Source organism: Panthera leo, chromosome A1 (genome assembly GCF_018350215.1).
Source record: "Panthera leo isolate Ple1 chromosome A1, P.leo_Ple1_pat1.1, whole genome shotgun sequence".
In the NCBI taxonomy this organism is placed as follows: domain Eukaryota; kingdom Metazoa; phylum Chordata; class Mammalia; order Carnivora; family Felidae; genus Panthera; species Panthera leo.
The window spans coordinates 173,480,351-173,547,854 of NC_056679.1; the positions used below are offsets into that span (position 1 = coordinate 173,480,351).

General features: G+C 52.6%; 3 protein-coding genes across 3 annotated transcripts; 2 read left to right on the forward strand and 1 right to left on the reverse strand.

Annotated features, from left to right (window-relative positions):
* Positions 1 to 5,539: 5,539 nt before the first annotated feature.
* On the forward strand, positions 5,540 to 13,904 carry SNCB (synuclein beta). Its single transcript, XM_042907169.1, has 5 exons — positions 5,540 to 5,660; positions 8,523 to 8,564; positions 8,788 to 8,906; positions 13,003 to 13,092; positions 13,454 to 13,904. Exons 1-5 carry the CDS (start codon positions 5,540 to 5,542, stop codon positions 13,484 to 13,486), a joined length of 405 nt encoding a protein of 134 aa, XP_042763103.1. The 3' UTR covers positions 13,487 to 13,904.
* A 16,085-nt stretch (positions 13,905 to 29,989) lies between these two features.
* Positions 29,990 to 35,385, forward strand: GPRIN1 (G protein regulated inducer of neurite outgrowth 1). Its single transcript, XM_042907172.1, is given in 3 exon segments — positions 29,990 to 30,054; positions 31,359 to 32,956; positions 32,959 to 35,385. Coding segments are annotated over 2 exon segments (2,886 nt in total). The 5' UTR covers positions 29,990 to 30,054; positions 31,359 to 31,524; the 3' UTR covers positions 34,413 to 35,385.
* A 44-nt stretch (positions 35,386 to 35,429) lies between these two features.
* Positions 35,430 to 60,437, reverse strand: CDHR2 (cadherin related family member 2). The gene is made up of 31 exons (XM_042907181.1): positions 60,386 to 60,437; positions 60,043 to 60,114; positions 55,371 to 55,510; positions 55,214 to 55,253; positions 53,609 to 53,724; positions 51,705 to 51,794; positions 51,015 to 51,140; positions 50,797 to 50,943; positions 50,633 to 50,708; positions 50,429 to 50,544; positions 50,074 to 50,307; positions 48,886 to 49,041; positions 48,643 to 48,804; positions 48,303 to 48,364; positions 47,792 to 48,035; positions 45,120 to 45,359; positions 42,839 to 42,908; positions 42,085 to 42,690; positions 41,243 to 41,314; positions 40,770 to 40,819; positions 39,242 to 39,393; positions 38,982 to 39,090; positions 38,809 to 38,897; positions 38,291 to 38,359; positions 38,110 to 38,187; positions 37,955 to 38,015; positions 37,748 to 37,872; positions 37,102 to 37,215; positions 36,940 to 37,020; positions 36,757 to 36,814; positions 35,430 to 35,694 (listed from the first exon to the last, which is right to left on the reverse strand). The coding sequence occupies exons 1-31, from the start codon at positions 60,435 to 60,437 to the stop codon at positions 35,563 to 35,565; spliced, it is 3,939 nt and encodes a 1,312-aa protein (XP_042763115.1). The 3' UTR covers positions 35,430 to 35,562.
* Positions 60,438 to 67,504: the final 7,067 nt, after the last annotated feature.

Consider the following 67,504-nt stretch of genomic DNA (forward strand, 5'->3'; position numbering starts at 1 on the left):
AGTATGCTCCGTCTTCTGGAGATAGTACACGTAGAAGGAGACCAAAAAAAAAAAAAAAAAAAAAAAAAAAAGTAGCAGATGTTAACACCTGGTGAATCTAGATGAAGAATATTTGGGTATTGATTTTATTAACATTGCAATTTTTCTGAAGATTTTATTCACTGTACTATGCTTGCAACTTTTCTCTAGGTTTGAAGTTTTTCCAAATAAAAACAGTTGGGGGCAAAGAGAAATAGTGACAAAGATGCTAGTGGCCCACTCAGTGACCATTGTCCCCTTGTCATACTTTGGCTCTGGGAAGTCGTATGCCTGGCTAGATGACCACAATTTTCCAGCCTCCCTACAGCTAGGCATAGCCAAGAGACATGCAGAAGTTGTTAGCTTCCAAAAATTCCTCGTGAGAGAGACAACTGGCAGGTGTTCTTTTACCCTACTTCCCCTCCTCCTGCTTTCTGCATAGATATGATGGCTGGAGCTGCGGCAGCCATCTTGGACCATGAGATGACCTTGAAGGTAGAATCCATGTACTAAGAATGGTGGAGCAGGAAGAAAGGAGTCTAGTTCCTGATGAATCTGGACTTTTCCACCTGCTGGATCCTCTGCCAAGAATGCTCACCATCACTTACTTGTAGGGTCCTTCTCATCTTTCAAAACCCAGCCAGAATGTCACTTTCTCCTGGAGGCTTTCTGTAGGTGCCCCTTCCTTCCTGGGCTCCCGTAGCCCCTGTGCTGCTGTTAAAGTCCCTGATAGCCACTTGCTGTGAATCCGAGGACTCGTTGCTACTCATCGCTTTGGCCCCTCGGTAGCATTTAACCAGCTCTCCTCTAATCCTCTTGGTATCCCTACTACCACTCCTTCCAGTTTCTCCTCTTCCCCGTGCTGCTCCATCTCAGTCTGTTAGCCAGGTCCCCTGCCCCTGGCCACACAGGAAGTTTGCAGTGCCTCAGGATTCTGTTCTGGACTCTCTCCTTTTCACTCTCCAGGTTCTCCTGTGCAACTGCACCCTCCCCATGGCTCCAGCCACCACCTCTGTGCCAAATCCAGCGGTGTGCTAGGCTGGCTTAGACCAGCTTATGAGAGCAGTTATTAAATCTTCAGGAATTTCTGAGCCAGGTGTAAAGTCATCATTTGAAAATTAAATTCTATAAACTTATGGTTATATAAAAATTATGTTTAAAACATAATAAACACTCGGGATGCCTGGGTGGCTCAGTCGGTTGAGCATCCGACTTCAGCTCAGGTCACGATCCCACAGCTTGTGAGGCCAAGCGCCGCGTCAGACTCTGTGCTGACATCTCGGAGCCTGGGGCCTGCTTCAGATTCTGTGCCTCCCTCTCTCTCTGCCCCAACCCACTCGCATTCTGTCTCTGTCTCTCTCAAAAATAGATAAACATTAAAAATGATAATAAAACATAATGGACACTCAAAACAGAACTTTCTAATTATTTTACTATTTTCCATTTTCTCTTTTCCATTTACTATTTTCTATTTTCTTAAGATTATTTTTACCTATTTTGTCTGTATGGTGAAAATACCGTAAAAGGCCATACTATGGCCCATCTCTTCCCAATTCTCTGCTCTGTGACAGTGAAATCAATCATGGTGGGGGGGGGGGGCGGGATTTACCCCATGGATGTGGGCAACCTCTACAAACCAAGGTACTTCTCTGCTTAGAAAGCCATGTGTTAAAGATTTCCTAGTACACCATGGCCCAGATCTATATGTGGAGCCAGCCCTGGGTGACTTCCTGAGCTCCAAGCTCAGACATCCTACTGTCTGCCAAACACCTCCTCTAGTTCATCTGTCAAGCACCACACAGTCAGCCCCAATCATGCCCCAAACAAGCTCCCCATCACCCCCACCCCCGAGGCTGCCCCATCTCCTCAATGCCTGTTTCATTTTGCAATAGCATCTCTCACCTGCTGTCCTGGGAACCTTCCCCGACTCATCCCTCTCCCTCTTCCCCAACACCTAAGTTACCTCCTGAATAATACCCAACTGTCCCTCCAGCCCTCCTCCTGCCTCCCTTCGGCTTCCATGGTTCGGGCTCCATCATCCCTCCTGTGGATTCTGCCCCAGCTATCTTGTGATCTTGCTGTGTCCTCTATCCAACCCACCTTTATTTAGTCCCACAAAACGCAAATCGCATTTTGGTCTCTCTTGTGCTTAAAATCCTCAGTGACTTCCCAGTTCCTACAGTTGGAAGTACAGATACCCTTCACGTGGTCTTTCTCTCTTCCTCCTGTCCCTCCTGCTTGGTCCTTCTTCATCACCGATTCTGACATTCAGGGGCTCTTAGTCAAGAGTCGCAAAAATTGCTTCTGGCTAATTTACGTAGATAAGGATTTTATTATCCGACACTGGAGAGCTCAGAAACTCTCCAGGAAGGCCAGAGAGTCCCCCTTCAAGACCACACTGCCTGGAATAACGCCCCAAATTGCACCGCCAAGCAGACCCCCTGCCGCTACAGCCCCCGTGGATAAGGCAGCTTTTCCTGTTGGTGCTGGACACTCCCAGAAGCAGTGTCACTGCTGCCTGTGGTCCCTGGTAGGAGCTGCTACCACCAATATCACCTGCCCTCACCAGAGCACACTGCCCTCCTTCCCTGATTCTTCGGGTTGCAAGTCTGGGACTGGCCTGTCTGGGGTTGAAGTCACAGGTCTTGGCTGCAAGAAAGGCTAAGAAAAAACCATCAGCTCCTAGAGGGGGAGATGGAACCTGGCTCATAAGGTGGGAGATTCCCCCCAATATAGGAAGGGGAGAGTGTCAATGCTGAGGGCTCAAAAATAATGACAAATGTCCCTTATGCTAGCTTTTAATATTATACAAGTAAAATACTATTCAAAGTAAAATAACCAAGCAGCATAAGAAGGAAGGTGATAAAATGGAAAACTTTCTCTCCCTGAGTGTTCTCAGCCCCACTTGCCAGGGGCAACTGCTGTGAACAGTGTTTTGGAGGTCCTTGCTGGTGTGGTCCTTATATATCTAGATATAAGTAAATGTGTACATATTTGTATATAAGGGGTCTGTATATAACTATGTGTACGTATGTATCAAAATTGACTAGTTCCATATATGACGGTTTAGCACGTCAAGCTGTCACTTTACACTATTTCTTGCTATACTCCATGTCAGTACACATGGGTCCTGCTCATCCTTTGTAACAGCAACATAGCATTTCACTGGGTGGATGTAACACACTTCCCTAGCCAGTCCTCTATGGAGGGACACAGATTATTTCCAGTGCTGCAGTGAACATCCTTGCACAAATGTCTTGCATGTTTGTGTGAGTAAATCCAAGGAATAAATTCCTGGAAGGGGAACTGTTGGCTCAAAAGGAGCATGCATTTATGTTTTTGGTAAACATTGCCAAACTGCCTTCCAAAAAGCATGCACCAATTTGCAGCTCTAGCAGTGGCCTATGAACACTTTATTCCAGGCCCTGCACAGTCTGGCTGCCTCCTCACCTCATCACCTGTCACTTATACACCCTGCATTTCCAGCCACAGTGCCTTTGCCCATGCTGTGTCCACAGCCTAAAATACCCTTCCTGCCTGTCTTCCAGGTAAAAATCTTGCCTCTCCCAGGAGACCTATCACAGATGTCACCTCCTCTGTGTAGATTTCCCTGACTCCCCTAAGCTGCCAGAGTTCCCTTCCTCTAGGATACCATAGCTTCTTGGGCATAATTATGTCATAGCTCCAACTGAGGGCCTATGTGTGCCTGGCATTCTATGGCCATTTGACAATCACCACCATAACACACACACACACACACACACACACACACACACACACACACACAAAGTGGTCTAGTCCACCTCGTCATTCCTTCCTGGTTCTCCAGCTGCACTTCCTTTTATCTATTCCCAAGCACTGTCCTGTCTCAGTGCCTTTGCACTTGCCAATTCCCTCTCTGGATCTTGTCCATGTTGGCCTTGGTCCCTCTCTGGGGTCTCTGCTCCCATTGGCCTCCTCACAGAGGTCTTCCCTGGATGCTCTGTCCCAAGTCCCCCCTCTAGTCATTCTGTTACATCAGCCGTTATCTTCATAACACTCCTCACAAGCTGAAACAATCTTCTTAGGTGTAAATGTTGATATGTTTGTTTTCTGTCCTGTGTCCCATTTCTGCACACACACAAACACATCATTGTAAGCTCCCCAAGGACAGGGACCTTGTTTTCCTTTTCCACTGTCTCCATTGCCTCAAACTTACCTGGCACCTGTCTAAATTCTTAATCAACCTTCGTTGAGCGAATCATCCATCATCCACTATTTTACAGAAAAAGAAACTGGCGTTCAGAAAGGAGAGCTGAGTAGCCCAAGGTCCCACAGTTAATAAAAGCACAGCTGAGATTCGAACCCCTTGAATCCCAAAGGCAACTGCATCCAGCTTTTTTTTTTTTTCCCCTACTCTTGGCACTCTGCATTGTCTCCGCCGCCAGACTCGGCTCCTGGGGTCGGGACGCGAGTCTGACTCCCAAGGGTCCCCAGAGGCGCGTCGGAGGCCGCCCCCGGAGGCCAGCGGGCTCCGCGGAGATGTCACCCTCCCCGCCCCCTGTCAGTCAGGCTGAGGGGGCGGCGCGGCCGCCAGAGGGGGCGCTGAGCTCAGAGCTGCCGCAGCGCCCGAGCGGGAGCCGGAGCCCGAGCGTGAGAGCAGCAGGGCGCAAGGCGCGATCCGTGGCTGGCGACGCACCCAAGGCCAGGGCACTGCTGCGCCCCGGCTCAGGGCCCGCGCCCCGCCTGCTGCCGACGGACCTGGGCGCCTAGCGAGGCCCCGATTCCCCATCCGCCCCGAGCCCACCCCAGCCCGGCCTAGCCGAGCCCCAGCGTCCGCCGGCCGCAGCCGCAGCCGCTGCTCCATCCCAAGCCCGGGCTCAGCTTCCAGGTGAGGCGGCCGCGCTCCTGACGCCCGGGTTGGGGAAGGGCTGCGGATGGAGAGGGGACTGAGCGGGATGGGGAAGGGGCTGGGAGCAGAGTTGGGGAACCCGCTGGAGAACGGGGAGACGGCTCCGCTAGGTGCGTGTCAGTGTGCGCCCTGGGGTATGTGTGACTGCTGCTCTGTGTCTGCAACTGCCTGGGTGGCCTTGTGGACGTGCGCCCGTGCCCGTGTTCGTGTGTCAGGGTGTCCGTGCGCGTTTGAACGTCTGCGTATCCTGTATGTGCACGTGAGCGTGTCGGTGGAGAATGTTTGTGTGTATGGTCGTGTGACTCTGTCGTGTGTGTACGTACAGGCAGGCGCTAGGGCTGCGCGCCGAGCCCAGCACCCCGGTTCCTCGGGGCTGCAGGTTTCAGGGCCCCGGATAACCGAGGCAGTGGATCCTCCCGCGTCCCTGGGTTTCAAGGACGCTAGGACTCGTCGCGGCCCTGTGGCCTCACGCTGGGCAGGGGGTAAGACGGGAGGGGGCTCCCGGTCCAGAAGAGCGCTGGGGTCTCAGGAGGGAGGGGAGGGGACCCGGCGTCCAAGGGGAAGGGCTGGGGTGAGGGTGCGTGGCCAGCGCACCCGTGCCCGTGTGTTCGCCCTCCCCAGGCCGCCAGGATGGACGTGTTCATGAAGGGCCTGTCCATGGCCAAGGAGGGCGTCGTGGCCGCCGCTGAGAAAACCAAGCAGGGGGTCACCGAGGCCGCGGAGAAGACTAAGGAGGGCGTCCTCTACGTCGGTGGGCAAGGGGCAGGGCTTTGGGGCTACCGGTTCCGGTCCTTGGAGGGAGTGTGGCTGGGGTCCTTAGAGGGAGGGTGTGGGGGGGGGAGGGGTCTGGGCAGGAGAATATGAGTCAGCAGATGGGGCCGGGTCAGCAGGGGTCACCGAGGACACAGCCAGCTGAAGGAAGCCTGGGTCAGTGATGACACCTATGGGGAGGGGGGAATGGGGGAAGAGTTGGTGAGGGTGGGGTTCAGCTGAATGGCCAGGGACCCATGTATTGGTCAAAGCAGGTAGCCTTTTATTTTCCCCCTGGTTCTTCACATGATTAATAGTTACCTGGAGTTGGAGTTGAGCCCTTACTCTCTGCCAAGTATTGTGTCAAGTGCCATAATGCCCATTACCTCACTTTTTGCTCCCGGCCCATTCCACAGAGGTCTAACTATGGTGCTCAAGGTCACACAGCTGCTGAAACCTGAAGCTGGAGTTCGAGCCAAGCTTTATAAACTCCAAAGCCCCTCTCCTTGCAGGCCCTCCCTCCTGGGGCTCCCTGTTGACCCTCCTCTGCAGCTACTTCCATCTCTGACTTGCTCTGAGGGTCTTCCTGCCTGCCAATGCCTGTGGTTGCACCATTGCCCTCTCTCTGGGTCCATCCTCCTAGCAGCTTCCAGCTGTGTCAGGAGAAAGACCAAGTGGTTAAAATCTCTCACCCCAAGGGTGAGAGGAGAGGGAGCCCCCAGGGTCATCGGCATAAGGGGATGCAGGGCCCCAAACTGACAATTACTGAATTTATATGGTGGTTCAGGGCTTACTAGTGTGTAGTAGGCAGAATTACCCTTCATGTGTGTGTTGAAGAGGGCTGGTTAATTCGCCCAGGTTTGTGGTAGATTTGGGATTGTGGCGATGTGCAAAATGTTTGTTGACTTCTTGCTATCTATGTACTAGGAGCTGCTGACTTTCCGGATAGCGATACAGATCATTCCCATAGTGGCATGTGACATCAAGTGGCTGGGATGGGGACCACTTCAGTAGGGGAACCCAAGGAGGTGGCATTTGAGCTGAACCCCAAAGAATAAGGAGCTGGGTGGGGGAGGGGAGTGGAGGAAGCAGAAAAGGCCTGAAGGAGACAAGCCTGGAGAGCAGAGGGCAGGAAGCAATGGTAGGGGATGAGATCAGAAAAATGGGCAAGAGCCAATTCATGAGAGAGCCCTTGTGGGCCAGGGCAAAGGATTATTACAACTGCCACGAGAGATGGTAAGCTAGGGACAGACATGATCTGATTTCAGCGTAGAAAGATTCCTCAGGCTTTTGGGGAGAGACCAAATGCAGGGAGGCCTGCTGGGAGCTGGTATAGCTGAAGCTAGGGCACAGGTGATGGAGACAAGGCAGGGGCTTGAGCCCACACCTGCCAGGCCCCAGCTTTGGCCTCCCCCCTGCCTCCCCCCTGCCTCCCCCCTGCCTCCCCCCTGCCTCCCCTTACCCAGCCCTTTCACTTCTATATGGATCCCTGGCTCCCTGACACAGTCTCCCTGCTAACAGACTCAAAGCACCCCCTTCCCCTTAGTTTGGCACCTCCTACTCCTCCCCCTGCCCAGGAACACCTGACGGCCCCCTGTTCCTACACATTAAAACCTCAGCTTCCTATAGCCGCAGTTCATGGTCCCACCTCAGTCTGTATTTCCATCTCTGCAGATGCACAGACAGCATTGATGTGCTCTGTGCAGGTCCAGAAAGCACACCTCATTGTACCTGTCCGCATGGTTTCTGGTGCCTGAGATACCCTCCCCCACCCCCGCCCCCACCCCCACCCCCACCCCCAGTCTCCTTTCTGCATATCTGCCTGTTCCCCATTTGTCAAGGCACAGACAGTGCTCTCTCCCCCCTTCACGTACCCTTGGAGGCTAGAAGTCCCCTCCCCACTACATGAGTTCCAGGACACCAAATCTGCCCTTCTCTTATCCCCATCCGACAGTGAGCCATTGGCCTGGGGCGGGGCACAGAGCAGGTGCCAACAAATGTTTGTGGGAGGAATGATTGTGTACAAGCAGCCCGCCCCCTGCTGTCTCGGTCTGGCTGACCTTAGCCCGGAGGATCCTGCCTTCCCATGCTGCCCTCTCCTCCTTCCACCAGCCTCAGCCCTACTAGACACCCATTTACCTATTCTGGGGTCTGCCAGCTGTTGCCTGCACTGCCAGATCCTCAGTATAGCAGACTCCCCACTTCCCTGAGGGCTCCTGCCCCCCACGTCAGATCACGCCATCTTGCCTTTCCCAGCAGCTACCCTCCCAAGAAGGCCTAGCCAATGCCATGGGTGTCAGTCCCCCTGACACCCATCGTGCACCTGAGACCCCTCACTTCAGCCAGAAGGAGAAATTCGCACCCCAGTTAGGAGAAGAGTCTTTAGTTGGAATGGAGTGGGAGCTGGCGGGGGTGAGTGTCCATAGGTGAGGTGTGGGCAGTCAGGCCTCAAGGACACCAGAGGAACCTTTCCAAATACGAACCTCCCAGCTCCAGCCCCACCCCCACCCCCACCCCCACCCCCACCCCCACCTGCTCACCCTGGTCGGATAGTTAAATGAAACCGGGGAAGTAGAGTGCTGGCTCTCAGGCGGCCTTCCCCAGAGGGGTGCGGGTATCATTTCAGGTGGAGAAGGGGCAGACTGTGGGGGAGAACTCGCAGTCCTCAGGGAGCAGGTGTGGAGGGTTCAGTGCAGTGATGAGGGATGTACCTGTGGGATTTGGGGGCCCAAAGAGGCGGTGATGAGGCCAGGATGCCCACTGTTGTCTGGATCCCTCTGCCCACTCTGTAAACCCCGTGCTTGCCAGAGTGTCTGTTCCCTCAGCTCGGAGTCCTTATGTGTGCTCCTTTTTGTCCCTGCAGGAAGCAAGACTCGAGAGGGGGTGGTACAAGGAGTGGCCTCAGGTACCAGCCCAGCCCTGGCACAGCCCCCTTCCCACACCTCGGGCCTGGGATCTGACTGGGATCTGGAGGTGGGGGGCTGGCGGTGGAAAAGGGTACCCCCAAAGATTCCTGAGAGTGTGCTCCATGAGGGAGGCAAGCCCTGGGACACCACGAGGGACAGATGCATCTCTGTCTGCTTTACCTTGGCCCCCAATCCCCTTCTCAAATCCTATACCTGCTCCAGTGGCTGAAAAAACCAAGGAGCAGGCGTCACATCTTGGAGGAGCCGTGTTCTCTGGGGCTGGGAACATTGCAGCAGCCACAGGCCTGGTGAAGAAGGAGGAATTTCCCACTGATCTGAAGGTGAGCTTTCCTCTCGCCTTGCACACGCGCACACACACACACACACGCACACACACACACACACACACGCCAGGCAGGCACACCTGTATGGGTGCCACACCTTGTCTCACGTTCTGCAGGGCCCTGCTAGACTCAGCTCAGAATGAGTCTGCATGAAGTTGTGTATGGGTGTTGTGCTTCCTGTGGCAGTGACCCAGATCTGATTGTATACATGTATCCTGCTTGTGAGCGTGACCTCGACCACTTAGGGCCATGTCTGTATGTCACTGATTGTTCATTCATTTCTTGTCATTCAATAAGTATCCATGCCAGAGAGGAATTATTCTAGGGGTTGCCACAGTGAATATGTTCATGGACCTGACACTGTAGTGGGAGAAGATAGACAGTAAAAAGCCAACCAATAAACAAGATGGTTTCAGACAGGGATAAGTGCTATGAAGAAAAGACAAAGGTGATGCGATAGAGAGTCAAGCGGTAAGGGGACTGCTTTAGTTGGGAGGGCTGCTCTGACAAGGTGACATTTGAGCTGACACCCAAGGGATGAGGCAAGCCATGCGAGAATTGTATTTCGGGCAGTAGGGACAGCATGTGCAAAGGCCCCGAGGCAGGCATGAGCAAGTGTTGGCCATGGAGGAGGGGCGAAATATGCATCACATATTTGTGCAGGCATGTCCCTCCAGGCGGGAGTGACAGTGGCTGTCCATGTGCGCATGAAGGCAAATACTTTCATTAGAATACACTACAGCGTAAAAGCTGTGATCTCTGAAGCGCGGCAGAGTTGGATTTGAATCCCAACTCCACTGCATCCTGACTGTGTGACCCTGGGCAGATCCCATCACATCTCTGAGCCTGATTCTTTGTCTTTAAGACAGAAGATGAATACAATAGGGCTCTAACATAGATTAGGGATAATACATATTGGAGGTTCTCAAAACTTATGTGCGCATCAGAATCTTCAGGAGGTCAGGTTAAAAGGCAGACTGTTGGCCACATCCCTAGAATTTCTGACTCTGTAGGTCTGAGATGGGACCCGAGAGTTTGCATTTCTAACAGGTACCCAGGTGATGCTGATGCCACAGGTTCAAGGACCACACTTTGAGAACCATTGAGGTAAAGAGCCTGACTTGCATTCAGTGAGTGCTTAGTAAAAGATGATAGCCCTGCCATCGTATGAGTGATCCATACCTGCCCCCAGGGGCGCACGTGACCACAGGTGTGCATGGGAGTGCACCACCGTGACAGTGCACTCTGTGGTCCTATATGTCTGCCAGACATTCCTCCTGTGAGGTGCTCCGTGTCTGTCCACATACAAGTGCAGACCGCCTTCGTGGGCGTGAGGGTCTCTTCAACTTTTGGTTTGGGAGATAAGGTACATTCTGCATGAGTGTATCCACTGGGCTCCGGGAGGAGAACCCACACCACCCTTCACTGCAGACATTTTACACAACTGGTCCTTTCCCCTGTTGGAAGTCTGGGACTTGACTCAGAACTTCTGGTTCAAGTCCTGCCTATGCATTTTACCAGCTGTGTGACTTCCCGTTTCTTATCATTATTTCCAGGGACCGCTCCCATTCATTGATGTCTTGTACGGGCAGGCAGTGTTCTAGACACGTTACATGGAGTAACTCCACAACTAGCTCACTTTATAGATGAAGGAACTGAAGCCCAGAGAGGTGAAGTGACTTGCCCAAGATCCCAGTTCCTGCCTGTCTCTCTAAGAAGGTGGTTGGGAGGATAAGCTCAGGTTACATCACCGGAGTAGCTTGGTGCCCCACAAGGCCGGCCCCTGTGCTGGGAGCTGGGGTGCTGAGAAATCCAGGTCTGAGTCTGAGTTGTCAGCCTCGAGGCTGTTTGTGAGAGGCCTTTGCACAGAACCATTTCTCTCAGGCCTCCTTCCTCCTACCAGCACTTGTGATACCTCTGCTCTAAGGGGGCTCAAGATCGTGGATTTCCTCTTTAAACAACAGCCCTTTGGGGTTACCGGGCATGGGGAACCCGTGCAAGTCCAGGATGCACATTTCTGAGTGTCTCCACTTCCCAGCCTGCTCGTGTGCATTATCGTGGGACCCTCCCCACATTCCTACTCTCATTTCCCATCCAAAGCAGCTGAGTTCACGGTGAAGTGACTTAACCTGATGCCAAATAGCTAGTGAGTGGCCAGGCTGGGATGTTTTTTAAGTAAACATTTTACTGAGGTACAACGTACACGCAGAAACCACACGACCCCATGAAATTTTCATAGAGGGAAACCCCCCCCCCATGTAACCAGCACCCACAGCAAGACACAGATCATCAGCCCCTCAGAAGCCTGCCTTAGACCTCCTTCCAGTCCCAAACCCCCCAGGCCCAGGCTAGGGTAAGATGAGTGAGGTGTCTGGGGCACAAAATTTGAAGGGGACACTCATTCTCGGGTCTCATTTGCATGGCCTTGAGAGTGAGTACCTTCTTAACATTTGTACCCTTATTCACCTCGCCTTTGTCCTGGCCCTGCCTCCCTCTCCAAGGGTAATTGCTTCTTGACTTCTGACACCACGAATGAGTTGGGTATTTTTCCACTTCATACAAATGTTATCATCAAGTACATGCTCTTCTGTACGTAGCTTCTTTCACTCAACACTGTGAGATTCAGCCATGTGTGGCATGCATTGTCATTCTTCATTCTTGTTACACATCAACTATTGTGTGATTAGCCATAGTGTACACCTCCATTCTACTGTTGTTGGACATTTGGGTCGTTTCCAAATGATGTGCTCAAGCTATTTGTTTTTAAAAAAGGTTTAAAGTTTATTTATTTGAGAGAGCAAGAAAGAGAGGGAGCAGGGAAGGAACAGAGAGAGACAGAGAGAGAGAATCCCAAGCAGGGCTCCTCACTGTCAGCAGGGAGCCTGATGCGGGGCTTAAACTCACAAACTGCAAGATCATGACCTGAGTCAAAATCAAGAGTCAGACACTTAACCAACTGAGCCACCCAGGTGCCCCACAAGCTGGGATTTTTAATACTGGGTGACTCTGAGCAAACTAATTTTTCCCCACCTCCCTCTTGGTGTACCCCATCTGTACACTGGGGGAAATGACCCAGGTCAGGAGCTATAAACTCATGTGCCCACAGGGCCCACCTACACTGGCAATGTGAAAGAACTAAAGCTACCTGGATAGGGGTAAGGCAACTAGACCACAGAGGTGGTCAGGCAGGCCTTCTCAGTGCCAGCCCCCCAGGATCCCAAGATTTTTACCTCTGCCCAGTAGGGAGGGACCGTGGTTATATGTGGAAAATGGGGAGGTGGTATACCCCCTACCTACAGATTCCCCCAGGGGTCCAGGAGTGTGCCAGCCCATATGTGGCCTTGTGCAGCCGTGCACACACCCCAGGTTATTGTGTGCGCTGTGGGCAGCTAGCTCAGTCTTGTGTTTGTGCACATACATGTGCTCACCTGCAGGTGGCTGGCCGTGTGTCTGGCAACCCCCTACTTGTGTGCCTGCTGGTCTGCACCCATCTGGGCAGCAGATGCAGGGGGGAGGGGAGAGTCTTAGCTCACACATCCAAGCAACACCATGAGCTGTTGCTTCCAGCTTATCTTAAAATAGCAACCGCTGAAGAAATCAGGCCACACAGGACCCTGGGGGAGGGATGGGTGGAAGGTGGCAAGGGAATGGCTCAGAGCTCCTGCCCAGCCCTGTCTCAGAGCTTCCATCTCCCTCCAGCCCAGAGGAGCCTCCAGGGTTGTCTCTGGGGTCCTGATGCCCAGCAGAGGCTGACACAAGGCAGGCAGGGATAAATGGGTGATTGAGCGTGCTCTCTCCCCATCCCATCCATCCAAGTGATGGAAGCGCAGGCGGCTACCAGGTACTGAGGGGACGGATATGGAGAGCCTTGTTTCCCCTTTCCACTCCCAGCTTCGTGGTGATCTGGGGTGATTTCACCCCTCACACCTTCACTCCACTTCTGAGGCACTCCAAATAAACAATTTAGTGAGAAATTCTGGTTGTACTGCCAACAAAGCCCAGCCTTCCCCCAATCAGCCAAAAGCTTCCCAGGGTACAAATTTCAGGAGCATCTCCAGCTGCCCTCATGGCTCTGTCCCTTCTCTGCCTGCAGCCAGAGGAAGTGGCCCAGGAAGCTGCTGAGGAACCACTGATCGAGCCCCTGATGGAGCCAGAAGGGGAGAGTTATGAGGAACCACCCCAGGTGAGGGGTGGCAGGGCTGGGTGGGGCTTTGGGCATCCTAGAAGATTGCCACCATCCCCAGCTAGGGTGGGAGGACCCTGGTAGGGTAGGGTTGGGCCAGGGAACTTCATACCCCCCTTTTCTAGAACCAGGCCCTAGGAGGTGGCAACAGAGAGGGAGGACAGATGGCGCCTAGCACTGGGCCCCAGGCACCCCTGCCCTGGAAAGTCCCAGCTTCCAGGTTCCTCCCCTGCCCAGGGAGAGGGGCGTGCACTGTTCCTCCTTGAAGGGGAGGAGTCTCAGGGCCAGAGCCTGGCCACTTGGTCTCCAACCACTTCCTCTTTTGCTCTTCCCCACTCCATCCCCCATCCCTCTACTGCAGGAGGAGTATCAGGAGTATGAGCCAGAGGCGTAGGGGCCCAGGACGGCCCCCCACCAGCAGCACAATTTCCTCCCTGTCCCCTGCCCCACCCCCCCAGAGCCAGGGCTGTCCTTCTACCCCTTCCCCCCAAACACGAGATCTTCCTTTGCTCCGAGGGGCTCCCTTGGAGCCTGTGTTGGTGTCTGTCCATCTGTCTGTCCTACCCGCCCGCGTCCAATCCTGGGGCGCGAACAGGGCCGGGGCTGTTGCCCCCACGTATGTTGCCCTCCTCCCCACCGCATCCCGTCCAACGTCTGCGCGGGTGTAGCATGTTCTATGTATTTTTAAACGAAGATCAGAAAGCGACGGCTCCCTCCACACATCCCTGACAGAGACTCTCCGAGGGCCCCCCCGGGCAGCCCAGAGCCCCCCACCCAACTCCCACAACGATCCCAAGAACGTGTTTTTTTTTGTTTTGTTTTGTTTTTTTAAACCAAAACCAGGAGCCAGGCTGTGCCATGCCCCCTCCCTCAGCCGGCCCAGTCCGAACGCGGGCGTCGTGTGTCGTGATTGTGGCATGGAGAGTCCCCCACCCCCCGTGTGAGCGTGTCCTGGGTGGGCGGGCCCGGGCGCCTCCCCCCTTCGCGTGTCCACGAATAAAGCCAATCTGTCTGTAGCCGCCGCCGCATGGGCAAAGGCAGGGTTGGGAGGTGGGTGGGGGCGGCCGACCGGCTTCCAGGTCCCAGACTACAGGTCTGGCACCCTCAGCCCAGGTACAAGACTGACCACCTCGGGCCTCAGTTTCTCCATCTCCTATCTTCCCCTGGGATGACCTGGAGGGAGAGGGTCTACGCAGGCTGGGAACTGCTGTTGGCTAGGAGTGAAGGTGGCCTCAGGCGCCACCTGCTGGACCGTAAAGCTCCTGCTGGGGTGCAAGGCCAAGGGAAGGAAGCTGAGCCGCACGCAGCAGGGCAGGGTGGACGGGCTCACACCTCTCTGCACACTCAGAGTAGGGACGCGGATGATAACGCACGCGCAGACATGTGTACGGGTATCCTGGTCCTTGCGCGCCAGCCCGAGTGTACGCACCTTAGCAGGCGCGCACGAGCAGACACGCGTGCACACACACTGATCGGCACGTGCAGACTCGCGCGCGCACTCAGTCACACGCGCGCCGCAGAGGAGCCCTCGGAAACCAGCAGCGCGGGCACTGAAAGACCCCGCTTGGGCGGGAGCAGAGCGTTTACAGGTGCATCCCGCAGCGCACACCTGACTAACACAGAAAAACCCACCCAAGGGTAAGGGGAATGGCAGTTGCCCCAGAAGGAGGCAGAGCTCGGGCAACCGATGTTCTATCCCTCCTGGAAAGGCGTCTGAAGGTTTTCGGCTTCGGCTGAGGTGGGCGAAGGTACGCAGAAAGCTGGGAGGCCGGCCAGGAGCCCTGAGAGGATCAGGATCGGCTCTAGAGGGCCCCCAACACCGTCTAGGTGTGGGGAAGAAGGGGGCGGAGACGCCGTGGTGAGGCGCAAAGGCTCCGCCTCCGGCAGGGGAAGGCGCTGTTCTGATTGGCATAGAAGCGCCAGCTGAGGCTCCGCCCCCACCGGTGCAGCGCTGCGGCCTCTTTTGCCGCAGTGGCTCTCTAAACCTGGCTCGAACGGAGGCCCCGCCCCCGCCCTTGCCGAAGCCCCGCTTTGCTTTGCCGCAGGGGCCCCTAACCTGGTCTGCGCAAGACGTCACCCCCTTTTCTCCCGGATGCGACCTCCTTTCCGACTTTAGCCCTGCCTCGCCCTTTAGACCCCGGGGCTGGTAGGAGCTTGCTCTATTTAATCAACTCCTAGGTGTTAGCGCTTCGTCTTTCCCTGAGTCGTTGGGGCCTGGAGATGGTGCCAGGGCCGCGTAGGCCTTGAAAGCTGCAAGAGACCCGTCCGTTCGGGTCACCTTGGCCTGCAGTATGCGAGCCATGATTTCCGGAAGTAGGAGGCAGCTGGCAGACGTGTGCGTAGGGAGAACAAACCGGTGGGCTCAAGATTCTCTGATTCAACGTGTGGGTGCCAGGATCTCAGATCCCTTTTGACTGAATTAAGATACTATTTACAAACTCATAGTTTGCAGGGATTGCAGATCGTGGCCTTCACGTTAACCTTGGCCTGTGGAGATGTTTAATGTGCTGGCACAAGGTTTAAAGGTTTCTCATTTGATTCCAGTTAATGACAGTCCCTTTCCCTCCCTATTGTATTCATCTCATCCACTTCACTCATTTTAATGAACTACCTGGCTGGTAAAGAATGTAAGTTTGCCACCTCTTTTCCAGCTACCATCACCTGATCCCCATTTTTAGATGCTAAAATCAGGTACACCATCTGGCTTATGGGGAGGTTTATTCTTCCTTCCTGAGTGCCAAGCCACGCACCTGGTTTTCTGAACCTGGTTTTCTGCTCAGAGACCAATGTTGTCATCTGACAGGGTCACTTTAAATGCATTCCAGGCACAGGCCCAGATGCATCAGTGGAAGATACCAGCCCTGTGTCAGAGGGCAGTCCTGACTGTGGGTACACACGTGAGAGGACACCGCTGATGGGTTCCTCCCTTATGAAGGGATGGAACCATTTCTCAAGTGCCCAGTATGTCCCCAGCATCCAACACTTGTCTCCATTATTTTACTTGAAACCATCCTCAAGGATTCCTTGTTATTTTAAAGCCAAGTTTATGGATGAGAGAATGGAGGCCAGACAGGCAAAGTTACCTGTTCTAGGTCATATTTCTGGGAAGTGGCAAAGTCCACATTCAGCCCCAAGCCTGAGTCCAAAGCTCACCTCCTTTGGAATTTTCCAAAACGACTTTCTCTGGGGGAGACAAAAAAACACCAACAATAGGGAAACGTGGAGGCAGCCACAGAGCAGAAATAACAGACACTTGTGCAATTTCATGGAGCCCGAAGTGAGATGAAAGGGGTTGAGCTGTGTGGGCACACTTACCTATGTGATGCAGGTGTATCTGCGTCTACACGTGTACATGGATGTTGCTTGAGTGTGTCATGTGTGATTATTTAGTCATTCAACAATGCCTGCTCTGTTCTTAGAAGTGAGGGGCTGCAGGTCGATGCCTTGAGAGAGCTCACATCCTCTGGATCCACGAATACTTGGAATAAGATAATTTTGAGTTTTATGACAAACATAAAACAGAGTGATGTGATAGGATCTGACAAGGAGGGGTTGGTGACCAGTGTAAAATTGGGGTGGTCAAGTCAGGCATCTGAGGTGAGGTTAGAGCTGAAACCTTAATGAAAAGGAGGTTGGCATGGGAAGAGCTGGGGAGCAAGGGGCCACCTCTCTGTTGGCCAGCCCCGCCTCACCTGACCCACTCCTTCCCTTCCTTTGCCAGTGCTCTTTCTTCTACCTGGACAGTTCCACCTCTACCTGTTGAAATCCTTCCCTCCTCTGATCTTAGTCCGTAGCCCTCCAACCAGAAGTGATTTATTTCTCCTCATCACCCCTGTGCCACCCAGCTGTGCACAGAGAACCCACACCCCACACCGCACCCATATTAGCACTCAGAGGGTCTTTGCTGGCTGGCTAATCTGAAAATTGCCCTCTTCCCCCGATGAAGAGCTGGGGGCTGTCCTGGTGTTCCCACCATTCGCCTGTCTCCCTCCCGGTCTCCCCACCCCCATCCCTAGTAATGTGGTTCCACAGCTTTCTCTGGAACTTTATTTTTGTTTTCTCCCTTCCCTATTTATAGCTCTCTCCCCTCCGAACCATCCCTGCATCCATCCTGTTGCCTAGAAACTGGCTCTGGGCTGAGGGTGGGGGAAGGCCAGGCCCGAGCCCAGGCAGGGGGGAAGAAAGAGCTGTCACCCACTCCCCCTCTCAGCACCGCCCCCAGGCTCCCAGAAAGCCACTCCGCCCTCTGCCCAGCACCCACAGCTGTTTTATAAAAGATAAATCAAAATGTAAAAAAACAACAGCTTTTATGAAGTCCTTCACAGCCTCTAAAGGGCATGATGCGGGGCGCCTGGGTGGCGCAGTCGGTTAAGCGTCCGACTTCAGCCAGGTCACGATCTCGCGGTCCGTGAGTTCGAGCCCCGCGTGGGGCTCTGGGCTGATGGCTCGGAGCCTGGAGCCTGTTTCCGATTCTGTGTCTCCCTCTCTCTCTGCCCCTCCCCCGTTCATGCTCTGTCTCTCTCTGTCCCAAAAATAAGTAAAAAAACATTGAAAAAAAAAATTTAAAAAAAAAAAAAAAAAATAAAAAAAAAAATAAAGGGCATGATGCGTGTGATTTCATTTGTGCCTCTCAATAGCCTACCCTGCCAGAGGCCTGCACCCATTTCTTCAGATGAGGAAACTGAGGCTTTGGTAAGCAAAGGACCCACAGCTGAAGTCTTCTCAGTAGAAACTCCACAGCTCTGGATTTTTTAGACTTGGGATGTTGGCCTGAAACACTGAAAAGAAAAATTTTTAAGTATTAAAAAAATAACATGATCCATGAATTGCAGAGGGTAGAGAAAAATGTCATGATCCTGCTGCACACTAAGCAATCGATCATGCCTCTGCCATGACCTCCACAATGCCCCCTCCCAAGCCACTCCACCATGCCCCTTTCGATGCCCCAACAATGGTTTCACCATGCCTCCCCCCATGGGCCCACTATGCCACCTCGCAGTCCCCCTACCATGTTCCTACCATGCCCCACGATGCCCAGCTGTAGCTCATCTCTGGCCCTAACACTTATCTTCCACAGATTGGACCAGGAAGCCTGAGCTTGGCTCCTGGCTCTGTCATTTCACCAAGCGGGGTGACCCTGGATAGTTCGTGGAACCTCTTTGAGCTTCAGGGTGCTCAGCTCAAAAGTAAGGATACTAATTTCCACCGTGGCACTAATAAGAGAATTAAATGAGATACTGATGAAAAAGTGCTTTGCAGACTGTGGATTGCTGAAACATGTGAGTGATCAATTAGAATAATAAATATTGGGGCACCTGGGTGGCTCAGTCAATTAAGCATCCGACTTTAGCTCAGGTCATGATCTCATGCTTTGTGAGCTCAAGCCCTGCATTGGGATCTGTGCTGACAGCTCAGAGCCTGGAAACTGCTTCAGATTCTGTGTCTCCCTCTCTCTCTGACTCTCCTGCTTGCACTCTGACTCTCTCTCTCTCTCTCTCTCTCTCTCTCAAAAATAAACAAACATTAAAAACAATTTTTTTTAATTTAGAATAGTAAATAGTGTTATTGTTGTTATCATCAGGGCCAAGAGATGGGGCAGGGGAACCAAAGTGGGCCCTGGGATCAGAGAGGGAGCCCACAGCCTGTGTCCAGGAAGAAGGGCCTCTTTTCCTGGAAGAATGCAGGACAAGGGTGGAGACCACCTGAGAGCACCTGCAAACCACTGAGCAGTGGAGGACGGAGCCCCAGGTGCCTGATTCCTCTTTCTTTCTCAAGTGCCCCTGTTCCCTGTCCCTATCCCCTGCTTCCCCTTCTTCCTGTCCCCCATCCCAAGGCCCACTTCTGCCTTCAAAACAAGCTCTCTGGGCAGAATGGGGAAGAGGCCTGCCAAGGAGCAGCTGGGCCATGATTCAGCCTGAGTCACCCATCCAAATCCCAGGGCCGCCCCCAGCTGGGCCAGGGCCTGCAGCTGCCAGGGGAAGGGGGCTGGGCAGAGGGAGGGAGGGAGGGGCCTATGTGGGCAGTGGACTGTGCTCAGAGGTGCCTAGTCCAGGAGCTTTCATGAATATAGGGCAGTGCTGTGAGGGCCCGGGTGTGATGCATATGAAGAGGTGGGGTGGGGAGGTGACCCCATAGACATCTATTTGGGCTGACTGAAGAGGTAAGGTTTTCGTCTGTGTGTGTGTGTGTGTGTGTGTGCTTGCCTGCACATTCATGGGGTGTCACATGTATATCTGACTAAATGAAGAAGGGCTAATAGTGTGGGCAGAAGTTTGGCTCCCAGCTCTGTCACTTTCTAGCTGTGTGACCCTGGCAAGTTACTTAATCTCTCTGAACTTCTGTTTCCTCACTTATGAAATAGGAATAATAATATCAATCTGAGATGGTTTTCCTTAAGTGGTTTTTAAAATGTTTATTTATTGGGGCACCTGGGTAACTCAGTCAGTTAAGCATCCAACATCTGACTTCGGCTCACGTCATGATTTCATGGTTCGTGAGTTGGAGCCCCGTATCAGGCTCTCTGCTGTCAGTGCAGAGCCCGCTTCAGATCCTCTCTGCCCCTCTCCTGCTCATGTTCTCTCTCTCTCTCTCTCTCTCTCTCTCTCTCTCTCTCTCTCCCTCCAAAAATAAATAAACATTAAAAAAATAAAATGTTTATTTATTTTGAGAGAGAGAGAGAGAGAGAGCATGGGCGCAAGTGGTGGGGGTAGAGAGAGAGAGAGAAAGACAATCCCAAGTAGGCTCTGCACTGTCAGCGCAGAGCCCAACACGGGGCTCAATCTCACAAACCGTGAAATCATGACCAAACCCAAAATCAAGAGTCAGATGCCTAACCAACTAAGCCGCCCAGCACCCCCACTTAAGTATTAAACGTAATAAGATGATGACTGTAAAACATTTAGGCAGCCAGTGAATGGTACAATACTACCACCACCATCATCATCTAGAGTATATTGGATTATACAGTGCTTGCATGAGGATGGACACGTATCTGAGTGTTTGTATTCCTGTGTGTCTGTACAAGCCCAGGTGGGTAGGGGGTCTGGATGAGTGTTTCTTAAAGGACTGAGTGAATGTGTAGTGTATGTGTGTGTGTGTGTGTGTGTGTGTGTGTGTGTGTGTCTGAAGCAAAGATAAGAACTCTTCAGAAAGTGGGTTTATATGGCACTGTCTGCCATATGATCCACCCCCTTCCCCCCCCCCCCATATCACACCTTCCCCAGAGGCCATGATTTGCTGAAATTCAGCCTAGACCACGACGAGCGCTCAGGCAAAGGAACTGAGAAACTGCGGATGCTGCTGTATTGGGAATCTCACTTTCTCGAAAGCCTTTAGCCTCAAGCAGATCTGGAATAGGCGTGAAAGGGGGACTGTGTTTGATGGAGTGGCTATGAACATGAGAGAGCACGAGGGGTACGTGTGTGTGCGCGCATGGAGTTGGGGGTTGGCTGCCGTCTCTGCTCTGGTACAGGCTGCTTGTCTCCATGGCGCCTGTTGCCACACACGCTTGCTTTTCAGAAAGTCACTGGGATTGTTTATTCCGCCCCCAGCCTGGGCGCCAGCCAAGGAGCTGCAGGCACTTGTTTATCTTCTGGTGCGTACGAGCGTGTGTGGCTTCCCAGCAGCAAACCAACCCGAGGTACGTGCGCACACACACTCACACGGGTGTGGTGACCATGTTAGTTTTTACAGGATGAGCCCAAACCCCAGGATGAGTCATAACCCAGGCCCAGGCAGATTCACTCCACATAGGGATGAAGATGACCCCTCAGCAGCTCTAGGTAGACAACACACCAATTTAGCAGCCCCCAAAGCTCCAGGCAAATGTGAGAGCCAGTTGCTCTGGCTGTGGTCCCTGTGCTCTGGCCCCAACCCCAGAACTAATCACTGTGCAGTGGTTGGCCAGGCCTAGGTCACTGCCCACTCCTAAAGCTGGCAGTGAGGCCCGTCCTACCCCACCACATGGGCTGGAGCGGGAAGGTGGTTCCCCAACGCAAATGGAGGTGCTGTGGTCAGAAAAGGGTGCACAGAGCTGGGCCTGCCATAACCCTCGCATCTACCAGGAGTGTTACACTATGCTTAGTGCTTGGTGGTTTTATTTCTCCCTATATCCTCTTCAGACGTCTGAGAGCTGAGGTACATAGGATGATGTTGAGGCTCAGACAGACTTCAATCAAGGCTACATAGCTAGTAGCCGTCAGAGTCAGGATCTGAACCCACACTGCCTACTTCTATGCGCTTTTTGAGCTCTCACTCTGTCTTAGCAAGTGTTTTATTTTGTTGTCTGGAAATTTTCATTTTTAAGCATGTTTATATCAATAAGTTTGCATGGAACAAAAGTGGTTGGAGAGTGTGACAAAGGGCACAGGTGGAAAGAGGCCCTGACTGTGCCCATGTAGCAGACACAGCTGGATCTCTGACCACATGCCTTCAGATGCCCTTACAATTTCTGTACCCGCCAGCTAGACTCCCAACAGGTGGTACCTGAATCTTTGTCAAAAATCTGCCCCTGGGTTTTGGAACCCACTTTATCCACATGTACTGTGGGCCAGAAGTGCCTGGGAATTAACACACAGCTCCACGGGTGGGCCCTTCATCAATGTCTGCCAGGTGCTGGGATATAAATACACCAGCTCCTCTGCCTTCAGCCACAGGAATTCTGAGGTGTACATTTACCCCATTTTCTAAAACTTCCTGTAGGATTAAGCTTCAGCCACCCACTGGGGTAGCTGGCTTAATAACCACCTCTTATTGGATGCCTTCCCCTCCTGGGTCACCTTTCCACTGCCCTGCTGGTGTCCCTACACCTCCCCAATAAACCACATTCCCTCATTCTTCATCTCAGGGTCTGTGAGCTGCCCCAGGACTCTGGATCCCATCCTCTTCTTCCATCCTGAGCATCTGGGCCTAGTCATTATGCTCTCCCTTCCTGGCATCTTTCCTTTCCCTCACTACTGGCCTCTCTCATCAGAATTCAAATGCCTCCAAATCTCCTCAACTTAACCTCCTATCCCACTCTAGAGATTATGATATTGCCTGTCTCCCTTCAAGCCCAAATTTTCTGAGAGAGTCATCTACTTGCTCTCTCTACTTCTTTACTCCAATTTATACATCAATTCCCCCACCCCAAGTCTGCCTTCCACCCCCACCGCTCCACTCACTGTGCTTTCATTAAATTTCCATTACCCTCTTTGCAAGTCCAGAGATCGCCTCTCAGGCTATATCTTGTCTTCCTGATACAGTTGACCGTACCTTCCTTCTGTAACATTCTCTTCCCTTAGCTTCTGAGACATCATTATCCTGAGTTTCTTCTGGTTTATCAGACTACTATTTCTCATTTTTCTTTGCAGTCTTTTCCTAGCTGGTACCTTAATGTTGGCATTCCTCAGGGTGGATGTGGGGCCCTTGTCTCACCTTATTTGGTCTATACCCTTCCTTCACATACTGACACCCCTCTTGTGACTTCCGTCACCAGAAACCTGGTCTGTTTCCAGCCTGGACTACTCCAGATCTCAGGTTTGGATTCAGATGTCTCAGCACGGCCACCCCACATTCTTTCCCAGGGCTCATCGGGTATCTGTCCTCCATCCAGTCATCTCTGCAAGGCGGAACTTCAGAGAAGCAGCAGAATCCTCTCTCCCCTCACAGCCACAACCATCCATGACCAAGGCCTATTGGCTTTACCCCTAAATAGGTATCAAACCTGTCCCCTCATCCATCCCAACAAGCAGTGCCATGGTTCAGGCATCATCATCTCTCACGTGGACAACTTCACGGCTTCCTCACTCATGCCCTGGTTCTACTCCTATCCACCCTCACCCTGCCCCAGGGGGGACTTTTTAGGTCACAGGTTGGTTCTTGGCACTTTTCGTGTTTTATAAACCTCCCCAAGACTCGATGTCTTCATCCGTATCATGGGGCTGATAATGTTTACCTGGAAGGATTGTAGAGGGAATAAAATGAAACGATGGATGTAGAATAGGGTTTGTAAACTGTGAAACGAAGTGCTTTTGTGGGCATGAATGAGCAATTTTCAGGGCCTGAAACGTTAGGAAGCAGCCCTTGTGTGGTTGTTGTCCGTGGTGCTGAACACTGGTCCTGTACCCTGAGGTTTTCTGCTTCTCCGGGATGTTGGCTGAAAACGCCGGTTGGATAGACCTTCTTCTTTTAGCATCTGGATTTTAAAAATGATTTTAAAAAAGATAACGGTGATTTACGGTTCACTAGGTAAGCGGGAGGAATAGAAACTAGGGGTTTAGTGTGAGGTTTCAGGAGTTAGCTCTGCCATTAACTAGGTGTGTGAACCCAGACAATTAACCCATCACTATCTCAGGCTTCTTATCTGAAAAATGGGAATATAATATATAAATATTGTTCCTAAGTGATTGGAAATTGAAATTATATGACACCTGTAACAAAAACTTAGAACGGTGTCTACTCCTAAATAAGCGTTACATTAATGTTAGTTGTCACCATTTTTAATAGGTGGTTTCAAGGTGCAGGTGAGAAGGTTTTATCACCTCTCGGCAATTGCAGAATTATTTGTTCTCCTCTGGGAAGTCAAAGAGGAGGGGACTATCTCCTCTTTCTGAGGAGAAACGTCAAGAAGGCCTCATGTCCTTGGCAATTCATATTCATCTGGAAGCCCCTGAACAGCTACTTCAGGTTCCTTCATCTTTCCAAGACTACTGTGAGATGATTAATGTTGGTCCCATTTTATAGATTGGGAAACTGAGGCTCAAAAAGGTGAAACTTGCTCAAGGGTACCCAGAGGGAAGAGAACCGAGCTTGCACAGACCAGAGAGTGGGCGGGCACTCTGGCTGGGGAGGCCCGTAGCGAGGGAATCAAGGCGCCTCCCTCCGACCCTACTCGTGTAGCCTCAACTCGTGGGAGCGTGGGCGGCGGCGAGACAAAGGGGCAGGGGCGGGGCGCGGTGCGGGGAGAGACGGCCGGAAGTGCGGCCAAGGCGGAGGCGGGAAATTTCCGCGCAGGTGGATTTCGGAGATCGCGCCGACCCGGGTCCCTTTCCAGGCGCTGCGTGTCTTTGGACAAATGGCTTTCCCTCTCTGAGTCCCAATTTCCTCCTCGGTAATACAAGTAGAGGGTGTTCGCGGGGCTGGATTGAGTGAAACCTGACGAGCAGCGCGCCCCGCCCTCAATACGCGCGGCAAATGGACAGTCGCTCCGCCCCTCAGTCTCCCTGTCTGTGAAATGGGAACCCGGTCGAGAGGGGCGGGGAACCCAGGAGCCCGGGAACCTCGGTGAGGAGCGAGGGGCTAAGGGTGCCCCTCCCTCTCTCCGGCCTCCGAGTCCTCGCCGGCACCGCCCCCTCCCGGCTTCGGAGACCGCTAGTCGGCCAGCGCGCATGCCCGGGGCGGGGCGCTGGGCGGGAGCGCGGAGCCGGCGCGGGGGACGGCGGCGCGGAGTCCGCGGGTCCGCCCGCCAGCCCCGCCGGAGGCAGCCGAGGCCGCTCGGGCGGCGGCGGCAGCGGCAGCGGCAGCGGCAGCGGCAGCGGCTGGAGCTGGAGTGCAGCGCGCCAAGGAGACGAGCGGTGGCACAGCAGGGTAGGTGCCGAGCCCGCACCTGCTGCCCGCTATGGGCGGGCGGCAGCGACCCCATTCCTCTGCCCGCGGCCGCCCCAGAGCCGCTGTCCAGGGTCCTGGAACCACCTGGGTGGCGGGGCTCGCGCACCGTGCGAGGCGTGTGCCCAGCGTGCGCCGGTGTGTGTGTGCGCGCGCGGCCGGGGGCGGCGGGTGTCCATTTCCAGGCTCCTCGCAGGGGTGGGGCGGGGCGGGGGCGGGTCCCGCAGCCTGGGGCCCGGCGCTCTAGGGACCTTGAGGGCCAACCCTCCCTGTGTGTAGGACCCGGACCCTGCGCCCGGCCTCGCCGCGTGCGGCCGCATTGTTCGACAGGGTTGTGCGGGAGGGGGCGCTTCCCGCCACCGCGGGGAAGGGGGTCCACCCGCGTTGATTCATATGCCCCCTGGAGCGAGCTCTGTGCTCGAGTGGCTCCACTGAAACCACCGGCACTACTGAGCACACTCGCTGTCGCACACTCAGTATGGCATACACTCTGGGGCACCATCACACACCCCATTACACAGTCACCGCGTTCATACATGGGCATCCCACTCCCGGGTGAGGCCACGATCTTCTCTCTCTCTCTCTCTCTCTCTCTCACACACACACACACACACACACACACACACACACACTATGGCCCTTGGTCATTCCATCCTACTCATACACACGGCCACCTGTGCACCCACCCAGTACACTAAGTGGGAGCCTTGCGTATATACCCAGGCATAGCTACGCATTCACACCAGCCATTGCCTATCACAGAACACCCAACTCAACAATAGTCCCTTATCACAACACACTCACAGCCACCCTGCTCTGACCTGCTTCTGCCCATTCTCATTTGCTCATGGTATCCCTCACGTACACCTAGACCCTGGAGTAGGCTGTGCACACACTCCCTCTCCCACACTCTCCATATCTTAGCTTGCTGCCCATCCCCTGCACTCACTCAGCCCAAGTATGTGCACCCCTGATTGTCCACTCTTGCCCTCTTGTGGATGAACGGATGGATGGTCTGGGTCCATTTCTGGAAAAAGGTATGGCTATCACCCTTTGCTAGACTCTTTCTCCCTTACGGCCCTAGGCAGGAAGCTTTGCTGCTCCAAGGATACTAGGAGACAAGGGGCGGAGAGGGTGAGGGGCAGCAGACCCAGATTGTCAGACACACACACAGGCATACACTCACACCTTCTGGAGTACTGCAAGCCTTTGTTGGTCTCATCACCATGGGAGGAGGTGTTTGCAGGTGCCTGGCAGCCCTTGCTTCATATAGAGAAGAAGGAACGGACTGGCCAGGTCTCTGGGCTGGAAGAAGAATTCACAGGGGCTCTCCTGCCCAAGCACCTGTGCCTACAGCCAGGCCAGCTCTCCATGAGTGAGACCCTGAGGCCATGTGGCCACACGTGTGTACACCCACAGGGTCCAAGTGGCCCCCACAAGACATAAATACATAGGCCATTCTGCACATACAAGTTGCATGTATACACACGCAAGCTTTTCTTGAGCAGAATGCAGGAGCCAGGTCCTGCCTCTCCAGGCTGGCTTAAGCTGGCATAGACATCCATAAGCAGTCTGCATGCTCCTCTGCATGCGAGGTGAGCTGGCCCACACACCTAGGGAATCATTTCAACCTTCTACCTCAGTCAGGCCACATAAGTGTGCAGGCTTATCTGCTCATCTTGGTGGGCGTGTGTCTGTTGGGACATGCTTCCTCAGGTCCAAGGGATCAGGAGGACCCTTGGCCTGACCCCAAAAAGCAGAAAGGGACTTTAAGAGTCAAGCGTCAGTGTCCAAAATCTTAGCTGATACAAGCAGGAAGAACCCAGGATTTGGGTTGAGACACAACAGGCTCTGAACCACAGCCCCCGGCACCAGCTGTGTGCCCTTGGTCAAGTCTTTTTTCCCTTTGACTTCAGTGTCTTCATCTGTGAAATGGGATGATAATGCCCCCCCACCCCCCGCCATGAGATCGTTGTGGAGTCTAGATGACAAAATAAGCCTGAGAGTGCTGGGCCCAGGGCTGAGCACACAGTGGGGAAAGTGATGGAGCTGGGTTCCAGTGAGAGGGTAGGGCATAAGGAGGGGGTTAGGGACCTGGGCTGCCTCTTGGAGAAGTGGCTTGAGGATACTGAGGCTCCATCAAGAGCCAGGAAGCACCCGGTAGAACTGTGAGCAGCAGAGCCTCTGAGAATGGTGTCTTGGCAGATCTTAAACCCAGGGCTGGGCCAGCGATTCTAGATATAACTACATCCCTTCCCCCATTTCACAGACTGAGGCCCAGACTGGAAATATTCACTCAAATTCATGGAGCAAGTCAGTGACCAAACTGGCACCTGACGCCACATCTTTCTAATGCCCTGACCAGGCTCTTTGTCCCTACCCCAGACCTTCTAGCATGTCAGAAAACAGCAAGCTGGGAACTGAGAAGCCAAACTCTTCCGGGGGTGGGGGGGCGGGTGGCGCTTTCAGAAGAGGCGTGTTACCCACTGGGCCATGCCTGCCTCTCAGTGTCCACTTCTGGAAAATAAGAACACAACACCTGCCTAGAAGGTGTATGGGGCCTGCGCATAGTAAACATACTACAGGCTTGATGTGTGTGAGGTCATCTCCCACCCTTCTCAGCATCTAGGTCAAGTGTCAAAAGTCAGGTGGCTAGAGGCCAAGGGGATAGCCTACATGAGAAGCTGGCTACAAGAAAAACCTTCAATGATCAATAGTAATGGGCAGCCAGCTTCAGTGCCCAGGACCCCATAGGGAAGGGTGGAGATTGTGGCTCGTTGGAGAGTGCACCCCCATCCAAGAAGGCAGCCACTGCTTGGCTCCAGCTGACTGTTGGCATGCAGGAAGCATGCTCAGATTGCCAAATTCTAGTTTTCTAAGAGAATCTGGAAATCTGATTTTGCACATGAAATCTTACAATTTTCAAATGTCGACCAGTTAATTCCTTTAAAAATTTCTTCTTAGCACTCTGGGTCAAACAAGCAGGTCTGAGGGCGAGATTTTGCCAGTTTGTGCCCCTGCTGTAGCCACCTCCCTCCCCCCGCCCCATCCCCTGCCCCCTCCTGGGAGCACAGCTGGGCTCTGACAGGCTGAGTAGATAAAAACAGGCCTTCCATGTACACAGCCCAGCCCCAAAGTGAGCAGAGCCCCACACGCCCCTCATCTTCTCTAATCCTCACAACAGCCCTGTGGGAGCAGGGGAGGCCTTGTCAGGGTCCCCAGTGAGGAGAAGGGACATGCCTGTGCTCATAGAGTTGCTAAGTAGGGAACTGCTTCCTTCTGCTCCCCTTCGAACTTCACTCCAGCCGCTCCAGACTTTGTATGGCTACTTCAGATGCTGCCCCCAAACCAAGTGCCCCACTGTTGTCTACAAGATGGCCCCTACCCCAGGGTCCCCATTTTGGTGATGACCCTCCTCCGCCCAAGTCCCATAAGCCCAAAGTCTGGGGGACACAGTGGTGAATGGTCTCAGCTGCGTCCCCATTCAGGGACTCGAGGTCTAAGCAGGGACCTAGAGGTATAAACGGCACATAACGTGTGTCTGGCTAGGGGAAGAAGAAGAGGCCATAGGAACTCCAAGGAAGCTAGTGGACAAAGAAAGCTCACTGGAGGAGGAGGTGTTTGAACGGGGGCCTGAAGGTTTAATGAGAGCCAGGCAAGAAGGTGTGCAGAGGCTGAGATGCGAGAGACTGTGAAGCCATGGATAAGCCCAGAGAGGTCGTGGTGCATGTGTGTGTGTTTGTATGCACTTTGGGGAAGTGCATACTGAAAGATAAAGCTTAGTGGGTTAGTAACTACACAGGGGCTTGGAAGCACATTATAGAATTGGACTCAACCCTAAAAGTAATAGGGAGTCACTAAGGTTTCTTTTTTTCCCCCATTTTTAAAAAGAGTGATATGTGCACACATAACCAAAATGTCATGAATCACAAAGGGGCATAGCAAAGAAAGAAAGAAAGAAAGAAAGAAAGAAAGAAAGAAAGAAAAAGAAAAAGAAAGAAGGAAAGAAAGAAAAGAAAAAAAAGAGTCTCTTCCACCTCTGGATCCCTGGTCTCACTTCCCAGAGGCAATTGCTACTAAATTTCATGGGTTTCCTTCCAGAAATTTTCTTTTTATAAATAAACCCATATATGTGTATCTGACCCTTTTTGTATCTGCATGCATGGGGTCCCACTAGCCAGGCTGTCCCTGGATTTTTTCACTTAATTTATCTTGGGCATCCTTCCTCATCACTCCGTACACTCTGACAGCTGTGGGGGCTCCGTGTGGCTGTCTCATATTTCATGAATTAGCTTCTTGGTTTTCTTCTCGTCACCAACCGTGTTCTCTTGCACCCTCGGTGCACCACCGATCCTTCCTCATGACCATGCCTGGAGGTGGGCTTGCTGACCTAAATGCCAAGTGCACTGTAAACTTTGATGGGAATTGACAAATATCTTCCAAAAAGATTACAACCAGTTTACTTTCCCAGCAAGAACAAAGATGGGTTGGAGCCAATGAGCGGCATAGTTGGACCAACATATTAGAAAGATCATTCAGTCCTTCATTTAACAAATATTCATAGGGAGCTACTTGCTTACTCTATGCCAATCATTGTTCTCGACCCTGAGGGTATATCCATAAACATGACAACGTTCCCATCCTCCTGGAGCTGACATTTTAATGGGAGAGACAAACCACAAGTAATAAACAACTGTATGTAATATGTCAGATGGTGACAGGTACTGTGAAGAAAACTGAGCAAGACAAGGGCGACGGAGAGTGCCACAGTGCTGGGGACTATGGGTCAGGGAAGGTCCCAGGAAGGCGACCATGAAGATATTGGGAGAGAAGCCCTTCCAGGCAGAGGAAACAGCCAGTGCAAAAGCCCCAAGGCAGCGGGTGTCCAACGATCAGCAAGGCAGCCGGTGTGGCTGAAGCAGCATAATTGAAAGTAGTAGGGGGGGCGCCTGGGTGGCTCAGTCAGTTGAGCATCCAACTCTTCATTTTGGCTCAGGTCATGATCTCACGGTTTCGTGACTTTGGGCCCCACATCGGGGTCTGTGCTGGCAGCTCGGAGCTTGCTTGGAATTCTCTTTCTCTCTTCTTCTTCTTTCTCTGCCCCGCCCTCGCTCATGCTTGCTCTGTCTTCTCAAAATAAATTAAAACTTTTAAAAATTAAGAAAAAAAAAGTAGTAGGAGACAAGGCCAAGATCAGTGATGGGGCCAGAAGATGCAGGGACATGTAAGGAGTTTACTTTTACTTCACACAGGATGGGGAGACACTACATGGTTCTGAGCAGAAGAGGGATGATCTGCCTTGGATCTTGCTAAGATCCCTCCAGCTGCTGTGTTGAGAATGAACTGTTCGGAGCAAAGGAAAAAGCCAGGATAATCCAGGTGGGAGATAGTGTGAGTTTAGCTTAGGAGATATTCTGGATATATTCTGAAGGGAGATCCATTATGTTTTGCTGATGGATGGGATGTGGGGTGTGTGAGAAAAGTCAAGGGTGACTCTAGGGCTTTTGGCCCGAGCATTAGTGAGGTGGCTTTGGGAGAGATGGCAGGCAGAGCAGGTTTGGGGGGAACCCAGTGCCCTGCTCACTCTGGCTGCTGATATGTAGTGGGATGGAGTTGCTCACAGATCCAGCTGCCTGCCAGATCCTCTCCCTGGATGTCCCCCAGACACCACACGCTCAGCTTGTCTAAAACACAACTCTGTTTTCCCCCAGATCTCCTGCCTCACACACACACCCCCACCCTGGCCAGAATCCTGAGGGTCGCCCCTACTGTCACCTCCTACAGCTGGCTGGCTCTTGTCAGTTTTCCCCAAGATTGCTCAATTCTGCCAACTCTCTATCCCTGGGACCTTTACTGTACCAGCTCTCATCTAGATTATTGCAGAGAAGGGCTGGGTGGAATGAATGAAGAATTGGAAGGATGAGAGATTAAAGAATGATTGGCTAACCCCTCTCCTCCAGCCTCCACCCCAGAGAAGTCTTTGAAAGCACACATTTCAGACTATGTCCCTCAACGATAAACCATTCACGTCTCCCCAGGGCCTACACAGACCCAAACTGGTGGGCTACAGACGTGTTTTGTTTGACCCACATAGTGTTGTTTTTCTTTTTTAACCTTGAATTAGGGTATTTTACGTTAAACTTCTGGATTTCCTGCTGCTCACTGATACTACCAGGATGTACTTCTCCAAAGCAGTCCTTGGCTGGTGGAGTAGTGGCCCCCACTTCAGACAGGGCATGCACTCTCTGGTTTGTCCCTTTCCCCACCATTTCCTATTGTTTTCTACCCAGCCTGCTCCCCTCACTTAAATTACCTGCCTGGCCCCTATGGCATCAGAGTTTGTGACTCATGGTCTGGAAGACAAAAGCGTAACTTCTAGGTAGCATGCTGCACGGGGTGGGCTGACGAGGTAGATGAAGGGTGCATGCTGCATGGGTGATGGTAGATAAGCTGAAAAGTTAGTTGCGAAGGGCCTTGAATGCCATTTTAAGAAGTCTGACCTTTATCCAGAGGGCCACTGGGAGCAGAGAAGCAGGGGAGTGATATGGTGGGACAGGAGTGGACCAGATGGGGGCAGAGAACCCAGAGGAGGCCCAGCTGCAGAAGACAGGTGGGAAGGAGAATATAGAGACTCCTCCCCACTAGGTCGTCCTGAGTCTGAGTCTGTTTTCTCTGTGTTTCAGAACCAGATAGCAGCCTGGGGCACAGGTATGGTCACGAGGGCAGTTGGGCAGTGCTGAAGACCCAGCCTGGCTCCAGCTTCTTTGAAAGAACTCCAGCCCCCCAGCACCTCAGCCCACAGCCCTCCGCTGCCCACAGGATGGGAGCCTGGGGGCTGGGAACCCAGCCATGAGGGACTCCTGCCCCTCCCAGCAAAAGGCCAGCCCTGCACTCCTGAGGCACACCCCTACCCAAAGCCCAGGCATGGACTCTAGACACAGCAGCCCCATTGGGGCTGGGGAAGGGGCCTCCTGTTCTGAGGGCCCTGGCAGGAGCTTGGCCTGCCCCTCCCTGACCTGCATCCCTCCCCAGGAGGCAGCCACCAAGGAGACATTGGGGGCACATGGAGCCTTGATCTCAGGGACACAAGAAACCACCTTCTCTGGGAAGCCAGACCCTGTGTCCTCAGTGAACACTGATCTCTCATCCTTGGAGAATAGAAATCCTGTGTTTTTAGAGAAGGTGGATTCCAAGTCTTCAAAGCAGGCAGATTCCACTTCCATGGGAGAGGAAGATGCTGGGCCCTTGAGAAAGGCAGAATCCATGTTTATAGTAAAAACAGAGCCCGCAGTCTTGGGAAAAGGGGATCCTGTGGCTCCTAGAAGGATGGATCCTGTGACCCCAAGAAAGGAGGATCCTGGATCCTTGGGAAAGGTAGATCCTGTGTGTTCTGACAAGGTGGATACAGTGTCCCCAGGGCAGGAGGATCCTGCATCTGCTACCAAAGTGGATCCTGAGTTCCCAAGAAAGGAGGAGCCCAGGTATTCAGGAAAAGAGCTTCCTGTGGCCTCAAAAGAGGTGGCTTCTGCATCTGTGAGAAAGGCAGATCTTGTGTCCTTGAGAAAGAGGGATCCTGGGCCCTCAAGAAAGATGGATCCTGTGTCCTTGCTAAACGCAGATTCTGCATCTTCAGAAAAGACAGATCCTGGGTCTTTGGGAACACTGACTCCAGGGTCATCAGGCAAAACTGAGCCTGTATCCCCTGGAATAGTAGCTCTGGGGTCTTCAGGAAGGATGGATCCTACTCGCTTGGGGATGACAGATCCTGCATCTATGGGAAATACAGAAATTGTGTCCCCCACAAAAGAGGACCCTCAGTTCCTGGGGAAGGTGGGTCCTGCCTCCTCAGGAAAGGAAGATTCCATGTCGACGAGAGTGATAAAAACTATGTCTGCTGGGCAGATGGGTCCTGTATTTTCAGGAAAGATGGAACCTGCATCTTTGAAAAATATGGATCCTGTGTGTTCAGGCAGGGTGGGACCGGTTTCTTTGGGGAAGGTGGAGCCTGTGTCCTCAGGAAAGCCAGAGCCCTTGTCTCCCGGGCAGGCAGAGCCAATGTCCATGGGAAAGACAGAGACCGTATCATCACAAAAGGAGGACTCAGTATCCTCCACAAAGGTGGACCCCATTTCTCTGGGAAATACAAAAACAGCATCTTCTGGAAAAGTGAACCCTGAATTGAAAGGAAGAATAGACCCAGTGCCCTCAGGTCCAGAGACTCCCAAATTCGTGGGGACAGCAGGACTCTCATCCTCTGTAAAAGGCGAGGCAGTGACTGGGGGGAAGCAGATCCACTGTCCTCAGAGAAGGCAGGTCCTATGGCCTCTGGAATGGTGGGTCCCACAGCCTCAGGGAAGGCTGATCCCCTGGCCTTGGGCAAGGCAGACACTGTGAACAGAGGGAAGGCAGAAACTATTCCCCCTGGGGAACTGGACTCCGTGTCTTCAGGAAAAGTGGACCCCATGACTCTAGAAAAAACTGTCCTGGCATCCTTGGGAAAAGCAGAAACTGTGCCAGAGGAAAAGGTGGATCCTGTGCCTCCAGAAAAGGGGAATCCTATGAACTCTGTGAAGGTGGATCCCCGGGCCTCGGGGAAGGCAGAACCCAAGTCTGAGGGCAAAGCAGAAACAAAGCCCCTTGGGCAGGAGGGCCCTGCGGAAAAAGCAGAGGCTGCATCTCTGCAGAAGGAAAAGCCACTGGCTTTGGAGAAAGGGGAGCCGGAATCCTCAGGAAAAGCAGACCCTATTGCCTCTGGGAAAGTGGAGCCTGCGGTCCTGGGGAAGGCCGACGCTCCAAGCAAAGCAGAGCCCTCATCCTCCGGGAAGTTGGGCTCCCTGCCTCTGGAGAAGGCGGAGGCCTCCTCTTCCAGGCAGTCAGATGGCAAACCCTGCGGCCCAGGCGCTTCTCCCGCGGGTGCCGGTAGCGGCGGAGGCCTCCTGGAGCCAGCGCCAGCGCCTAGCACAGCGGTCTCCAGCCCAGGCCAGAAAGACCCGATGGTCGCTGGGACCGAGAGAAGCCCCGGCCCAGAGGCCGCAGGGCCCCCGGTGGGGCCACGGACTCGCGACAACTTCACTAAGGCGCCGTCGTGGGAGGCCAGCGTCCCGCCGCCGCGCGAGGACGCGGGCACGCAGGCGGGCGCACAGGCCTGCGTGTCGGTGGCCGTGAGCCCCATGTCTCCGCAGGACGGCGCGGGCGGCCCGGCCTTCAGCTTCCAGGCGGCGCCTCGCGCGCCCAGCCCCGCGCCCAGGCCGCCCTCGCGCCGGGACGCGGGCCTGCAGGTGTCGCTGGGCGCCGCCGAGACGCGCTCGGTGGCCACCGGGCCCATGACGCCGCAGGCAGCCGCGCCGCCCGCCGCGCCGCCCGCCTTCCCCGAAGTGCGGGTGCGGCCCGGCTCCGCACTGGCAGCCGCCGTGGCGCCCCAGGAGGCGGCCGAGCCCGTGCGCGACGTGAGCTGGGACGAAAAGGGCATGACGTGGGAGGTGTACGGCGCCGCCATGGAGGTGGAGGTGCTGGGCATGGCCATCCAGAAGCATCTGGAGCGACAGATCGAGGAGCACGGCCGCCAAGGGGCGCCCGCGCCGCCGCCCGCCGCCCGTCCGGGTCCCGGCCGTGCGGGCTCCGTGCGCGCCGCGCCCCCAGAGGGTCCCGCCAAGCGCCCGCCTGGCCTCTTCCGCGCGCTGCTGCAGAGTGTGCGCCGCCCGCGGTGCTGCTCCCGAGCCGGACCCACGGCCGAGTGATCTCCTCCCCTTTCGTACGCCCGGGTTTCCAACCTTTTCAGGTTCCCTTCTTGACCCCAAGCTCCTAGAAGGGATCCCTTAGACGGGCGGGAGGCCCCCGAGGGGTGGGCAGCCTCTAGGGCCTTCTCATCCTTTTCTTTCCAGCCTCCTCCCCCGCCAGCCACACAAATGAACCCTCACTACCCAGCCCCCTCGTGGTCATGAGACCACGAACCCAGCCCTGACACCCACCCTCCTGTCCCCTTACAGCTCTCAGCTCCACTCCCTCCGGGTCACGCTGGGTGACCTCGGGGCCCTGCTCAGCAGGCCCAGCCCTGAGAGCTGAGGCAGGCTCCTGAGATGTCCAGATTGGTAGGCTGAAGTCATCAGTGGCCGCCCAGTCCCCAGAACAGGAGAGACTGTACAAAAGCTCCAAGTGTGCAAGGATTGGTGTGTGAGATCCCTGAGTGTGCAAGGCTCCAAATGTGAGGCCCCTGGAAGAGCGTGAGTGTGTGTCCATGCAGTGGGCTGGCCCCCATGGCCCCGGGCATGTCTTGCATGCTGGTAGTCATCCCCAATTCCTGTCTCCCTTTCACCTGGCCCCATCCCCAGCCCTATCTCCACCCTCACTGGACACTTGTTCACAATTCCTGACAGGGGGAAGGCAGCTGCAGGGGTGCCCCCGGGGGGCACAGTTCTAAGAGTCTCAGAAAGGTCAGAGGCTCTCAGACAGGTCTGGGAATCACAGACAGAAGCTCATGGAAGGTCTTGGGTCCCAGGCAGCCTGACAGCTGGTCTTGGGTATTGGGGGCAGGACGGAGAGCTCATTCTACCATCCCAGTTGTCCTCTCAAGGCTGCCCTCTCCCCCTCGTCCCCCCTGTGCTGTGAGCCCCACGAGTCCCTTGTGATCACTCAATACCCGTTTCCCCCCACCCCTCCAGCCACAGTTTTTGGCTACAAACTGTCACAATATACATTGGTAATAAAAATTTCCCCCAACTGTTGTCAGCTGTGATTGGCTACAGGCAGAAGGGGGGCAGAGCAGCAAGATATATTGTTGTGTTCAGGGAGGGGTAGGTGTCATTTAGGGGTGACAAGACCTCTTCCAAGGTGCAACGGAAGAGCGGGGGCCATGTGGGGTTCTGCAGCCTGGGTCCTGTGGCAGCGACATCACAGGTCTGTGGTGTCCAGGCCAGCATTGGTGAAGGAGAGCTCCTGCTGTCCATCTGTGTCCACCTTCCTTCCTGACAGCACTGCACCCAGGGGTTCCGTATCTAGCTCCACTGGACTGTGTAGGGGCTCCTTCTGTGGGGAGAAGGAGGGAAGGTGTGAAGGCAGAGACAAGATGGGTGATTTCCTCAGTCCTTAGCGGAGTGGGCCTTCAAGCCCACGACAGATAGCTCCTTTACAGGGGTCCCGCCTGTTCCTCCTAGGGCCTCAGTTTCCTGGCTGTGTCCCAGAGGCGGTGACAGCCCCTAGCGGTGCAGACACACTCAGGTGAAGGGGTGGGCCTGAAGGGGGTCTGTTCTGGCCTTTGCCCCAATCCACGGACAGAGGAGCACTTTGGTGTTCTTCCCAGTCCTGAGTAACACCAGGCCCTGTGTCCTGGGCCGAGGAGCCAGTCCTGTCCACTACCTGCCACCTGCATCCCAAGGCAGGCCACCGTGCTGGGCACAGTCCGTCCGTGACCTAAAGTCCCCACAGGAGCCCCCTGGGGGAGGGATCACGTACCCCGCTTTACAGATGGCTGAGGCTCAGAGGGATCGCATGGCCAGAAAGAGGCAGAGCAGGGTTTGGATCACTGGTTGTTTTGACGCTAAAGCCTGTCCATCGCTGCCTCTGGTTGAATTTGGCATCTCCTTCTGCCACAGTCAGAGGGACACAGCCCACCCGGGGTCCCACCTGCAGTTCATTATGGCACGCACCCCTAATTGGTTCTAATTGAACCAACTCGTCTATTGAACCAATGATGGCACTGCTGATTATTCGAGCCTACACCCTGCCAGCTTTCGTATAAAGGGTATGAACAGAGGGAACCAGGTTTTTTAGTACTTGTGTCATGCCAGGTGGTTTTTTATACCCACTCAAACTTCATCCTCACAAAGTCCTGCATGGTTAGTGTTCTCATCCCCACTTACAGATGAGAAAACTGAGAGCTAGAAGGAAGCCGCCCACCCAGAGTCACGGCGAATGAGTAGAAGAGCAAGGATTGGACCCCATTCCAAAGCCATGGGGCTTCCCGGGGCCTGGCGCAGGGACATGCCCATGTCATCAGCAGGTCCTTCAGCTCTGTCCTGAACCCCACCCCTTCAGAGAAGGACCCCAAGTCAGAAGCCCCAGGCACCCACTCATCCCCCATCTTGCCTTGGTTTCCTGCTTGTCCTTTTCCAGGTCCACAGAGTTGTCATCCAGGGAATTGAGGCTGTGGGGGAGATGGTGGGGCTCACATAGTTAGCAGCCCCAGTCCTCCCTGTCTGTGGCCAAGAACCACCATCGCCTCCATCACCACCACCACCGACCAGCCTGGCTGCGCGGGCCACTGCTCACCTCATGTGGTCTAGGTCACTGGAGGAGGATAGGGACTCGAAGTTCAGATCCTTTGTGGGGAGGTTCAGCATAGGGTTGGCCCTGGAGAGAAGGCCTGTTTAAGCAGTTGGGAGCCTCAGACACCGCACGGGGCCTCTTACCCACCCTTTGACCCCCGCTCACCGCTCAGTGGTATACATGTTAGTCCCAGGGATGGCAGAAGCTGAGGGCATCACCCCTGCTGCTGTCCTCCGGGCCTCTTTGGCAGCCTTCATAGCCCGAAGCTTTCGGTGGTAACTGTGGAGAACCAGGAGGAGGTGGCGGGCTACTCTCCCTGCACACCCACTGTGTGCCTAGTGCAGGCCCTGCGAGTGTGACTTCACAACAACCCCGGCAGGTGAGAGTGTTAGCTCTATGTACGGAGGGTACAAGTAGGAGCCAGAGATAGGATATGATTTGCCAAAGGCCACAGCTGGCCAGCGACAAGACCTGGAGTCAAATCCAGAGGTGGCTGCTGCCTCCAAATGTATTGGAAAGGGAAAAAGAAGCAGTATTTATAAATGGATAGTATGTGCCAGACATCCTGCAGGTTGCAAGATGCACACTGCTTCCTTGTGTGCTTTGAGGAATCTAGTGTTGTTCTCATTCTGCAGATGCGGAAACTGAGGCTTAGGGAGGGAGAGATGAGCTGTCCAAGTTGTCACGACAGGTCTCTGGGGATTAAATACAGATATACCAGATGCCTATACCCAAGCTCTTTCTACCCACCATATGTCTTAGATGGTGGGAAAGGTGGGGTTGAAGACGGAAGGGGTGATGGGAGCAATACCTCTTCCGGGTGCACACAAGGGCCACAGTCATGATCACGATGACCAGCAGCAAAGCCACTCCCAATCCTATGATGACACTGCTGAGCAGCTTTGGCAGGTCTGACTCCTGGCTCTCCTGGGAGCCCTGGAGAAGAAGCATGAGGGAGGTTGTGGGTTGACATTCCCCCTCCCAATGCCCCCATTACCTCCACCATGCTGACACTCACCAGCACCACCAGCCCCAGCTGCAGCAGCCGCGTCAGGGAGTCCTGGTCATTCCGGATCATCCTGGCCACAGAGCCCCACTCAGGCCCGAGGGACATTGGCATCCCCCAGGCTTCCTGCTCACCCTCCTGCCCACCCCAAGGGCAGCCCCACTCACACACTCAGCTCATCAAGTGTCAGGGCAGACCCATTCGAGAAGACAAAATAGGCATCGAGGTAGGAACGGCCCCGGGCCCTGGAATGGGGCAGGGATGAAAAGTAAACAACCCAGAACCACCCAGCAGGTCCCTCATACTGCTGCTTCTTGTCCTCTGACCACTGGGACTGTGGGCACTCACCGAGTCATGGATTCTATGTCCTGAATGCTCACAACGTAGACAGTAGTCCTGGTGGCCTGAATGAGGGCCCTGCAAAGGGGGAAGATGTCGCAGAGGCATGGGGTAGGGGCCCTAGTACAGCCTGTGGCCAGTGGAATTAGGAATTGTGTCAATTAGAAAGGGGCACCCTCTCTGAACAGCTTCATTGGCTAAGCAGGTAACACCTCTGCAAATCAGGCAAGGCAGCCCCTTCTTCTGGGGCTGGGTTTATGACTTAGCAAGCAGAATGCCCTTGTGCAGTGCACAGCCTTCACAACTGTACATGGCGGCCCTATTTAGGCCTCTCTCTACCCAGCCAACCCTAGGCTTCTAGGAGCATTGAGAAAGGAACTGCAGGTACAAGTATGGATCAAAGACAGAGACAAAATCAGGGGTAGGTCAGGGACAGAATCGACATACATTCCATCCAGGTCCTGTCAGGGATCAGACTCCCAGGCCCTGTTCTTCCCCACAGGCCCCTCTGGATGCCCCAGACCTACGCTGTAATCTCTTCCACGTTGGCGCCCACCTCCTCCTTGTTCATGGAGAACTGCAACCTTACACGGTAACTTTGGTCCACAGTGAAGAGCTACAGGAGGAAGGCATGGTGAAGATGAGGCACGAGGGACCTGGGAGCAGGCAGAGGGTACTAGAGGCAGGGCCAAACACTCACATTCAGGGTGATAATGGCTTCCTGAGCAGGACCCACAGAAGGTCTGTCCCGGGCCTGGACTGTCACTTGGTAGGTGCCTTGGAGGGTGGAATCGAGGTTGGTCACCAGCCTATTGGAGATGGAAGAGCACAGCTTGGTCTTGGGGCCCAACTGAAGTCCTCTGGAACCTACTTATGTACCTGCTAGGATGAGGAACTCACTGTCTTGAGGCCCTCCCTTGCGTCCCCCCCCCCCCCCATCCAGGGGCTGCCCACAGTTACTCAATGTTGCCAATGAACACATTGGCCTCCAATGAGGTGGAGACCCGGAAGAAGCCCTGGAAAGGGGTCGTGGTCCCATCCTTGGCGATGAAATCCACTTGGAAGATGGAGAACAGGATGGCCCCGTTGTTCCCTGAGTCATCGTCTTTGGCCTGGGAGAAAGAGTGGATGGCACCTGGGAGCCAGGCTAGGCACCCCTCCACCCCCAGCAGGACTCAGCAGCTAAGATGGCCTGGGAGACTGGTCCCATTATCTCCATCAGCTTCTCCAGGCCACCTCAACTAAGCAAACATTTTAGGCAATGTTCTTGCTCTGCAAATCCAGGTTTGGACAAGTCCCTGCTTCTGGCCCCCTAACTCATCAAGTCACTGCCCAAAGCCCTTCCCATGTGGAAATCCTGCTTTGCTTCCCCTCACCCACTGCCACACACACACACACACACACACACACACACACGCACAAGGACACTCAAATTTCCTGAGAAGCTACTGTGTGCCAGGCACCTTCCCTTAGATCCCTCATTTCAGTATTTACTGACATTGGTACAAATTCCCCTAGTAGGCCATGAAAGAGGAGGTGAGGGCACAAACATTTTTATTCATTCTACCGCCTTTAGAGAAAAATATACCAACATACAGACCATGAGCCTACTGTTCAGAACGAAGCCAAAACTGGTGTTTATGTTTCAAAAAAGAGCTAATTTAAAGAAAATGGGTCAAAGTTATGGCCAGACTCATGACATTGGACTGCAACCGGCTGAAGATTTGAAGACTCTTTAAGGCTTGAAAGAACCTGGAGAGGGAGAATTACTATTCCCATTTTGTGAGAAGAAACCAGAGCTCTGAGAGAGACGTTGTGCTGCTGAAGGCCCAGCTCGAAGTAGGGAAGGTCAGGCCCAGCCATCTCCAACACCTGTGCGCTTTCCACAGCCCAGGGACTGGCACAGGCATACCACTCATCTGTTAACCCCAAGACTACTGCCGGGAACTGCCAGCTTCTTGCCCAGGAAGGAAACTGAGCTCCAGAAAGGCAGGCAGCTCCCCGGGTCGGTAAGAGGCCCGAGCAGGCCTGGTCCCCAGGGCTGTGTGGGAGGTCTCAGCCTTCTGTGAGGCGTGGCCAGCACCCTCTAACAAACACACCCACATCCAACACCATAAAAACGCTGAAAGTATGTTTATAATTTTACTCTGAAAATTACTTATCTCCAAGGAGCTCATTTAATTTACAGTTGCTATGATTTCTCCGTATTGCTCAAGAATTCTGGTGTAGTGAAAGAAATCTGGCCTGCAAATGGTTTCTATGGTCATGAGAATTTTTAGAAAAACTAAATAACAATTAATGGAGTTGAATCATATCAATCAGGCGTGTGTTTGTTTCCATCCTGGGGTTTTCTCTTCATGTGTTGGAGCCAACAAATTTCCTGTCTAGTGTTAAAACATTTTAGGGACAGCTGAAAGGCCTGAAGGCCTTGGTCCTGTGTCTCCTGGGGCTAAAACGCGATGGACAAAGGCGGGAGCCAAGGACTTACCTGGACAGAAGCCACCTGCTGGTTGGGCACCACAAGTTCTGGGATGATAACTACAAACGTGGACAAGAAAGGGTCAGTGGAGTCGGGGCCCGTGCCCACTTGTCTGAGGTGCTGACCACAAGCCCAGCTCAGAACTCATTCCCCCAAACTTTCCCTCGACCTCTTTGTCACCAGAAACCCCCATTACAATGGCCTCTGAGCCGTTAGTTAGCAGCTCATCCACCTCCCAGTGTGCAGATAATGAGGAAACTGAGGCCCAGAGAGGGAGGGAGGGACTGGCCCAGGGTCACATGTGAGTTGGGGCAGACCTGGGATAAAAACTCAGATCCCCCCTCCTTTTGAAATCCTGGGAAAGAGGCAGGATTGGGGACCTTTCTTTCTTTCTAAGGGCCCACTTGGGGCCTGAGGAGGGTCTATGGGAGCTACCTAAAGGTAATTCTAGCAGAGTATGGAGGGAAAGGCTGGCTGCTTACCGAAAGTCTTATTGTCAGGCAGAAAATAGGGTTTATTATCATTCGTGTCCTCGATGGTGATGGCGAGGCTTCCTAGAGGAACAAGGTTGGCTCGTTCTGGTCTGTAGGCAAAGGCCTGACCCAGAAAGCCTGGGCCTCAGGCACGCTCCCAGCTGCCTCCCTCCATGCATCTCCCATTCTCAGCCCCCTCCCCTGCTTTTGACCTGAGGTGTCCACTCAGTCTCCTCTGGCCTTTGTGGCAGGGTGTATCCTCCCCATGCTTCAGAGAGGGTAAGCAAGCTGTTCAAGGTCATCCAGCAAGAGCATCAGGCCAGGATTGAGCCCAGCCTGGATATGTCCCACCTGACCCCAACATTGTCTTGACACTTGCTAGCTGTGTAAGCTAGGTTATTGAACTGGCCGCTGTGTGCCTCAGTTTCCTCATCTATAAAATTAGATAGGGATCACCTACCCCACGGTTGTGTGGGAATAACATAAGGAAATGCTTATAAGGTGCTTGGCATAGCTCTTGGCTATAGCAAGTTCTCAAAATATGCTAGCTCTTAATGTGGTTATTATTGCTATCATAATCAAAGGCGGGATACGAGCGCTCTGAAGCGTGTTCCTTCCTTTACACTGCCTCACAGAATAATAGCATTATTATTTTACACGCGTGTTTTCTTTTAATCTGTACAGCCAACCTACTACCCAAGTCCACTTGACAGATGGGTAAACTGAGGCTTAAGGAGGTGTCACAACTTTCCCAGTGACACAGCTGATAAGGGCTGGAGCCAGAATTCGAACCCTGACCTTGTAGGTCCCAGCCCATGGCTGCTATGCCGCAGCCTGCCAGGCTACCTCACCATTGTCGCTGTAGGCCTGGAAACGGAGGTCCGTTGTGAGGTCACAGGCCCGCACGACTAGCGTGACCAGGTCACAGGTCTCGTAGTCAATGGCCTCACTCTGATTGATGAACACAGAGCCATTGGCCGACACAGAGAACCAGCCACGGCATAGGCTGCCCACGTTGACCCCGGCCTTGGTGCAGATGACGTTCACAAGCTGTATCTCCAGCTGGGCCATGGTATCCACATCGCGAGCAACCACCTCAGCCACCAGGCCACGCTGCGAGCCATTCTCAGCCACACGGACGCCCCGGAGTGAGGCTGAGTCCAGAGTGGGCGGTTCATCATTCACATCCTCCACAGCCACAAGGATTTCTGCTGTGGCCTCTCTCCCCTGGGGGTCTGGGTTCTCGGCACTCACTGTCAGATTGAAGAAGGGCTGTGTCTCGTAGTCCAGACTCACATCCGAGGGCAGCCAGAGGCGGCCCTCAGCCCACCCAGCCTCCAGCATCGAGCCTCGGAGCACGAAGTTGTTGGCACCACTCCCTGAAAGACTGAAGCTGATGCGGTTGTTGGCTTCCGTCTGATCCGCATCCCAGGCCTTCAGCACGCCCACCAGCTCTCCTGTGGGTGAGGACAGAGTTCACAGGGACCCCTGGCCCAGGCATCGGCGGCTTCGTCTGCTCTCACCTCCCTCAACTGCACCCTGGGGGGACCAGATGCCTCACTGGGCCCCAGCCCCAGTGCCTGGCCTGACCCAGGAAGGACTTACCTGGGTCCCTCTCCTTCACCGAGAAGGAATAGATGGACTGGTTGAAGACGGGCAGATTGTCATTGATGTCCTGTGGGCAGAGGTAGTTCTGAGCCCAGGGACCTCAGGAGCACCCACAGTTCGGCCTCCCCCCGAGCCCATCTGAGAAATCAGTGCTTCCTCTGACCCAAGGCACAGAGGCTGTCAGTGTCTCCTCAGAGATCACCGTCTGCTTTGCAGATGAGAAAAGGGCCTTTGAGAGGACGGAACTAGCCCAGAGCGCACACCTGGGGCTCACAGACCGGTCGCGGGACCTCTGAAGTTAGTTCTATGATTTCAGGGAGCCCCACCTCCTTCTTGTTTCTCTGACCACAGCTCAGAGCCACCTTAGACCCTGCCTTCCAGAAGGGTGGTTGAGTACCCCCATCAGTGTCCCTGCTGGCCCAGCTCGACTCCCCATCTCTTGGATTTATTGTGTTGGCACCAATGCCACTGTTTTCTGTTCTCACCTTCCTTCTCTGGCCCTGGCCACTCACACCTACAAATGCTGCCACTGTTGTTACAGCACAGAGCTTCCTTCCCAAACACTGGTGTGTGTTGGGGGTGGGGGGTGCCCTTGGCTTTTCCAGCCCTTCCCCGGGGTGGCCCACAAGTATCTGCTTTTGCTTTCAGCTTTTTTAAAATAATGGTTCAACAGACATCTTTGAAAACAAAGCCGTGTCCCCCTTAACTAGATATATTTTCTGGGGGTGATTTCCCAGAATGGCATTGCTGGCTCAATGCACACGGCCAGCTGCCTCCGAAGTCGCAGGGGTCGCTAAGAGCACAGCTCTGAGTCAAATCCAGCTCCCCCTCAGCTTCACGCATGACTTTGACTTCTCTGGGCCTCAGTGTTTTCATTCTGCAAGATGGGTCGTAGTGCCCAGTCTAGGGGCTGTTATGAGGACTAGTTCATGGGTGTGAAAGGACCTACTTGCTCAGCTAATGCAATTCTGCTTGCTTCCTTCTTCGTGACCTACTTCACCCCAAGGACAGCTGAACAAGCTGGCAAGTCCTAATTTGGCTTCTGTTCCTCCATGTTCCCTGAGGTCTCACTCTGATCCTTGTAGGAAAGCAGTGCATCCCGACCCAGTGGGACACAGGGCTGCTCTGTGGGATGTTGCGGACTGTGCATCGCACAGCCCTAGGGGGCGCCAAACACATCACACGGACATTGTAGAGGTGCACATTTGTTGCAACACTTTTCTGAAGGAAGGTGCCCTGTGGGCTGGTGGCGGCCTTAGAACCAGAGAGACTGGGTTCAAAACCCGATTCTGCGACCCTAGGCAAGCTACGCCACCTCTGTGCCTCAGTTTCTTGATCAGTAAAATGGTAATAACCATCCCTACCTTGCAGGTGTGACGGAAACCCCACAAATGCTGATTTTCATCCCTTCTGTTTACCCCGGAGCGGTGGTGAGGAGATAGGAGAGTTTCAGGTAGAACTTTGTGAATGATTATTAGAGCCAATACAGTGAGTAGTTCCTGCCTTATCTGTGGGAGAAACGTTCCAGGAGCCCCAGAGGATGCCTGAAAAGGCAGATGGTACCGAACCCTATATGTACTGTGTTATTTCCTATACGTATGTACCTATGATAAGGTTTAATATATAAATCAGGCACAGAAAGAGATGAACAATAGCTGATAATAAAATAGAACAATTATAACAATATACTGTGATAACTGATAATGCGAATGTGGTCTCTTTCTCTCTCTCAAAATAGCCTTTTGTCCTGTACTCATCCTTCTTCCTGTGAGGCTGTGAGATGATGAAATGCCCATGTGATGACATGAAGTGAGGTGGATGACATGGGCGTAGTGATGTAGCGGTGGGTAGCTACTGACCTCCTGATCATGTGTCAGAAGGATCATCTGCTTTGGGGACGCTATTGACTGCGGGTCACTGGAACTGAGGAAAGTGGAACCGTGGATAAGGGGGGCCCGACTGTATTCACGGAGTACCTTCCTTGGGTCAGGCATTCTTCAAAGCCCTTTCCATTCGCTAACTCACTTTAGGTTGTTTTTATCACCATTTTACAGATAAGGAGCATGAAGGCACAGGGAGTTTGAGTGATTGCCTAAGGCCACACAACGGAGCCAGAATTCTAACCCAGGCGGCCTGGTTCCAGACCTCTCTTGCCCACCATACCGCAAAGGGCAGAAATGTGACTCAAGTTGGAGGGGTGGAGTGCTGGCCATACGCAATGAGCTCCCCAACACAGGGCCCACCCTGGCACCCCTCCTACGGCCGAGCCAGGCCTTACCTCCACATTGATGGTGATATTGACTTCAGTGCTGAGGACAGGCACACCACAGTCAGCCACAAGCACGGTCAGCACAATTCGGCCCCCCAGGGCAGGCTCAATGGCCTCTCGGTCCAGGGGCCCCTGGTTTCTGAGGATCCCTTTATCAGGGTCCACTGAGAAGTTGTGGCTGTAGGGGCCAGGCAGCAGGCTGAAATGCAGATGGCTGTTGTTGGTGTCTGGCTGGTCGTTGTCATGAGCCTGTGCGGATAACCAGCATTGGGCCATCAGCTCTCAGATGCTCCCCAGCCCCCCGTCTGCAGCCTGGCCTCCCGCTCCAGCACTGGCACGCAAGGGCAATAATTAGGCCTAAAGCCAGTGGGATGCTGGCCAATCTATCAGCCTCAGTCTCCCATCAGAGGGTCAGATCAACAGCTTGCAAGAGTTCTGAGGTCTTAAGCTCCTGATGTCAATCATTTGCCCCACAAATATTTCCTGCCTACCTACCGTGTGCCCAGCCCTGTTCTAGGCACCGGACAATCACAGAGCCATGACCAAGGCAATTCCCTCATGGAGCTGAAATTCTAGTGGAGAGGGGGCATGGGGGAGTATGTTATAGCTATTCAAAATTCAAAAACAGGGGTGCCTGGGTGGCTCCGTCGGTTAAACATCCGACTTTGGCTCAGGTCACGATCTCGCGGTTGGTGAGCTCAAACCCGCATTGGGCTCTGCGCTGCCAGCTCGAAGCCTGGGGGCTGCTTCCGACACTGCGTCTCCCTCTCTCTGCCCCTTCCCTACTTGCTCTCTGTCTCTGTCTCTGTCTCTCTCGCAAAAATAAATAAACATTAAAAAATGAAAAAAAGGGGCGCCTGGGTGGCTCAGTCGGTTGAGCGGCCGACTTCGGCTCAGGTCACGATCTCACGGTCCGTGAGTTCGAGCCCCGAGTCAGTCTCTGGGCTGATGGCTCAGAGCCTGGAGCCTGCTTCCGATTCTGTGTCTCCCTCTCTCTCTGACCCTCCCCCATTCATGCTCTGTCTCTCTGTCTCAAAAATAAATAAATGTTTAAAAAAAAAACAAAAAAAATAACAAAATTCAAAAACAAACAAGTATAAAATAAGCGTGAAGTCCAACCAGTTTCTGATTTTCCCACAATGACTACTTCAGTGCTGTTTTTTTTTTTTTTTTAACCCGTTGATTCTTCACCCAATTCGTGTGTGTCCGTGTGTGTGTGTTCCTGTCCCGCCAGGGTCCTGAACACATGTGCTTGGTTTGCCTTCGGGGTGGTCCAGCATGGAGAATGCAACAGGTTCTTTCAGTCCTTTGCATATGCCTTCCCCTCACCCCAATGCCTTCTACGCCTCTCTGCCTGACTCCAGGCCAGGTTGGTGATTGCCCGGGGCCTCTACGTCCCCTGTGCTGTCTTTCACACAGCACGGGTGACACCCTTGGGTGACTCTCTGGCACCCTCCCCTAACTGAGAGGCACCTGCAGAAATATGGTGGATTCATCTGAGAGGACCTGGGGCCCAGCAAAGGGGCTTTGAATCCAGGGCTGGGCTACTCTGACTTGGAAGCAAGTCTTCCTCCTTGCCCATCCCCCACCTTCAGCTCTTTCATCTCAGCTCCACTGGGACTTGGTTATTAAATGCCTCCTGTACAGGCAGCCAGAGATGTTTGCTCCAGAAGCCTGACCCTGTCTGTTCACCCCTCAGCACTTTGAATTTGGGCCAGTTAATTCACCAAGCGCTTCTCGGGGCTAACGCCGGGCACCGTGGTTACAGCAGCAGGTCTGAAATGCTCCTGCCCCAAGGAGCTCACAGAGCAGAGTGAGAAGTTATCAAGGAAAAAGAAGAAAAGGCTCAGGTTTCAGGGCAGAGAGGTCTGAGCTCTGGCTCCAGGGCTGCCACTTACTCGCTGTGCAAGCCCCCAAAAGTCACTGAACTCTGAGCCTCAGTTTTCTCCTTCTGTGAAATGGGGATCATTACAGCATCTGCTTCACAAGTCAGTCGGGACACCAGAGGTGGGAATGTGCCCTGGAAACCACACAGCCCCAGAAATACGAGAGCATTCTGTGGCCACATGATTGTCATTCTGAGGACCTGGTTTCTCTCCCACTTCTTACAAGACCCCCTTTCGGATGACTCAGGGGAGATGCTTGTCTCTGATGTTTCTTTGGAGCCAATAGTGGGTTTTTATCTCATAGACTCTGTGAAGCTAGCCACTGATATTTCCTTTTTTGCATTGGCCATCAGGGAGCTCAGAACTGAATTTTCAGCCCACTCTTAGCAATTGTGTGGCTCTGGGTTCTAACTTTACCTTTGTGCCCATTAGCAATACCATTCTTATTTTCCCTTTTTCCTTATTTCCCCCATTTTTACCTTACTTTTAATCAAAATCACCTCAAGTCCCTTTTGGAATGAAACGGGGGGCTGAAATTAAAAAAAACCATATGTTTTTGAGGGCTTGCTCTATGCTAGGCTTTACACTGAGCCCTCTGAATGCATTATCTCATTATTCTCTAGTGGCCACAATTGTCCTCATTTTCCAAAGAGGAGATGGAGGCCCAGAGAGATAGATTAACTTTCTCAAGACCACAGAGGAGAGCCCAGATTCCATCTCAGGGCTGGCATGACTACAGAGCCAGGCTTGGTCCCTTGTCCCTGTTCCACCTGCCAGGTCCAGGCCGGCTCGCACCTGGATGGTCACAAAGACATTGCCCTCCTCCTCCTGGACAAAGACGTTGTAGGAGCCGGTGACCACAGGCGGGTTGTCATTGACGTCCAGCAGGATGATATGCAGTGTGGTGGAGGTCGACAGTTTCCCGCCGTCTGTGGCCTGCAGCGTGAGGTAGTACACAGCCTCCTTCTCACGGTCCAATAGCTCGCTGTTCCTCACTGTCACTGTCCCTGAGTCTGGATCCACCTCAAAGACGTCTGCCCTGCACAGGGTGGCCAGAGTGAGCAAACAAAAATATAGGATGCCCACTTAAATTTGAATTTCAGATAAGCAATGAAAAATATTTCAGTATGTCCCAGGCAATATTTGCAATCTACTTATTCTAAACAAATTATTTGTCGTTAATCTGAAATTGGAATGTAACCTGGTATCCTATTTGTTACCGAACTACAATAGCCCCACTGTGAGGCAGAGAGGCGGGCCCGGGTCCCGCTCATCCACCTGCCCCCTGCCCATGCTGAGACCTTACCCGTTCCCCGGAAGCAGGCTGTAGGTGATGCGGCCCCCATCACCCGTGTCAGGGTCGAAGGCCTGTGAGCAGAGAGTTAGACAATGGGACACTGTTTGGAAATGATGTCACTCCCTGTCAGCTATGCAACTGATGGGGACAGGGCTGTCCTGCTTCTTGACACAAAGGGAGAACCCCTAACACACTGAGATTCACAAATAGACTCCCCACGCATATGTGTACACACTGGCTAGGACGTGATGACATCAGGTGATACAGAGACATGGCAGGGTCACGGTCCCCAGGTCTGCCCTTCCCCATGTCTCTCCTGGCCCAGCCCACTCAGGTCCCCATCACTCACATGGATGCTGTTGGTGACCACAGTGCCGTCTGGACTGTTCTCCGAGATACTGAGGTTGTACAAGCTGTGGGTGAATGTGGGTCTGTGGTCATTAACATCCCTAATGTGGATGGTCACCAGGGCAACGGAGGAGTTCCCACTGACTGAATCAGTGGCCACGACCTGAAGACAAGGGAAGAGCAGCAGCATTGGGACCAGAGCACCCGTGGACTGCACTCCCCAGCACCCCAGAGCACCCCTCACCTGCACCAGCATCACTGTCTGCCTCTCGTAGTCCACCAGTGCGGGAGCTCTCACAAGCACCTGCACATCCACTGAGCCCGCCGCCCGCTCGGGGGAGACACTGAAGGCTTCGGCATCGGGGCCCCTCGTGGACAGCAGGAAGGTGCCATTGCTGCCCTGTAGAGTTGGGCATATAGTATAACAGAGCCCCCACCTCCTACAATGCACCAACCTGTATCTTGCCTGTGATCCCTGCCCATAGGCTCCTGCCTGAGGAAGCCCAGACTTCTGAAGTCCCATAGGTGGGGCATTGGTGGGGGGCTCTCAAAACACTGAGGCAAGAGGGCCCTGGGGAAGCTGGGCTGTGCACTCCCTGCAAATGTGAGCTCATCGGAAGAAGACATCTCTAGGTGCCTGGACTCCTGGCTTGGGCTGGAGAGACAGAGCCTGGACACATTCCCCTCACTCCCAGGAGACGTTACTGAGTCTTGCTTACGAGCTCCCACTCAACATGCTCCACCACCCGTCCCAACACCAAATACCAGTAATGCCCAACATCACCCCATTACCCATAGCACCCTCCATCCCACACCCCCTCCGCTCTACTCAACACCAACCACTAACTCAACACATCTACCCACCCACCACCACCCAGTGCCATCCTCCCCTCCACATTTTGTATCAACTCAATATCACCCAATACTACCAAATACCATCCATAGGTATTCATTGCTCAACACCACCCCGCTCAACTTCCACTTAAGAATACTCTCCAACTCAGCACTCATTCAGATCACTCTGTGCTCAGCACTGCCACATCCCCCAATATCCAATACTGCCCAACACCCCTCAACTTCACCAAGCACCCATCACCACCCCCTCCTCAACACCACTGAAAACTATACTCCATTCAACATTACCTAGTATCCAGTACTAACCTCCGCTCAACACTGCCTTTCTTTTCACCACCACCTAGCACTGCCCTGAACACATGACTACCCATCAGCGTAACGTAACCCAAGATTTCCAAGTATCGCCCAATAACTCCAATTTTCTACCACTGTTCATGATCAGCACCAGCAACACCCACCACTCACCTCCCCACCTTGCATCTTAGTACCGCATTCTATGGGTCAGTCTCCACCTCCCTCCCCCAGTCATCTCCCAGCATCACCCTCACCCAACCACCCCTTGTCTGGGTCCACCTGCCTTGTCTGGGTCGTACACGACCATGGTGAGGTCATCGATGGGGATGCGGGTGGAGGCATGCTCATCAACATAGCCAGTGAAGTTGACTTGGGTGTCTTGGGGGGTGAAGGTGCAGGCTGGGAGGCTGCAGTTGTAAAACTCGGGTTTGTGATCATTGACATCCGTCACCCTCAGCGTGACCCATATGCTCACCTTGGCATCTTGCCCGTAGATGTTTTGGTGTGTCTCGGTGGCCTGAGAGCAGAGCAGAGGCCAAAGGGCAGCACTCAGAGAACAAAGGCTCAGAGAGAAGGGAGATTTAAGGCCAGAAGCTGAGAGTTGGGGTGCAAAAGGGGGCAGTGGAGCCCTCACTCACCGTGACCTGCACCTTCACCTCCTCATCCTCCTCCAGCAGCTGCTCACGGTCCAGGGAACCATTGACCGTGATCACCCCATCTGGCCTGATGTCAAACAAGCCGGGCCTTGTGGAGTCTAGTGACAGGCAGTAGGAGCTGCTGCTTCCAGTGGCTCTGGCAGAGCCCCCATCCCTCCCCCAGCCTGGGAACATCCCCATTCTCACTGGAAATGCTGTAGATCATCTGGGAATTGATGCCTCTGTCACTATCCACAGCCTCCACCTTCAGCACTGGGGTTCCCTGCGCAGAGAACCACCTGGTTCGATGGCCCAGACCCTTTCCTTGCCTCTTGGGCCCACCCAGGCCCCCTCCTTGTCCTCTAGCACACCTGGGGTGCATCCTCAGCCACAGAGGCTGAGTAAAACTCCCTGATAAATTGGGGGTCCAGGTCCGGCTGGTCGACCACAGAGATGGACAGGAAGACAGGCGAGGAGCACTGGGTGATGAAGCTGTTGTTGTATATGCCGCCTGAGTCCTGTGGGGATACAGGTCCCTGTGAGCCCGGGCCTCAGGTCACGGCACCCCTCCGTCTGTGCCCCCACTCACGCAGGCCTCCAGCTCCAGCTGATAGAAGGCACTTTTGTTGTTGTAGCTGAGGTTGCCATTGAGGATGATGGAGCCATTGGGCAAGATCCTGAAGAGGTGCTGGCTGTCTCCAGTGCTAGGGATGACCTAAGGCAGAGCACAGTCAGGCCAGGCTCCCCTCTGAGAGACCTGGGTTCAAATCCTGGCTCTGCTCTTGACCAGTTCTGCCACTCTTACCAGGTCACATAACCTCTCTGAGCCTCAGTTTTTGCCTCTGAGCGAAATGAGCTCAGATATTTCATCGGTGGGTTGAGAGAATGGTCAAATGAAGTAAAGTATGTGCTAGGCACATCATGGGCACTCAGTTAACAGGAGCTATCACTGGCAAACTTGTCTTCAGGAGAACTGAACACCCCCTTGGACAAGACACTGAACATCTCCAGTCGGCCACCAGGCGGTGTGATATGAACTCAGCAAGGGCCCAGACAGTGCCCTAGGCAAGGAGGTGAGAAGGAGGGTCCTGTCCACAGCTTGGCCAAGTGAGGTCCAGCAGGGGCCAGCGAAAGGTTTGGGAGCTAGGGCTGGGCCACCACAAGGACACTGTCCTCAAGCCGACACTCAAGGTTCTTGCAGGTTGTGTGGGAGATGCTGCCCCCTGGTGGCTATGAGGGGCAGTGGGACCTATACTCCCAGGGACTTGCCAACGCTCACCGCCTGTATGGAGTACACCACGGCTCCTGCAGACTCCGAGTCCGGGTCCTTGGCCACCACAGAGAACACCAGGGAGCCGACTGGCAGGGTCTGTAATGAGGAACTCTAATCCATCCCCTCCATAACTGAGCACTCACTTCCCCTCCCTGAGCTTCAGTGTCCCCAGCTGTACCAGAGGGATAATGTATTCCAGAGCCTGAAACCCAGTGTTCCCCTTTCCCTCCCACCTGGGCTGGGCCTCTGGAGACAACTGGGGTGGGGGGGAGGTCGGGAGGGGGGAAGGTTACCCCCTCTTCCTCTCCCCAACACCTCAGCTGGCTTCTGATTTGCAGAGCCCCTCAGGATAAGGATGAGCAATCATTCAGGAACCCAGGATGTGTCACCCCCCTGCTCAAACTTCCCATGGGCTCTCTGTAGCCTATAGCAGTATATTCCAGACAGCACCCTGCAAAGCTGGAAGGTTCTCTGGGGAGGCCTTTGCCAGCTGTGACCTGTCCACACCTTCACCATTTCCACAAAGTGGTCAAAGTGATTTTTGAAAATCATGAATCAGACCACATCACTCTTATGTTAAAAACTCTCCAGTGTTTCCCCCATTCTGTCCAGACTAAGGTCCAGACTGCCTCTATGGCCCTCTGAGGTCAGGCCACTGCTCACCTGTCTGACCTCACCTCCTCCTCACCTTCTACCCTCCGCTCACACCTGCTTCCTGGCTATCCCTAGAACACCCCAAATTCATTCCCAGCTCAAAGCCTTAGAATCTGCTGTCCCACTGACTGGACCATCCTTTTCCTGGAGCATCCCATGGCTGGCTCCTTCTTGCCAGGTAGGTCTCTGCTCAGATGTCACCTACTCAGAAAAACGTTTCCTGGCCACTCAACCTAAACCAGCCCCCTTCCTGGTCACTTTCCTCCATTTTGTCCTGTTTCAGGCTCTTCATAGAACTTAACACTGTCTAAAATAATCCTGCTTATTTAATGTTTCATTGATTATTATTAGTACTCTTCATTAGAATGTGAGCTACTGAGGGTGGTGACCAAGTCTGTCTTATTTACCAAATATTCTCAGCACCAAGGACACTGCCTGGTACATAGTAGGTGCTCCATCACAGTCAAATGGCTGCCTGGATTTCACTGGTCTTGTGTCTGGCCTAGTATGGGGTCCTACATCTTATCATCTTCAAAGCCACAGGGTAATGAAGATCCAGGAGTGATGTTGTATTTGCTGCTCAGGGACCATTGGGGAACCTCCTCCCACACAGGCAGTTCAAGTGGGGCTGTCCTCCCTTGCTAGAAGGGAGGGCTCATGTACAAACCTAGCCAATCAGAGCATTCCATACCTCTAGGTTCATGGGCACACGACCCAAAATGAGCCAATGAGAGTCAGCTCTGGAGTTTTGGCCAGGACTATGGAGAAAGAGGCACTCTATGTTCAAGTTGCAAAGCCTAGAGTTTCAGAGAACACTTTCATCACCACAAGAGAGAATGGCCCCCTTGCCCAAAGATGGGGACAACAAGAGAAACAGAGCTGAGACATGGAAAGAAATCTCTTCTTGATCACATGGTTTGAGTACCTGAATCCAGCCATGCCTAAAGTTAGTGTACCTCTGAATTTTTCAGATACATGAGAAAACCAATTCCTTTAAAAAAAATTGCTTTCATAACTGAAATCATTCTAATCCAGTCCGACTGATTAACATGTTGCTGTAACTATTGTTCATGGGGTTACATTCCCCTGGATTTGGTTCCTGCAGCTGCCCCTTCTAAGAGGTGCTTTTCCCTGATCTGGACCCCCTGCTGGCTGTCTCTTGTTCTTTGCACTCTAAGAACTTCTGGGATGCCCGCATCACACACACACACACACACACACACGCACACACACACACCCATTAAGGCAGATGTTACCTCATTGATTTTGGTGGAGAAGCCAGTATTCTGGAAAACGGGAGCATTGTCATTTCTGTCCTCCACGATCACATGCATTTCCTTCTGCACCTGCAGGTAGGAAAGCCCAGGTGAGCCTGGAAAATGTGAGCGCTTGAGAAGACAAAGGGAGCAATGTCTGGGTTGGGAGTGCAAGTTGACTTCACTTCTCAGGCAATTAGGCAATATGTGGGATAATCTTGTATTTGATACAACTTCAAACACCAGAAAAGTTGCAAGTATAGTACAGAAAACTCCCAATACTCTTCATCTAGATTTACCCATTGTTTGATTTCTTGCTCTCCATGTGTTTACAGAACTATTTCAGAGTAAGTTGCAGACATAATTAGGTCATTTCTAAAACATCTAAAATGTGCCTGTCCTATTATAGGAATGGTCATTTTCGCTTGTTTGCCATAATTTGAAGCTGTGAACAAACCTAGGTGTCTATCAGAGGAGACCAGCTAACACAGTATGGTACGTCCCCACGCTGGAAAATACTACAAGAAACAGGTAGCTCGTGAGCAGACATGGGCAGAGCTCCAGAGCCAATTGTTGAGTGGACAGCACAGTTCAAGATAATAAATACAGTAAGATCCCACTTGGGTTTCAGAAAATGCACAAAAACGACAATCTTTCTTCCGTGGATGTATGTATATATCTACATACATACATACGTGTGTGTGTGTGTGTGCGCGTGTAAATGCATAGTGAGGGGTGTGAAAGAGCAGTGACCGTGGACGCTTCTGCTGGGGTGGCTAGGGAAGAGTCATCCCAGGGACTTGAGCTTTAGTTGCAACTTTTGAGATGTTTACGAAGAGAATATGTTCATGAATATCCAAGTCATTAAAATGATTTTTTTTAATGGACAGAGTTTGGGGAATATGTTGTGAAGACAAAATCCTCCACTTTCACAGACATAAGGCACAGTGGTATAAGTGTGTTATTTAGAAACATGAGCACAGGGGCGCCTGGGTGGCTCAGTCGGTTAAGCGTCCGACTTCGGCTCAGGTCATGATCTCACGGTCCGTGAGTTCGAGCCCCGCGTCGGGCTCTGTGCTGACTGCTCAGAGCCTGGAGCCTGTTTCGGATTCTGTGTCTCCCTCTCTCTGACCCTCCCCTGTTCATGCTTTGTCTCTCTCTGTCTCAGAAATAAATAAACGTTAAAAAAAAAATTAAAAAAAAAAAAAGAAACATGAGCACAGATACCAGCTTGTTCAGCCAAGGGAGTTGAAAGCAATTGGCTCAAAAGAGCTAAGGTAGGGAGGTATTTAGCACCTGTCTTTTATTAACATTTATATTAATATAAATTAATATAATTCATGTTATACTTATAAACAGCATATTTATATAATTAAAGTAAATTAATAATAATATTAAAATCTTGGTAATATTGCGTGACCCAAAATGGGCAAGTATAATTTGAATGAAAATAAACATCAAATTCAGTTTTTGTTAACTAGGGCCCTCTCTGCTTGCTTGAGGTAGGGGACAGTCAGTCAAGAGTGGCCTTTGGTCCTCCGCTCTCTGATCCCAGGACCACCCTGCCCTCCCTTCCCCCCTTCCAACTCACTGGGTTGTTGTGACCGTCGCTCACGGAGATAGTGATGGCGAACAGGTAGAGTGTCTGCAGCGGGCAGAGAGGAGAGGCCCCGAGGTGGACTCCTGCTCAGGGTGGGAGCACAGACAGGGCCCCCACCTCCCCGCCCCCCTCACGGGGCCCTCCCAGGCTGCTGCCCTTTACCTCGTAGTCCAGAGGGCTGGCCAGCTTCACTTCCCCAGTGGCTGGGGTGACAGTGAAGAAGTAGGCAAATTGGCCACTAATCCCATAGGTCAGAGGGTCCTGGTCACGGTCCTGAGCTACCAACCAGAAGGCCTCGGCACCTGAAGGTGGGACAGAGAATGGCCACAGTCCATGGTCACCTCTTCCGGCGCTGGCCTAGCTGAGCTGGGCTAGGAGCCCTGTGTTCTCTGGGACCTCCCGGCCACCAGGGCTCTGCCCGCTGTGGTCATAAATGTCAGGTTTGGCTGTCGCTCCTCAGCACCCACTCCGTGGCCTTTTGATAACATCATGCTGATTTCCTCTACGGTGAGACCCCATCTGCACTGGACACAGCAGGGTGGGCTGTTATCCAAGCATCTCCCTTCTCTCTGGCCCTAGGATTGCCTCCCTGGAATTGGTTGAGAAGAGACCAGAGATGACTGGAATGGAAGTATCTAGCTACAGCCGCTGGGTGCATCCTAGACGAGGACCGCTGGAGTCCCTCTGGGGTGCCTGGGCCTCCTCTAAGCCTTTCCTTCACCCGGAGACTGTGCCCCCAGAGCCTGCCAGAAACACCATCTGCGCAAATGAGCGTCTACTTGCTGGCCTCCCAGGAGCCCGGCTCTTTCGTTGAGCCTCTGGAGGGCATGTCCCTGGGCAGAGCAGAGGCTCAGAGATAGCGGGGGACTTGAAAATCCCAAGGCCTTCAACTCTCCAGTCTAAAAGAAACTTTTTACAGATTCATCAAACCCTGCTCCAGGGCCTCGCCTCCTTTATCACATCCAACCTCCGCTCAGCCACCTCCAGCATCAAAACTTACTCTCTCCTCAGCCACCCCCTCCCATTGTTGGACAAATGTCCATGAGCAAGGGCTTTCTCCATCTCACCAAAGTGTTTCCCTGTAACTCCCACCCACAGGTCCCCAAAGGCCACAAGCCGGGGTGCCCCTGGGCCCCTTGCTACTTGTAGAGGACCCACAAGAATATTTCATTTCTGTCATAAAATATAATTGTAATATTTATTTTAGAGTAAGGGGCTCACAAAGGCAGAAGTGCCGTGTGGCTCAGCGCCCAGCCTGAGGGCCTCAGGGACCCAGTCCTCCCCTTTTGCCCATTATAGCTTTTCAGAGACAAGCTCATCAGCGTGCCCCGGAGTCAGCTTTCTTTAGCCAAACGGTCCCAGTTCCTCCCACAACTTCTTGGACAGCTTGGTTACAGTCCCTCCCCCCAAGCCCCCTCTTCCAGGAAGACCACCAGACCACTGTTCTGCTAAAAAGATGTTAGTGTCTACTTTATTTTTCCTTGGTCATGAGACACACTGTCAATTTAATGACTGTTTTGGGGGGGAGAAAAGTCACTCTGGGTTAGATGACTATCTCAATTGTAAGACACATCCTGGTTCAATTACAGTGCAATAGGATGTGGCCCTTATGCCTAAGGAAATATGGGAGGTGAGCAGGTGGGTGTAAATCCTTATGTGTTTATATTTGTCCATGGGCATAGAAAGATGTATCAGTGGGGAAATGCTCTTTAAATGCTCTTTTTTTCAGGTTGACCTGAAAAAAGAAATAAAGTATAAAAAATCAATACAAGACATGTATTAGGTCTCTGTGTATAAAGAATTATATAGTTTGTCACTAAACGAAAATTGATATATTTAAAAAATTTTAATGTGTATTTATTTATTTTGAGGGGGGAGAGAGAGAGAAAGTGGGGGAGGGGCAGAGAGAGAGAGAAAGAGAAAGAGAATCCCAAGCAGGCTCCAGGCTATCAGCTCAGAGCCCGACACAGGACCTGATCCCACAACCTGTGAGATCGTGACCTGAGCCGAAATCAAGAGTTGGACACTTAACCGACTGAGCCTCCCAGGCACCCCTAAAATTGATATTTAAAACACCATAATTATATATTTTTTAAAAATCTGCCTGATGAAGCTAAACTATTGTATAGCGTTAGTGTCAGAAAAAGAGGTCTTGTGTGAGAGAGAAAGGACAGGGAGTGACCGAAGGGACGAGAAAGGGGACCTGGGAGTGTTGGCAACATCCTAGTTCCTGATCCAGTGGAGGTTACATGTGAATTCAATGCACTTTCCTGTACATATATTATACTTCAAAATAGAAAGTCTAGTTCGTGAGTTCGCGCCCTGTGTCAGGCTCTGAGCTGGCATTGTGGAGCCTGTTTGGGATTCTCTCTCTCTTTCTCCCTCTCTGTCTCAAAATAAAATTTAAAAAAAAAATAGAAAGTCTAAATGACATAGTTTTTAAAATCGGACTGAAAATACTTCCCATTGTAAGAGAGCTGTAGAATTTGTCTCAGGAAGAAGGAAATCATCCTTTACTTTAAAAGCCCAGGGAGGAGGGGCTCCTGACTGTCGGTTAAGCGTCCGACCTCAGCTCAGGTCATGGTCTCTCGGTTCGTGGGTTTGAGCCCTGCGTCGGGCTCGGTGCTGACCGCTTGGAGCCTGGAACCTGCTTCGGATTCTGTGTCTCCCTCTCTCTGTCCCTCCTCCGCTTGCACTCTGTCTCTCAAAAATAAATAAACATTCAAAAAATTAAGAAAAAAAGTTCAGAGAAGAGCCACGTGGTTATAAAAAACCCTCATTTGGTATGGCTCAGGGAGGGAGGAGCACTGCTCTGAACAACGAAGGAATTAGTTTTCTGTTTCCAGGGAGGTTGCAGAGGGAGGAGTGTGCCACAGGGGAGGTGAGGAGAGACAGACAGGGGTCAGGTGACCTGACCAGGCTCCGAGTGGACACTTTTGTGACAACAGTGAGTGTGGCTTCCCGATTCATGCTGCAATTCCTGCTTTCTCCCCAAACCTTCAGTAGAGGCTGGAGCTGGCTGGAGGGGACCAGGGACTGGCCATGGAGAGGGAGGAAGGAACGAGAGGTGAGCCTCAAGCTCCAAAAGAACATCCACAGGAGGGGCCTCTGGAACTAGCATGGGGACTTAAGCTGTTTTGCTTAGACATTAAAGTCTTACCCCAGAGAATGGAGATCTTGAAGGCATTTGGGTTGTAACATCTGTGACATTTGTTTGAAGGTATGTATGTGTTTTATCTATGACCAAACAGCTATGAAAATATATGTAAATGTTCATGTTTACACATTACTTCTCTGTTGTACAGAGAACATTTATAAATATCAAATGGTTGGACAGCAGCCCAGCCCTCCAGGGGACGTTGTGTCATCTCTGAGTGAAATGAGACTATTACCTCCCTTATCCTGGGCATTAAATTTTTACTAATATAACCCTGAATAGATCTTGCTGTCCTGGCAACCACACCCAAAGGCACGTGGCCTTCGTGCCTGCAAAGTCCATCCCCATCCTTCCCTCAGATCTGGGCATCTGAATCACAGGACAAACTCTGGGTTTCACTTCCTTTCATGCAGTCTCTTGTGTTAGGTTGGAGCTTTACATATCTGAGATCCCAATTCTGATGCTAAGACAAAGACTGTGGCTTGTCCCCCAGTAGTCATACTCCTCCTTTCCCTCAGAGTAAGAGAAGCCCAGATTTTGAGCTGGTTACATGGTCAACCAGAGTAAAGACTTCATTTCCCAGGTTCCCTTGAAGCTAGGTGTGGATATGATGCTAAAATCTGTGTGTGTGGAGTCTGGAGCCTGTCCTTATGACAAAGGGCCAAACTCACGTTGCCCCTTCCTCCTCTGGCTGGCTGGAATAGGGTGAGGCATGAGCCATCTTGGACCACGTGGATGAGGGCCGCACCTGAGGGAAGGCAGAATCTGGACGTGGAAGGAGGGAGGGTGCCTGACACCAGGAGCATAGAGTTGGGAACAGCCTACTGTTCTCATGGAACAGAACCCCAGACAGCCCTGGACTTGTTGCTGTAGATGGCTATATGAGAGAATTATAAACCTTGACCTTGTTTACACCTTGGTTGTTTGGGGTCTATAATGTACAGCTGAGCCTATAGCCCAGTGAAAATAGTCATCTTTGTTTCTGCTTCTCCAATCCACATCCTGCTGGGAATTTGGTATTCGTTTCTATGGTTCCTCCAAAACGATATTTCCCAAATGTCATCCCCTCTTATACGCTGCCACCATCTTTACTATAACCAAATATCTCATTATTTATGATCCTTCTTTTAATCCACTTATCATTTCATGTAAGTACATTTATTTTAAAAGCAAGCTTTAGATCGTGGCTGTAAATAGAAATCCATTTCACTTGCCATAGATAGAAAGTAACTCTACAAACAAAGGCAATAAAAATAAAGCAAACTTATTAACTTCTGGAGAGAAGTGTGTGAAAGGCTCTGAGTCTGAAACCTACTCTCTGTTTAGGGGCTAAAAACAGGGACTGGAGGGAGGTTAGCAAGTGGGAGAGTTGGAAGAGACAGAATTGTCCCAAGTGGATCCTTTCTCCTTGGGGAAATCAGAAACACCAGAAAGTGATGGGAAACAGGAGGAATGTTCTCATGGGGTATCTTGGTTATTTGATGTTGTGTGAGAGCCCTGACGCAAAAGCTGAAGAGGAGGAGAAAACAAATTTCTGGAACTGACTCCCATCAGTCCACCTTTGCCCCTTGACGAGCCATGCAGCTGCAAGGATGGGGAGCTAGCTCCTAAGGGAGGCCCTGGCACCCTCTTTGGGTAAGGGTTTGGCACAGTCTCTGCACAGGGATGGTTACTCACCCACTGGTAGGTCCTCAGGCAAGTTCACTCTCGTCATGTTTCCCGAGAACATTGGGGCCACATTGGCTGCCACTGTAGGAACATAGAGCACTGGAACACCTGGATGCCATTGCAAAGCCTGACCCCCACCAGCCCCTGTGGGAGCCCATACCAGTCCCAACCTTCAGCCAAGCTCACCCGCCAGGGCCTGTATTGCTCCCCGGGCCTCCCCAGGGCAGCCAAGCATGAGGCTGGGTCGTAGGAGCTGGGAGTTTGCTGATGAGACAGTGCCCCTTCCTTCTGGAAGGTCCTGCCAAGGATCCCCAGGTTAATGCTACTCTGATAGGGAAGGAGAGGCACCCACCGGACACCATGAGGGTAGGAAACAGGAAGCAGGACAGCCACAACCATGCCATCATGTCTGGAAGGACCTAGGAGAAGAGGTGTCAGGGAAGAGGCACCTATACACATGCCTCCCTCCCTTTGGCGGACCCCCCCATCTGTCTGGGTCTGACCCAGGCCACCCACAACTACCATCAGCAACTCTCCTACAGGGCCCCTATCATCCTCTGCCCATTTTCCAGATGTCCCAGGGTAGGAGTAATGGCGGGAGGGGGGGCGGTGGTACCCAGAGGGGTGGGCAAGGTAGCTGAGCCTGGTCCAGAATTCCATTCTGAGAATGACTCTGAACTTGACTCCAGAATTCAGTGTCTACTGTGTAGTAGGTACTGCTCTAAGCAAATTGTATGTGTAATCTTGATATTCCTGCAACTATGAGGTGGTTGAGAGAATAAGGGGCTTTCCTGAGGCCACACAGGAAATCAATGACAAAACTACACTCTTTTGGGGGCGCCTAGGTGGCTCAGTTGGTTGAGCATCCAACTCTTGATTTCAGCTCAGGTCATGATCCCAGAGTCATGGGATTGAGCTCTGCTCAGCATGGAGCCTGCCTAAGATTCTCTCTCTCTCTCTCTCTCTCTCTCTCTCTCGGGCACCTGGGTGGCTCAGTCGGTTGAGTGTCCGACTTCGGTTCAGGTCATGATCTCTCAGTCCGTGAGTTCGAGCCCTGCGTCAGGCCCTGTGCTGACAGCTCAGAGACTGGAGCCTGCTTCGGATTCTGTGTCTCCCTCTCTCTCTGCCCCTCCCCTGCTCATCCTCTGTCTCTGTCACTCTCCAAAATGAATAAATGTTTTAAAAAAATTTTTTTAAAAAAGATTCTCTCTCTCTCCCTCTGCCCCTCTTCCCTGCTCATGCTTGGTCTCTCTCTCTCTCTCTCTCTCTCTCTCAAATAAAATAAAATTTAAATTTAAATTTAAATTCAAAAAAATTGAACACAAGGCTTTTAGTCTTCAGAATTCACTCCCCCAGCCACTACACTACTCTGCCTATTTGAAGTGTCTAAAGCTAATAGCATCCTTCAAAATCAGGTGCCCGAGGAGGGACTGTGACTTATCCAGGACAATCCAAAGACTCTATGGGTGGGCAGGGTCCTTTGTCCTACTTGCGGACACATTTAACAGCTGCCTTTTCAGCCTTTCCTAAAGTGTGCTCTGTGTAACACTGCCCATGTAAGATGCCCTACAGCAGGAGGGTTCCCTGGTTAAGTCAGTTTGGGAAGGATCCAAAACTATGGGACAACCAAGAGAAAAATGGCCTCAATCTATGGCTGATTCCAAAAGATGGGACCCTCCAAAGGGGAGAGTAAGGAACAAGGGAGAGAGAGACTGGCTTCCAGAGCTGATCCTGACAATGGAACAGCATCAAAACCCAGAAGTCCTCTCCCTCTCACCACCCAGCCCTCTCCCAAGTTCCCACCTCAGGAATATACCCATTTTCCCAGGTTACCCTGACTTCCCTTTTCTGGAGTGCCCCACATCCAATCCACGGGGACCCCTGCATTTCTCTCCATCCCACAGAGGCCACACTCACAGGCCCCCTTCCCCCCCTTGCCTGGCTCAGCCCTCCTCCAGGTCTCCCTCCCCTTAATCTCTAATCCAGTTTGCTCAGCTCAAGTAATCCTTCCTTGCCCCCTCTGATGACCTCCCTCCCCTGTTCAAAAGCCTTCGATGGCTCCGCATTGCCTGAGTCCACACTGCATAAAAGGGCTTCCACAGACCATCCATGCCTGACTGCCATCTCCCATGCCTCGCATGGCCACAGGTGCACCCCGCTTTCCCTCACTGCCAGGGAAACACGGGGGTATCAGGTGGATTGGTAATTTTAAATATCTGCTGACATTTCCTGAGCACATCCTATGTGCTGGGCACTCTGATTCATTCATTCATTCTTTCATAAATATTTATGGATGTCTACCATCCACCATGTGCTATACCTTGTTCTCAGCACTGGGAAAATAATGGCGAACAAAAGACTCTGCGTGCTGCCTTCACCAAGCTCCTGGCTTAGTAAATGAGACAGACCCTAAACAAGTAAACACAGTGCTATCTAACTGCTTGCTGCATCCTGTGCTATGAAGGAAGAGAATGTGCCTAGTGTGGGAGCAGAAGGAGGGGTGCCACTTTGGGCACTATGGCAGATAAACTGGGCTACGCACTTTTTGACACTTCTCCCAGCAAGAGATGAGGACTAGGTCTGCCCCCCTTGAATCTGGTCCATTCATCATGTTTTTATTTTCTCTCTTTTATGAGACTTTAACACCTGGGGGGCCTTGCTGGCCTTTCCCAAGGTGAGCTATTTCCTAGAGATGACAAATGACTTGCCTGCAAACACTCCTCTCCTATACAAACCAACCAATCCAGAGATGACACCCAAACCACCTCCTTTATCTAACTCACACACCAGGTCAATATTCCCCCTGCCCTAAGTCACCCCAAGGCCGAGCACTGGACAGCTAAGGACAGCCCCTAGAGCCTACCAAAATGATTCAAACTACTTAATCCTAATCTTGCTCTGCTGCTTGACCTGAAGCTTCCTTCCCATGGAAAATGCACTGAGGCTCTGGGTCGTGCTTTCTCCTCCTTCCTGCCTCCTGACCAAAAGCTTCCCCATGTGGCCCTGCATGGTGTGGCAAGCCACCTCTTCGAGAAAACTGTAATAAAAATTCTTACAATTGCCTTAGCCTCCCATGTCATTACACAGTCACCTCCATGAATTAAAAATCCCACTGGTTTTATAGTTAAGACATCTGGGCAGGCCCCATGACTGATTGATAGAGTAAGGCACCAGAGATGCTATGCCAGTTTCCAGGCCTAGGCCTCAAGATACTGGCAGTTTCCTTTCCAGTGTCTTGGAACACTCACTCTTGGAACTCAGCAGTCATGCTGCAAGAAAGCCCAAGCAGTCTCTTGAAGAGACTCATGTGGAGAAGAACCGAAGCCCCTGGCCAACAGCCTGGTTGAGCTCCCAGTGGACAGCTAACATCCATGTGAATAAGCCGGTGCATAAACCATCCCAAAATGGATGCTCTACCCCCAAATGAGCCATCCCTTCTGAGCCCTGCCCAAATGGTAGATCTCTAAGCATAATAAATGACTGTTGCTGTTTGCCAGTAAGTCCTAGCGTGGTTGGTTATGTAGCAGTGGATAATGGGAACACATAGGGCTGAGTCTCTGAGGAAGTGACGTGTCTGACAGATAAGGAAAGGGCATTGCGTGAGGAGTGGAGGAGGGAGCTTCCTGTTCAGGAGAATTCAACATTTATCTCCACTTCTTCCTTCTTGAAACCCCACTCAAATGATGGTAAAGATTTTAGAAGTTCAAAAGAGTTGATGAGAGATGAACAACTTATCAAGCTAATGATAGTGAAAACCAGAGTACGGATGACACCCACGAGAAGCCAGCTCAAGACCCCAGAAAGGCCAAAGCATCGATGGTTCTAGAACCCTCTGAAATCGGAGGTGTGGGGTGGCCTAAAAGCAGGAAAATTAGTTGAAAGTTTGCATGTGGAGCCGTTAGACTCCCAGATACCGCTTCTCCACCCATGCAGTCAGGGGGCTGACATCCCACCCCCCACACACATTAGAGAACTTACATGGAGGCTACTTCCTGAAAAGGTTGAATCAGAGAGATCTGGAGCGGGGGGGCCCTAGGCCTGGCAGAGGTGGGGTACCACAGCAAAACAGGGAGCTAAGTGAAAGACTGCACACTAAATGGTGGCACTCTCAGCCCCTTGTCCCTTCTCAGTTCCAAAAGCACTGGCAGATGATAGGACACCTCCCCCAACCACCAGAAATTTAAAAAATAATAAAAAATAAAAAATGGAAAAAAAAAACAGAGAAAATGGACCCACTTAAGAGGAAACAACCCACAGATTCTGAAATGTAGGGGCTTCCATTGACTCACTTTATGGTGCGGCTTCTAAAAGACAAGTTCTGCCTTGCGCCCTGACCCAGAGTCCCCACGGATTTAATTATGTATGAACAGGAACCATCAGACATTGAAGGGAAGAGAGATGCCATAGCATGTGGGAGCTCCTACTGAAAACTGCCATAGCTTCAGGAAGTTTACAATCCAGTTGGCACGATCTTCGTGGCTTGAAGTCAGGGTGGAAGTATTTACACGATGGAAATAAGCAAACACAATAAATCATGGAAACCTGCACACCAGTGACAGACACTGAAAAATCCAAACCAAGTCAAACAAAAATATGGGGAAAGGCAATTCGGGGGCTGTTTGTTGTTATAAATCTCGTAGTATGATTTGAATTTTTAATTTTTTTATTAAAAACATTTTTTGATTATTTATTTTGAGAGAGAGAGAGCGAGAGACAGAGTGCGAGCAGGGGAGGGCAGAGAGAGAGGGAGACACAGAAACTGAAGCAGGCTCCAGCCCCTGAGCTGTCAGCACAGAGCCAGACACGGGGCTCGAACCCACGAACTGCGAGACCATGACCTGAGCCGAAGTCAGACACTCAACCACATGAGCCACCCAGGCGCTCCTTATTTGAATTTTTTAAATTCAGGGCCCATGGGGCGCCTGGGTGCCTCAGTCAGTAGAGTATACGACCCTTGATCTGGTGGTTGTGAGTTCAAGCCCCACCTTGGGTGTAGAGAGCACTTAAAAATAATATCTTTTTTAAAAAAGTCACAGGGCACCTGGGTGGCTCAGTCGGTCGAGTGCCCAACTCTTGGTTTTTGGTTCAGGTCATGATCCCAGGGTTATGGGATCGACCCTGGCATTGGACTCTGCGCTGAGCATGGAGCCTGCTTAAGATTCTCTCACTCTCTTTCTCTCTCTCTCTCCCCCCCCCCGCCCCCACTCGGCCCCTCTCCCCCTCTCTTTAAAATAAAATAAAATAAATCAGTACCCATACTACTTGGCTGAAGCGAGCACTGTTACAAAGTTGCTCGGTCAGTATGAGAGGTGGTCCCGGGTCAGGTAAGAACCAGTTGTGTCCCGGGAATTGTAAGATGGGCCCTGTGGCTGGACCCAGGAGAGAGAGGGGCAGGGAGGGAGACGGGGAGGGGAAGCAGGCAGAGGCAGATCACTCCTGGCCCTGTAAGACAAAGCGAGGATGGTTTGCTTTATTCTAAGGAAAACGGAGGGTCATTCCAGGGTTTTAAGCAGAGGAGTGGCAGGGACTAATTTGCTTTTCTAGAAGATCTTTCCAGCTGCTACATGCCGGTGGATTGAAATGGTGGCAGCAGGGCTAAAGAGAAGAGGCAGGAATAGAGGTATTTTGGGGGCAGGACATAAATTCACATAATCTCTGCACAACCCATCTTGCCGACAGAGAAACAGGCTCAGTGGAGCTCACAGCTAGAAGCGAGGGGGTCTTTCCCATGGGCTTTCCCCAGGGCTCCAGCAGGAGGCGGAAAAACCCAGTTCAGCTATGGGCCCCACACCTTCAATACATCTGTTATCTCAGACCTAGTGATCCAACGAACCTAAAATAAAGAACTCTTGGGGCGCCTGGGTGGCTCAGTCCGTTGAGCGACCGACTTCAGCTCAGGTCACCATCTCGCGGTTCATTAGTTCCAGCCCTGCATCAGGCTCTGCATTCACAATGAGGGTTCTCTCTTACCCTCTCTCTCTGCCCCTCCCTCTCTCTCTCTCAAAATAAATAAATAAAGTAGGGAAACTCTTTCAGCAGAAAAACTGTTCATCACAAGTGGTTATTTGTAATCATGGAAAATGGAAGTAACCTAAACATGGGAACACCAAGCAACAGTCAAGGAAGATGGGATGAAGGCCTCAGTGGAATATGTGGCAGGTGTTAAGCATCCCGGCAGTGAGCGACAGCAGCTGCCATGGAAGGAACATGTACTCCATGCTGGACACCGAGCTGGGCACTATTTGACACAGGAACACTTAAGATAGGCACCATTATACCCACTTTACAGATGGGGAACCTAGAGGTCAGAGAGGCAAAGAGCTTACAGAGCTGAGAAGCAGCAGAGGCTCTCTGGGCGATTCACTCTAAGCCCATTTCCTCCTTTGTAAGATGGACTGACAACTCTACGAAGTGATAGGGGTGGGGGGAGTGAATGAGAAGAGAATGTGCCAGCTCAGCCCCTGGCACACAGAAAGCACTCAACAAATGCAAATCCCTTCCTTCTGCCTGTTGTGCGGTCATCCTCACCATATGACTGCTCCTCCCAGTCCTATGCGAGACGTTGACGGCCAGGCGGTGGAGGATGCTGGTGTGATGGAGCTGGGGTCACATGCAGTGACTGGGGGCGGGGGGCCTGGAGCGGATCGTGGAGGTGGAGTTGGGCCAGGACGGTAGTTTGGTTGGGGGTAGGGATGACAAAGGGATGGAAGCCGGGACGGTGGTGGCAGTGACGTGGGGATACCGTTTGTGATGATGAGGGTGGGGAGGCAGGTGGAGATGGTGGTGGCGGTGGGCACACAGTAGACGCACAGGTGGAGTTGGACCCTGATGATGGCGGTAGACAGCTGGCATCCACTGTGTGAGCAAAATCCGGGGTACCTCAACACTGGCTGGATGCAGCCAGTCCTGATGTCCCCTTGCTGTGTGATCTTGGACCTCACCCCTCACCTCTTTCGTTCTCTCACTTCCCCTCCTTCAGGGGTGAGTCAGCAGCCACAGGGAAATTAGTCACTAAGTGTGCAAGGTGTGCTTTTCACTATGACAAAGTGCAATCGGGAACACAGGAAACCCCTGCCCTCGGGATACAGTCCTCAAGGGGAAGGAAGCCGGCAAGGATGGCCCACGTGCTGTGGCTGGCACTTTGTACCCTGTGCCATTCAGTCCTCGGCACACCACGGCCCGGGAGCAGAAGGGACGTGACCCAGTCAGTAATGGGATCAGAACCCAAAGCAGGAAGTCTATTCTCTCTCTTTCTGGGCTTCTGATTTTCTCTTCCTCATCAGCCAGACTTCTCCCAGACAGTGTGTGCAGAGCATCCAAGGGCAAGGTAGAGGGAGAACAGCCTTAACTGGCAGGCATCCTCTAGGGTCCCCAAGGCCTCCACCTCCTGGCCTCCTTCCTATAAACCAGCTACACTCATTGCTCATGGAAGCTTCTCCCAACTTCCCCCTCCCATTGTCTTGGGGCCTCA

Excerpts from the sequence above, each read along its gene's own strand:
- CDHR2 (XM_042907181.1), bottom strand. The coding sequence starts at position 60,437 with ATGGCATGGTTGTGGCTGTCCTGCTTCCTGTTTCCTACCCTCATGGTG. Across the intron at positions 50,308-50,428 it reads AGGTGAAGGTGCAGGTCACG|GCCACCGAGACACACCAAAA; the intron begins GTGAGTGAGGGC and ends CTCTGCTCTCAG. Across the intron at positions 35,695-36,756 it reads AGGACAAGCAGGAAACCAAG|GAGCCCCTACACAGTCCAGT; the intron begins GCAAGATGGGGG and ends TCCCCACAGAAG.
- SNCB (XM_042907169.1), top strand. The coding sequence starts at position 5,540 with ATGGACGTGTTCATGAAGGGCCTGTCCATGGCCAAGGAGGGCGTCGTG. Across the intron at positions 8,565-8,787 it reads GGTACAAGGAGTGGCCTCAG|TGGCTGAAAAAACCAAGGAG; the intron begins GTACCAGCCCAG and ends TACCTGCTCCAG. Across the intron at positions 8,907-13,002 it reads AATTTCCCACTGATCTGAAG|CCAGAGGAAGTGGCCCAGGA; the intron begins GTGAGCTTTCCT and ends CTCTGCCTGCAG.